Raw genomic sequence first — 70,014 nt, 5'->3', positions numbered from 1 at the left:
GATTCTATAGAAAGACCCCAGCTCTAATGGATAAATCGGGTCCCAGACCTGCTCATTACCCACATCACCATTAGCATTTCATGAGGTCCCATATGCCAGTTTGTGAATACAATTATGGGGAAAAAACAAGACAATGTAAGTTAATTAAAACCTTCTCCATTTATTTGAATGGCTTTTAAGCAGAAGCACATGTAAAATTAAGATATAGGACATGCATGAGAAGTGACAGGGACCCACACTGACAAGCACTCAGCACCCTTTATCATGTGACCAGGTAAATGCTACAAAGAGCCAGACAGGTCTGGATGGATGGGGTGTGCTACTAGCAGGCCAAAGAGGGCAAAGCTGGGAGAAGTACAAGCAGTCTTATCCCCAGACAAGGGGAGTCACAAAGATGAAGAAACACATGCTCTAACCATTTACGGAGGCACTTAGGTTTATCATAACAAACAACCTGGAGAGGTTGGGTGATGAGGAAGACTGAGGCAGCAAATGCTATCAAAGCAAAGGGCTTCTGACAGGTAGATACAAGCAACACTATGCGTACAGTTTAATTTTTCATCGTGTTCTATATTGGAGGTTACTGACATGCTCTCAAGTAGAAACCAGAAGTTAAGTATATGTGTGCTATTACTTTAATAAAGAAGTTTGTAGGCCAGGTGTGGTGGCTCACGCCTGTGATCCCAGCACTTTGGGAGGCAGAGGCTGGCGGATCACCTGAGGTCAGGAGTTCGAGACCAGCCTGGCCAATATGGTGAAACCCCATCTCTACTAAAAATACAAAAAATTAGCTGGGCGTGGTGGTGGGCACCTGTAATCCCAGCTACTCGGGAAGCTGAGGCAGGAGAATTGCTTGACCCCAGAAGGCGCAGGTTGCAGTGAGCCAAGATTTTGCCACTGCACTCCAGCCTGAGCGACAGAGCAAGACTCCGTCTCAAAAAAACAAAAAACAAAAAACTAAACTTTGTACATATGCAGTTTTGAACGCACAAAGGCTGAGCTAGGTCATCTCTGGGGTCTCTTAAAGATCCAGTAGTGAGAATCTGAGTGTGAACATCCTCAGACTCTCAGTGACTTGGGTCTTAAAAACCCAAGTCTCTGGGCCTGGGCCAGCGGATGCAAACTGGAGATCCGAGGACCCGATCTCGCCTACAGAATATGTTTTATTTGGCCCGGATGATGTTTTCTAAATTCAAAATAGTTGTCAACATTTAAAAGACCAGATTCCCAGCTTCTCTTCAAAAATGGGGTGGACTATCCGGCAATCTCAGGCCACATTCCCATGTGGCAGCAACCGTGGCAGACCACAGCATTCTCCATTCTCACTGAAGACCTGGCTTAATCCTCTCCACTCATTTAGGTTTCCTGCCTGGCCCCTGTAGGCATTGGGTTTGCGACCCCGGCCCAGGCATCCAGTCTAGGGTGACCTCAGTGATTTTCTCGGTGGCTTCTTTGTGGCAGCTAGCTACAAGACTAGCCTTGAGGCCTTTACCTAATTCCGTGGCAGATGGTCATGAAGGCATATATTCACCCACAGGCCAGGAGTGTGGGAGTCAGTGACCCCTTGGTTTGCCTTACAGAGGCTTTCACTTTGCAAAGATGAGTAACTGCAAAGTTCCCAGACACATTTCACTTTTATAAATGGAATTCCAAAGGCCTCTAGGGGATGGCCCATCGGGGAGATACTTCCCAATCAAGGTCAATGGTAAGTCACTTCTGGGCCACATTAGAACACTCAAGCAGAGGCAGGAATCTTTGTCTAGGTTGGGCAGGGCTGGTGGGGGGAAGGAAGGCAACTTTCCTAGCCATGGCCATGAGATGACCAGGGCATCTATATACAGTTGGCAGGTTATGCAGGTGTCTAAGAGGTACCACCCATGTCACAGTACCAATGGCGCCCTCTAGATTTTGGCAGTGCATAATCTGCCCAACTGGACATGTTGGCCTTGGCACTGTTAGGGGGAGGGAAGAAACAAACGGAGATGATGAGGCAGGTGTAGTCAAAAGGGTTGTCCTTACACAGATTCTACTACTTCCTTCCCAAGGCTCAGGAGTAGGAGTAGGAGGCAGAGGGTTAGGAGCCAAGATTTTCTTGGCCAGAGGTTGGGGGCTGGTCTCGATGGCCCCCAAGCTGCACATATGCAAATACCCATGTTATGAAGGAAATGGATACAGCTATTCTAGGACTGGCCATCAGTATATGGGTCCTAGGACACTCAGTTAACAGAGATAACCATCTGTACACATAGTGAGTACACACACACACACAGAGTCGTTGGCTGAGATATCTGGCCCATTACACACACCCACATAAATACATGTACATGTACAATTTTTATCCTGTTGCACAAACTCATATGTGTGCACACATACACACAATCACAGTAATTGTCGGCAAGAGCAATTGGCTGTCACTCGGGCGTGTTTAGCAAACATTTCCAGAGCACCTAAAGTCGTTTTTGGCTGGCTGGAGCTAACGGTGGGGAGAGTCCAGCACCGCACTAAGTCACAAGGAGAGAAAAGTAAATCAGTGGGTAGAATCATTTGACTACTGCCAGCAGCTGTGTGCCGGCCTGCAGTGCCACCTACTGGCAGAAAGGAGGTGGTTTTGTGTTTTGCTTTAAGACTGGTTATAAAACCCATGGCCCGCGAAGCTGCCAGCCACACGATACTATTCATCTACCTCCTTGTGTTCCACCCGAGTCAGGTGAGACTCTGGCATCCTCAGAGTTGTCATATCCTCAGAGGATGAACATTCCGGACCTTGCATGCCTCCTGGATAGCAAAACCCAACGCCAATAGGAATGGCAAAATAGGTTTCATCGTTCACACCAGCTCCATCCCACTGGTAGTGGCTGCCTGGAATGCTGGATACAGAAAGATTCTGAGACCCAGTCTGGGCTTGGTGGAGAAGGGTATCATGATGGCATAGCGACAGCAATGACGGCTGTAGATGGGGCATCTTCCATACTCTCCGTTCTTGCTGTGGATCCTGGAAGCCTGGTAAATCTCTTAACTTGCAGGGTCCTAGAATTCTCCTGATCCACAATTCCATTATGAGGGCTATTTGTGTTTATTGCTCACATGCCTTCAAGCCACAATAAACTGCCATTCCAGCTGTTACAGGAGTTTTCTCTCTCCCATGATCAGTAACTTCTGAACTGGCTGAAGTCCTCATGGGACCCTCTTCACGACAGACTTGTTCTTGCTTTCACAGAAAGTACATGAATGAACTTGTTGGCTCGGAGCCTCTGACATCAACACTGAGCGCTTCAAGCTATCCAAAACTCATGTTTAGCTAATGCCCATCCATCTACCAGGTTCATCATTGCCTAAGAGGCCTCATGAGGAAATGAGTCGGGAATACAAAGCCATGCTGGACAGCCAGCTGGGCTCATCCCCAGCCAAGGGCCCTGCTCCTGCCCTCTCACTCATCAGCTTGGGAGAGCACACCCAAGTCAAATCAGTGCATCGACAAAACTGCAAATTACCATGAACCATGAGTTGCTTGAAAATAGTCAAAACTTGGACTCTTCAGATGGGCATGGAGCCCCCACGTCCCTTCCCCTCGGCAGTGGAGCCAACCTCCGCCCACAGATGCCTAGGTGGATGTGACCTGGCTCATCCCACTGAGGTGTCAGCCAGGCTGTCTGCCTTAGCCCAGAGGTCCGCACATTTTTCTGTAAAGGGCCAGATAGAAAATATTTTTAGCTTGCAGTCTCTGTTGCAAGAATTCAACTCTGCTGTAGCAGTGCAAAATCAGTCATAAACATAGGTAAACAAATGGGCATGGCTGTGTTCTAATCAGTTTCTCTTCTTTATCTTTATCTTTTCTTTTCTTTTTTAGATGGAGTCTCACTCTGTTGCTAGGCTGGAGTGCAGTGGCGCGATCTCGGTTCACTGCAACCTCTGCCTCCGGGGTTCAAGCAATTCTCCTGCCTCAGCCTCCTGAGTAGCTGGGACTACTGGCATGCGCCACCACACCCAGCTAATTTTTGTATTTTCAGTAGAGATGGGGTTTCATCATGTTGGGCAGGATGGTCTCGATCTCCTGAACTTGTGATCTGCCCAACTCAGCCTCCCAAAGTGCTGGGATTACAGGCGTGAGCCACCACGCCTGGCCCCAATCAGAGTTTCTTTACAAAAACAGGCAATGGGTCAGATTTGGCCCATGGGCCCAGAGTTTGCCAAACTCTGCATTAGTCCAAAACAGGGGTCTTCACACTGGGTTTCTCAGAACTTGGGATTGTTTGAAAGTGCTTCCAGGTGTTCGCAAATGCTTGTCTCTAATTTAAATTATTTTTAGCTGTTTAGGAAGTTATAGTAAAAGCACCCACTCAAATGTATTCCAGCATTTCACCATGCAGGAAATCAACATGTTAACTGTTGGGTAAGTAAACTCCTAGTGAAGACCTCAGAATGGAGCTTCTCTGGCTATCTCCATGCATATGTATGAGCAATATGACAAAATGGTTGAAAACCTGGGTCCTAGCATCAGATGGACATGAGTTTGAGTCCCAGCACTGCCACTTACTAGCTCTATGGCTTTGGGCAAGTTACTTTACCTCCCTAAACCAGCATGGCCAGGACACCACAAAACAGAGTAGACACTGGCCATAGTGCCACAGCAGCCTCCTAGAGGCTGCACTGTGGGAAAATGGAGCGTTCACAGTGGAAGGGTCAGCTGAGACCACGAAGAGACATTCAGGGGACTCAGCGCAGCATTATTTACCAACTGGTATGGAGGTATTTCAAGACTTTAGTCATCAGTTTGGCTGTACTGGTGCACACAAATTAAGTGTCATTATAATGCCAAATCCATCTTGGCTTTGAACTTCTTGCTAGTTTCTGTTTTTTTCCTGGCATATTCTGATATATCCCCACTACTCTGATTGGGCTCTCAGATAGGAGAGGGGGATGTTTTGCAACTGGCTGAGCAGTCTCAGTGCTTAGTAACAGGGCTTCCAGTTTTCAGCTAAGCAGCAGTCCCATTGGCTCTGGGATTTTGCTGGCAGGCATCTCCTGGAACCAGTGTTCTGCAGGGCTTGTTGGGGAAGTGGTGCTCTCAGCTAAAGGGGTCCAGTGTTTCAGAAGCTGTGGCTGCTCTGCCTCAGTGCTGCATTCCCTGGTTAGGCCTGGGACTTTGGTGCTCACCTGGCTTTTTAATTTCCTGGTGACACGACACTCAGTGTTCCTCATCCCTGGGCACCTCCTCACCTCTAAGACAATCAGAAGGCCCGTGTAACTGCTGCCTCAGACTGCCGCCCCAGATTTTTATTCCAGCGACTGAAAGCTTTTTTCCAGGCCTGAGATGCTCGTTTGTGATTTCAATAATAGAATTTAGACTCTTAGTGTTTTCTCCATTGCCCAGGGCTGTCTGTGTCTATTAATGATAGCTCCAGTGAAATCCATGGCTTTTGCTGCACCTTATATTTCTGCTTCCAGCATCATATTTTCCTGCTTCCTGAGACACATGGAGTCATCAGTGGTGTTCATCACCAGGCCCTGGGGGCAAGACCACACAGGTCCCAGAATCCCTGCAGTTTATCTTAATTAGGTGACATCTGGTGCTGCCTCCAGTGCACAGGTCCACCCTGGTCAGGCAGCCTGTTGCCATGCTGTGAGCCGGGGCTGTGCCCGGCCTTGTAGGCTTCTTGCAGTCACTAGTTCTGTGAGCCTTGAAGGCTCTTCCACGGGGGTGATTCTGACCCCTGGGAGTGAGGAGAGGGCCCTTCTGCGGTTCAGCCAAGAATGAAGGTGACTCAGGGGCTCAGCTCCCTCCTTCACTTCTTTTTTGTTTCCTTGAGGTTGTCCTTGGCCCTCACAGTACCTCTGTCTAGGCTTGGAACTCTGGAAGTAGAGACAACCCTGGTCTTCTGCCCCCAAGGCCTCCTCTGTTAGCCAGAAGGATCCTGGCTGTGCAGTGGAAATGACCTCGTGCAAAGACATCATCATATGCCCTTCTAGGGGCAATAATGCCAGTGTCCCCTGATAAAGCAGTCACTGTGGGTGTCTGTCCTAGTCACTCCACAGAGTCATACCATTCCTCCCTGGGACCAGCTTCATGGAGACCTCTGACAATGACAGCAAAAGCCCTTCTGGCCCAAATCGTTGCTCATTTTGAGAACCACCTCTGCCTTCTCACTTTGTTCTCCTTCCTGGAATATCTTTCTGCATCTCTTACCCTGCCCCACACTGCACAGAACCCATTCAGACCCTGAGCTGAGTCCCCAGAAGGTCAAAGATCAAAAACCCCAGGGTGCTCTCCTCCCCTATTTCCTGCCACCACACCTCCAGGCTCCTGCCCCTCTCATGATACTTCTGGTTTTCTTTACAAAGTGCTTGCTCATGACTAGGATTTCTCCTAGAAGCCTGGCAATCAGTCCACACACAGATGTCTGCTCACCCCTTCCGTCTTCCTGGGGACCAGCCATTGGTGCTTCCACCCTCCCTTCGGAGAGAGCCGGGGATGCTCAGCAAAGGAGGAGGCTGACTCATCAAGTGGTGAGAGTTCTCTGAAAGTGGTGAAGAAGGGGCCGCAGGGGCTCCTGCAGATGTGGAGGATCCGCTGATGCATTTCATGGGGAGGTCATCTCATCCTGGAAGCCCTTGCACCGCATCCAGAGATGGAGAGCTCATTACCTCCAAAGGCAGCTCTGACTGGCCTTCCACTCACAATCCCATAGCTGGAGAAGTTTGCTGGTGCACATTTCAGCTCCTTCCTCTCCAAGCGTCACTTTGTCAGTACCTTTTGTCTCACACCAGACCTCCTGACACTTCCCACTTCACCCCAGGCAGCACCTCACCCTGGGGCTCAGCCTGGACAACCGCCTACCTCATCCACTGCACTTTCTTCTCCGAGAATTGGGGCCACAACAGTAGACACTGATGCTCTGCCCCGTTCCCCACCAGTAGAGCTGTTCAACAAGATGCAATAGCCAGGGGAGTGAGGGTGGTGGAAGTGAGGGTCTTGGCAGGCAGGAGCAACTGAACTTTGGCTCAAAGCGAGAGGAAAGGAAACACTGAGCAGGCAGCTACTAAAGCGCCTCCCTGGGAAGAGCCTGCAGTGCCCCCTGCTGGCTGGAGGAGAGTTTGTATGCATGTTCAATTCACTCCCCTTGCTTCCTGGGCTGAGTCCTGATGACCATTCAGGTTAGAGAATCACAGGAGCAGGTAGGTCATCTTGTCCAGTGGTTTCAAAATGTGTAAAATTATAGATAGAGTTACTGGGGGCGATTTTGCATTTTGTCCATTTGGCAGAGGCCTCTGAGCTGAAGGACACATGGGGAGTGAAATCCAGCCTCTATCCTGCTAACTAAGCTGTGTACCCCAGCATGAGACTGGATCAGGCCAGAGGAAGGGCTGTCTTTTTGTTCTTCATTCACCTAGACAGTGTCCTTTTGTAATTTGCGCAAAGGTGCCATACACACCAGCAGCAGCACTGACATAGAATGCTTCCTTCTAAGAGGGCGATCTTAAAGAACCAAGCTTCTTTGGCTAAAAGAGAGCTTGAACACCGCCCCAAAAGATGGGAAACTGGGGCCCATGAAGGGGAGGGATTACCCAAAGTCATGCAGTTAATTCCAGGACAGAGCTTAGAAGCCAGATCCATTCTCTCTCATAGCAGTGTTCTTTCCACCACACTGAGTTAGTTTTCATTCTAAGTCCCTTTTGAGAAATCCTGGCTTCTCTGACCCTCCCTCTCTCAGACCCATTAACTTCCCTCTGAAATCCAGCTACTCTGCACAATCCTACTGTCCTACTCAGGATCATGGCACAGAATTTGCCCTAAAGGGGGGATGTTGAGAATGCCAGTCCCATCTGCATAATTTCCTACAAGTACATCACTCATAGGGATGAGGGCAGACAGGCAGAAGCACAGAACAGTGAGAAACTAGAGGGATCTACCAGATGACGTGTCGAAGTATTTCAGGGAGCCTGGAGCAATGTGGATCAGTAAAGCTGGTGGTTCAGCTACTGTGCAGATGGGGCCTGCTTTGCAGGTGCAGTCCTCCGGGGTGTCTGTGCCACACCATAAGGCACATGGGCGGCCACGGTGCCCATCTCCTGAGCCCCAGCCACATGGAACATCTGGTCATCAAAGAAGATGTGTGGGCGGATCTTCTCTAGGAGGGGGCCCTTGGGCGCTCCAGCGAGGAACAAGGCTTCATCTGTCTCCAGGCCCCAGCTGCGCAGGGTCTTGAGAGCCCGGGCCCCAGAACTGGCTGCACTGCGTGCTGTCACCAAGTAGGTACGAATTGGGCACTCCAGCCGTAGGCCTTTGGAGTAGAACTTCTTCTGCAGCCTACCCAGTGCCTCCAGAAAGCCCTTTAAGGGGCCCTATGAGAAGGCAAGGGGAACACTGTTAGCTCTGCCACCTCCCAAATATTTGCCCCCTGCTCTCCCTAAAGCACTAGTGTCTTGTTTGGCGTGAAAAGTTCAGGACCCATAAATCTTTCAGTTAGTTCTGCTCATGCCTACTTATGCTGTTGTGTGCGCCAGTGGGGCTCCAGTCAGGGGAACTGTGTTATTGCATGCTGGTGCAGGGTCAGAATAACTCTCAGGGCAACTGTTGATATGTATCCTCCATCCATATGCCCATCAAGGTATGCAGATGTCTGTCCTGAAGTTCTGTAAGTGTAGCCTTCGGTGCCCATCAACAGGGAGGATATTAAAACTAGTAACTATGGCATGGGCACCCTTCAATCAGAATGGACTCCAGCTGTAAACAGCGGGAGAAGATGGGCCAATGTGTAACTGTTGAGTATCAATCGTGCCCATCTGGCACCCAGGTGGCTCAGGGTGTCATCCTCAAGCTCTCTAGGGTCAGGGAAAGAATTTATTCTCTACAGTGCCCAGAACAATGAAGCTTCCTGAGGATGTGAGAATAAAAAAAACAGACGACAATGAAGAAAACTGCTTATTTCCAAAGCAGCTAGAAATAAACAAAAGGGGGCTCCTTGCTTGGAGACCTCTTGCTTGCTCGGTGAACTGGAATAAGCAGTGGTCTCCTGGGCCTCTGCTTACCACTTAGTAGGATAACTCTCCTGCCCTAGATTCCCAAGGATTTCAGAGGCAACTCACAAGAACAGATGCGAACTGAATATTTAGGAGCCACAACTGAAACCTGCTGAGCTCTTGGAGTGGGGGGCTCTGAGATTATTGAGCACCCAGATTTTTGTTAAAAGCTCAAATAGGAGCTCGCAGCAGAGCTGGAGAATCCGAAAGCCCCAACTCCAGGGAATTTCCACCAAGCTCTAGGGTATATTCTGTTCTGAGAGACACTGAGCAGTTTGAGGGTGAGTGAGTGTCTCTGTGCCCCCAGCTAAGGGATGGATGGCAGGAGGTGTCCCAAAGCAAATGGTCTGCCCCAGATGCCACACCCAGCTGGATCTCCCTGCTCCAGTGAGGTGTCCCAGTCCAGCAGTTCATTTCCTCCTGTTTCCAGGGAAGGAAACAGGCTTTTTAAGAGGGTGGGCATGCTCTCAGAGGGGTGGGGGATCTCAGGGGAGGAAGTGAGGGTTCCAGAGAGAGGATGGGAGCTTCAGAGAAACAGAATGAGGCCTTCAGAGCAGGGCAGGGACTTCAGAGAAGGGGTGGGGATGTAGAGAATGGGGACATCAGGGAGGGAAAGGAGACCTCAGAAATGGGGATTTGAGCTGCAGAGAGTGGGTATGGGCTTAGAGAGAGGCTTAGAGAATAGAGGCTTCAAAGGGGGGTTGGGACTTCAGTGAGGGGATGTGGGCTCAACAAAGTGGGTGGAAACTCATTGATGGGGGGCCAGTGGTCAAGTGAGAGGGTTGAGGGGACCGGGCTGGAATCTGGGCTGAGCCTGGGGTTTGTTTGGTTCCGGGCTGGGAGTGCAGGCCAAGGGCGGACCTGGGGAGCTGCCTTGTTCCTCTCAGGGGTTCTGGGTCTATATGGAGCACCTGAGCCAGAGGTTTGTTCTCGTGGGCCTTCTCATGCTCGAAGAATCGGTCCAGCCCGTGGGCCTTGACGATGCGCTCCGACTCGTCCGAGAAGAGCACAGCGTCCCCGTCGAAGGCCACGCGCAGCTGACTCTGGGACACAACCACGTCCCTGCTGGGGCTGAAGATGGTGGCAGCTGCGATCCCTAGGCAGAGAGAGGCAAGCATTGTCTGCTTTCAGGCTGGGCAGTAGGGCCAGAGCGGGCTAACTTAGGCTGTCCTTGCCCCACCTGCCTCATACAGGACTCAGGGCAAGGCTGATAAAAACTAATATTTAAAACATGTAAAAACTGGTAGTGCATGGATCCTGGCCACGAAGAGGGCAGCAGCAGTGGCTCTGAGGCAGATCTCTAGGGCCCTTGCCTTGCCAGGTTACCCTGTTGGTTATTGCTTTGTGGAAAAGTCTGGGAGGAGTCCCGGAGGGCAGGAGGGCACTCAGGACTCAGGGCAGGAACTATTTACCAACCAGTGTGAAGGAATTTCAATACTTTAACCCCTAGTAAGATCATGCTGCTGTGGACCAGCCAACATGAGTCCCACCAGCCATTGCCTTCCTACCAGGAGTGCTTTACAACCCCTGCGGTAGAGCTACATTGGGGCTGGAAGGAGCCCCAACTCTGGCTTGGTCTCAGTCACTCCCTCACCATTGGTTCTAGCAAGTCACTCCCCTTCTCTGGACCACTGTAAAATTAAGGGGCTCTCATCTCTGGGGCTGAGACCATAGGCTGCAATCGGGTGGGGTGAGTACAGGAACCCTCAGTCTACAGCCACAATGACAACCAGGTATGCCCTACTGGCAGCTATTCAGGGTTCCAAAAAACAACCTAGGTGGCCCTGGGAGACAACACAAGTGATGGCTAGTTGTGTGCACAAACTCTCTGCAACCCTGGGCTCTTCCAGGGATCCAAGGATGCCTCTTGGGGTTCAGACTCCAGGCTAGAGCTGCACTAGATGGCAGAAAGAAAGTGCTGGGAGGCTGGAGACCTGGGCTGCTAGCTGAGCCCATTCCCTAGTCTCCATCTCTTCAAAGACCACTTCAGCCCAACTCTTTGAGAACTGAGGATCACAGAGGCTGGGCTTAGGTGAGCTTTGGGAGGAGTGAGCAGTGCTACCCGCACACAACTTCACTAGCCTGAGGATGCTACAAACAGGGCCAGTGCCAGGCATCAAGCCAAGCACCTTCTCAGCTCTGCCAGCACTGGAACCAAGATGATCCAGAACCACCCCTACCCTCAGCAGGGCCTCCCCGTGGACCATTATCTTGCTCCTTAGCCTGAGGTCAAGTTACAAACACACAGAGGCACACCTACATGCCAGTGCCAAGGCCCCAACCAGAGGGTGTGACATCTGTCTAGGAAAATGGCTCCTGGTTCCTGGTTAAAGAAAGCCTCTAGGAGCTCCAAAGCAGCTCAGGGGAGTGAATTATCAGGGGGAGAGAGACCAGGCTTCCAGGCAGCAGGCAACATGAAAGAGGAAGAGAAAAGTGAATATATTGTTGGTTGATAAACTTGCCACTAGTGTTCAGCTTAAGGAGCCCTCTCAGGCAGCTGGCCAGTCCTTTCTCCTGTATGGGCCTGTTTTCTCCCACCTGCAATAGGATACGCACCTCGTTGGGAGGACTGAGAATATGGATACCACCCAAAACTGCCCCTGGAAAGACACACATACTATCCTGGCTAATATGGTGGAACCCCGTCTCTACTAAAAATACAAAACATTAGCCGGACATGGTGGCGGGCAACTATAGTCCCAGCTACTCGGAGGCTGAAGGGGGAGAATGGTGTGAACCCAGGAGGCAGAGCTTGCAGTGAGCCGAGATCACGCCACTGCACTCCAGCCTGGGAGACAGAGTGAGATTCTGTCTCAAAAACAAAAAAATAAAAATAAAAATAAAAAAATAATAAAAAAGACACACATAGAGGGACATTCTCTTTGTCAGTACTTGCATCTGGGTCTCCTAAACTCTCCTAAGCACTGGCCAGCCCAGCTGCTGGAGATGATGGCCATTCCCCAGACCCTATCATTCAGGCTGGACTAGATACGAATCCTCCTCCCCATTGGCCCAGGACAGGGCAGAGGCTGCGTATGGTTCTACAGGAATCAGAACTCCTTCTGACTTGGAGAAATCATGGAAGAAAGTAGCTGTCTGGGCAGTAGAGAGGGTTTCCATGGAAACAGAAAGCTGGGTGATGCTGACAAGTAAAAGCATCCATGACACAGTAGGGCCAGAGGTAGGAAGATGGAATGGGTAGGGCCTTGCTTTCAGAACTTATAGGACAGATTATAAGAATTAAGGAAAGTATTGCGCAGCCTTGCCTTCTAGTTACCATGGCAACTCCCAGCACCTGCTCAGAACTTTAGGACCAGGCCTTCCACCTCAGGGACCCCTTTGCTGCACTCTCCATATTCTCCCTCCTCACTTGGACTTACCTTCATCAATGGCTTCTCGCACTTTTTCCGCATCGGCTGACAAGTAGAGGTTGGTGTGATAGGCCTTGAGATAGCAGATGGGGCTGTTCCCACCTGTCATGCAGAACCTCTCGATGAACAGGTCTGGGAAGGAGGTAAAGGACCCAGATGAGGCCAGGGTCAACCCTGGGCTTCCGGGCAGTCTCTCTGTGCCCAGTGGACGCTATCCTAGTTCTGGGTGTGGTACAGCAGCACAGAGTGTCTCTGTGTGATTTTAGGCCAGTGTTCCCCTCTGAGCCCCTCCATCCTTCATGAAGTGCGGACAATCACATCTCTAGAGCAACTGCCCAGCTCACAGGGACATTCTCTTGTCAAGGAATCACAGTGCTACATGCTTGTGTGACCCCGCCTCCTGGTCATAGCTGATTGGATAAGAGCAGACACCTGACCCAAGCTGAGCCAATCTGATTACCTAGGCTGCCAGTCCGCTAGTCCTCATGACTGCAAAGATTGTAAAGTATTTGTTGGTTGATAAACCAGCTGCTGCTCTGAGCCCATTTAAGTTACCCGTCACTCTCGCAGCCCCTTACCCAGGACCTCCGTCCTCCCCACAGTCCACAAGAGAAGTTGGTAATGCCTGGTACGGCAGGGGTCCTTCAGAGCCCTCCTTCAGCGCTGTAGGGAGAGTCTGTCCTGATTGCGCAGTGTGGATGTCACACAGGTGGTTAAACAGTTTCAGTATCAATTCTGCTCCCAGCAATTTGAAATTAGGATTTAAAAATGCCAACTACACTCTCTTGGTTGCTAAAAACCAGGCCTTGTAAACCTATAAATATAGATTTTTTTTTTTTTTTTTTAACAGAGTCTTGCTCTGCCTCCCAGACTGGAGTGCAGTGGCGTGATCTCGGCACACTGCAAGCTCTGCCTCCCGGGTTCACGCCATCCTCTTGCCTCAGCCTCTCTAGTAACTGGGGCTACAGGTGCCCACCACCACGACCAGCTAATTTTTTTGTATTTTTAGTAGGGACAGGGTTTCACGTGTTAGCCAGGATGATCGCGATCTCCTGACTTCGTGATCTGCGCACCTTGGCCTCCCAAAGTGCTGGGATTACAGGCGCGAGCCACCGAGCCCCGCCAGGTGTATTATTTTTCTGTCTCTCTCTCTCTCCCCAAAGTGGATCTCTCCTCCTCTCCCCTCCCCTCCCCTCCCCTCCCCTCTCCTCTCCTCTCCTCTCCAGTGATTCTCCTGGCTCAGCCTCCTGAGTAGCTGGGATTACAGGTGTGCACCACCACGCCAGGCTAATTTTTGTATTTTTAGTAGAGACAGGGTTTTACCATATTAGCCAAGCTGGTCTTGACTTCCTGACCTCAAGTGTTCCACCTGCCCTGGCCTCCCAAAGTGCTGAGATTACAGGAATGAGCCACCGCACCTGGCCCGGTTTTCTTGAATATGGTTTTTATTTAGGAAAAGCAGAGAAATCCAATTTCAGGGGAGAGAGGAAAAAAAAAAAAAAAAAAAAAAGAACAAACTTGCTAGAGAAGCACAAATAAATGTTCATGTGGCCTGAAGAAAAGAAGACCCTGGGAGAGATTTCCAGTACTTGGATTCAAGCCTTTGCAGGCCCAATTTTATTTCCTGTCCTCTGAAAGACACCCCTGTAACCTAATAAGAAATTCTCCTGGGCTTAAGCTAGCTCTGGAGGGTCTATTATTTTTAACCTTGAGTTTAGACTAAGACGCAAAGCCCTTTCGCTCTGACAGCTGCACCTGATTCTCCCAGCAGCTTTGTGAGACCTGTTAGCCCCATCACAGTTAGAGAAACTGAGACAGGGAGGCAGTAAGTGTCCCACCTAATCACACCAAGAGTGGGGTGTGCTGGAGCTGGCTTGGACTGGCTTGCAAGAGCCCACAGTTAAACATTCAGAAATTTTGTGAGCCATTTGTATTGTTCAACCACTGATAGCTTGAAACCAGTCCTGGTGGAAATATTTACACCCTGAAAACTAGCAACACTACAAATCAGGGTTTTGTTTGTTTGTTTAAAGAGCGAATTTACCAGCACACACTGGGCTTGGGGTTCCGGTCAGTACAACTCCATCCTGCAGAGGTGTGGCCCCATCCCTGGGGGTTCTGGTAGGGGTGTCCCAGGGCAAACCCCCCATCCTCATGCTCATGCTCACCATAGTGGTTGATACTGTTGATGAGGCGGACACCCACTTGAGCATGGTTGTTGGTCATGAGGACAATGTCGAAGACGTCCTCACTATCGGGGTACAGCTCCCGCAGCCGCCTGTTCACAGCCTCCAGAGCCTGGAAGGGAGAGAGAACCCCCCAGCTTAGACCCCCAAGGATTGATACCTGAAGTTGGTGGCCAAGGATCCAGTGAGGGGAGGTGAGGAGCCATGCTTTGGATGAGATCAGTGCTCATGAACCACCTTCTCCTAATGCAAGTTGCTTACCACTCACGGGTACCTAGCTGGAGAGAGTCGGGGCTGAAATCCAGCCCGCATTCCACTCACCAAGCTGGTTACCAGGCGTGGGGCTGCGTTCTTCCAGAGGGTGGACGAATTTTCTTCCCAAAAGGCTCTGTCACCTAGCCAAGCTGTGCACTCATGTGGTTACATCTGCCCAGAGGGGCCCTTTTTCCTTACTCAAATACCCGTGGGAGTGCTTTGTTCGAATCCCCACAAAGGCGCTGTATGAGCTAGTGGTGGAACTGCCTCCTCACCTTCACGAAGGGGAAGGCAGGCCCGGGACTGAAGGGCTCGTTCTCATGTTCCAGCTGGTAGCGCACGTACTCCTCCACGCCCTGCTCCGTGTAGATCCGTTGCTCCTCGTCCATGCGAAACAGGGCTCGGGAAGACACAGCGATAGTGACTGCATTCTGAGGCTTGGGCTGCAGAGGTATGAGAGAAGGGGTTGTCACTCAGACGACTGCTCCTGAGGCAGGCTCACATGTATGAGTCTCCCTGGGTAGTGGGGACATGGAGAAGACCCAGACCCAGCCTGTACCCTAAAGAGGCCCAGCTTGAGCAGATGTGGACTTAGGTCAGGACCCCGTCTATGATGGACCCAGATGGGGGGCGAGAGAGGTGCTGGCTCCCTTGCTGGAAGCACAATCTGATGGAGGGAGGGCCATGCCCTTGGAAGTTTGCAATCTAGTCGGGCATCTGGACACAACAAAAAAATGAAGCCAATGTATGTGGCCAAAGTATGACTGATGCTGGAGATGATCCCAGAGGGTTTCCATTATAAAATAAGAGCTGCATGCCCTTAGGAAGAAATGATGTCCATAAATATGATAATTTATATAAAAAATGTACTTCCAGCCCAGATCTGTCTCCTGAGCTCCAGATTCATACATCCATCTAACTGCCCCAGTGGACTAACAGCCTCTCAAAGTTAACATTCCCAAGGCTGAATTCCCATCATCTTCCCCCCTCCCAAACCTGATCCCTTCTCCCTGTAACTCTTAGCAAGGCTTAGAACCACTATCCACTCATTACTGAAGCAGAAACTGGGAAGTCAGCCTCAACTCCCTTCCTCATCAATCAATCACTGAAATGAGTCAACTATTAGAATCCAGCCACTTCTTTCATTCAGGCTGTGCTGGTCATCTGTCACCTTCTCTAATCTGTCATTCATGCTGCTGTCAGGAGATTTTTCTAAAGTTCAGATCTGACCACAGCTCCCCTCTTTAGTGGTGCACACTATTCTCAGAATATGGTTGGCAGCCTCTAGTGTGGAAATAGAAAGCCCTTCACAACAGACCCTTACTTCTCTTTCCATTCCCCTCTTCCCATCCCCCAGCTTTGCCCCATCTGACCTTTGTCACATCAGGGCATACTTTCCCCCTCTCTCTTTTTTTTTTTTTTTTTTTCTGAGATGGAGTTTCACTCTTGTTCCCCAGGCTGGAGTGCAGTGGCATGATCTCAGCTCACTGCAACCTCTGCCTCTCAAGTTTGAGTGATTCTCCTGCTTCAGCCTCCCAAGTAACTGGGACTACAGGCACCTGCCACCCCAGACAGCAGCTGAACCTTTATAGTCCCTTAGGAGGATCAGAATATGAGTGCCCAAGGAACTTACAGATACCCAGAGAATCCCACCACATCTCTGTGTCCTAAGCAGTCCTGGGGTCATGATTCCCACTTTACAAATTAAAAATGGGGCTCAAATTGAAGTCAAGGTTCATAAATGCACCTCTCATTCTCACCTCTCCTGATCACCCGTGGGTCGTGTACTCAACCCAATTGCTTCTTTCTGGGGTCAGCCCTGGGCTCCAATCAGTTGACAACATTGAGTGGTTGCCATCTGAGAGACACTGTGGTGGACATGGCAGGAAACAACACAAGTGTGATCCCTGTCCCCATGGAGCTCATGATCCACCCCCAAGACAGGGGCCAATGCCATCTTTTAAAAGAGCACTGTCCAGTGGAACTTTCTATGATAATGGAAATATTCCATAACCTGTGCTGTCCCTGTGGCATGGAACAATTTGAAATGTGACTAATGAGACCGAAGAGCTGAATTTTAGATTTTATTTCATTTAAATGAACTTAAACAGCTATATGTGGCTAGTGGTTAATGCAGCTTTAGAACCTTACAATGGGAGTGGAAGGCAAAAGAGTTCCCCAAGGTCTCGTGGTAGACTTTCTGCATTTGACTTTTAACCCCAGCCAAGATGGTATATGTGGCCAGCAAGGTCTGTGTAAGGCAGTGGCAGGACAGGTGCTTCTTCTTGAAAGTTCAACCCAAATACCTTTCTCAGTTGCTGACTACCACCGTGTGTGTCCTAAGGGCGGGGTTGGTGGTGGAGTGGGGAGACCCACCCTCATAAACCCTGGAAGCCTGGAGGCCTTTGGAACAGGAGCTGAGCTTGCTCCACCCCTTGGGCTTACTGCCCCAGGGACAAGGCCATCACCCCTTTAAGGACAGAGAGTCAGCTGCCCTCCCAGCCCCATTAGGCAGGTTCCCAAGCCTGCCACTCCAGCCCTAGCAGCCAGCCAAGGTCTCACTCCTCACTTTCTGTCCCACAGTCCCTGCCAGACTGCCAAGTCCTGGGCTCCCTCTAGCTGAGCTACTCAGACAGACCCCAATCCATCCCACCCCTGGCTGTTTCAAGAAAAACGTCCTGGCTGCATTGGCCCCAAGAGGCCTCTGCTTCTCTCTTTTCCAGATAGGGAAACAGGCCCAGAAAGGGGCAGATTATCACTCTAGGTCAAGCAGAGCAAGATGAGATCTCAAGTCTCCAGCCTCTAGCCTGACCTGTAACCACACTGCAGTTCCCTTGCCATTCCCCTCCTCAACAACTCCCAGAAGACTCCATCCCTTGCCACTTCTGCCTTCCCTGGAAACATCTCCCCCAGCCTTCACTTTCCAGATTTGGCAGAAATGATCAGGGCATGCCCACAAACTGAGGTTTCTAATGGCTGGTCTCTGTTTCCCGTCAGAATGGGGGTCCCAAGGGCAGGACCCTGCATCCCCACTTAGACTGCTGTGACACAGTACAAGTGAGGGGGAGTCTAAGATCCCAGAGGCCACGACTGTGTAAGAAATATGGATCCCAGCTGGGATTGATGAATGACCTGTCCAGGCTCCAGGTGGAGCTGAAGGAGCAGGTGAAAGGGGCTGGCCAGAGCTGGGGAGAAGTCGTGGATGTAGAAACCCTCCTGGGCCTGGCAGCAGAGGTGGCCATGTGTTGGCAGGGGCATCTAGGAACAGTACTTCTAGAGAGCAGAAAGAAGCCCTGATCTCAGACTGGGAATTGGGTCAGAGTGACTCAAGGGCTCAGGCTGGGAGCTCGGAGCTACAGGAAACCAGGGTCCTGGCAGCTCTCTTTGCCTTCCAGGCTCAGGCTGATGGCTGCGGCTAGGGGATGGGAATGGAAGAATAACAGAGGGCAGCCCACCCCCACCTGGCCTGCCTGAGGAGCTCCCATTTAGGCTAACATAATTCTGCCTATTGGGTCCAAGATAAAAATATAGGCAAAAAGCTGTTATTCCTAGTAGGATTTAGAAAGGGAAAGGCTGCTGAAGGAGAGACAGACAGCAGAGTACTGAATTGAAGAAGTGCTGTGACCCCAAGAGGTGAGGGCCTCTAACAGGCCTTCAGGCGTTAAATATTTTACTCAGGCCCCTGGGAATGAGAATTAGCCCAGGCCAGGCCATGATGGGGCCCATGAGGCCTAAAGCCCCCAAAATAGCCTGTGGGAAGAGGGGCTTCTGCAGGAAGGAATAGGAGCTGGGAAGTCTCCAGGCTTCTTGCCTCCCAGAGAACCGTGAGAGTCAGGGGCTAATCCAGGGGTCATGACTGACAACTGGGCCTGAGCTCTCCGGTTCCTTGGTGCCTGGGGAGGAAGTGGATTTTGAGCACTGATGCTTTCACTACCCCAGTCCTCAAGTCTCCATCCCTTCCCCTCCACCGCTCAGGCCACAGCATTGACATTCATCCAGCTTCCTCTTCAGAGAGGCACCAGCCTTCTTACTGGTGGGTTTGCTGCCGAACTCACCCTTTCCAATCCATCCCAGAGTGATCTTTCTAAAATAAAAATGGGACCCAGTTAATCCCCCGACGAAAAATCCTGTAAGAGCTCCATAATGGTATTCATATGTTTTTTAAAATGTGGGTTGAGCTTTTATTTAAATGAATTCAAATGAACTTTGAATTCAATATGTAAGCCAGATATTACCATATATCTCATACCATGTGGTACCAGATATAACATATATAATTGGTGTATATTTATTTTACATATTTAAATGCATTACATTTATTTATTTATTATAAAGTCAACCAATGAAAACAACACAGTTGTTTGCATGACAACAAATTTGAAACTAGAGGTTAGAATGTCAGTGCAGACTTAAGCTTCAGCATCCAGCCAAGTTTTTGCTGTGTTTGTATTTGTACACTATTAAGAAAGTCCTGATTCAGACCAATAAGTGGTTGGAAATGCTAAAAGGTTTTTTGTTTTGTTTTGTTTTAAACTACAGGCCTTGCAATCTCAAGATGCTCTTTGATGACATAGATCACAGGGGAAGCCTTATTCTGAGGTTTGCTTAAAAAAATCTGCAGCACAAGCTAGTGGCCTTTAAGCTGCTAAAATGTCCACCTAATACATTAGAGTGAGTTGGGTTTTATTCCACATTTTTAATTGTTTAAAACATAGTCTGAAGAAGAAGGAAAATAATTTGGATTCCCATGTGTGCAGACTCCCTGAAACACAGGGCTTGGGGAAGCTAATTTGGAAATCCCTGACCCCCTTGAGTAAGATCCAGACTCCTTAACAGAGAGCCCCAAGGCCCTCTGTGGGCTCTTCCACATCCCTCCAGCTCTTCTCCCAACAATCCTGCATTCTTCATTCAGAACTTACTCAGAAACACAGTCTTGAGCTTCAGAGACATCTGCATGGCTTTTGCCTGTCCTGTTTCCCTCTCTCTGGGAAACTCCGGCTACTCAGGCTTTAAGACCAGGATACATGCCACTTCTACAAAACTTTCCCCAGTGTGACATCACTACTCCACTCCCCTGCAACTCCCCCAGGCTCTCGTCTCTGGAGCCTCCATCAGTGTGCAAGCTTGAGCAGAGCTTGGAGGTGCTAAGTGAATGATTGCTGATAGGGTGGACCTCTTGGGGAAGAGTCCTTGGAGGGAAGCAGCAAGTTGCTTTAAGATCAAGCTGGAGCTCTTCGGAGGACCGCTGTGGGCCAACCTCTATTCTCAGTTCTCTCCTCAAGCTCTGCCATCTGGGAAGCTGGAGACAGCAAGGCCCAGGGGCAGACCAGGGCATCATCAACTTGTTTGATGGGGGAGAGGAGAGAGCTCCTCTGTGTGAGGTCCCAGACGGCTGACACCACCACTGGGTCGTGGAGATGTTAATGTCCACTGCAAGGGGAGCAGAAGCCGAGCTGGGGGACAGAGTCCAGCGCTGGGAGCCTGCAGCCAGGGGCGCCGATCGCCTCCCAGCGCAGATTGTGGATCCCAGTGCCTGGAGAGAGCAACTCCCTTTCCTTAGGAAGAGGGGAGCGCACTGCCCCCAGCCCAGGGCCCAGGGCCCAGAGCCAGACTCCAAACGCAGAGTCTCAGGTCCGGAGCCCGATGCCCAGGTGGCGGAGACCAGAGCGCACAGCCAGCAACCCGTTCCCGAGTCTGGTTACCCGCGCCTGGGGCGCTTCTGCAAGCGCTGCCGACCGGCTTCGCCAACAAGTGCAATCCGTGCTCCCCCGCGGCCGGCGCGGGGAGGGGCTGGGGCTGCGGGCCTCTAGCTGGGCCCTGATGACAGCATGGGGGAGGGGTATCCTGGCGTGGAACCCGAGTCCCGGTAAAAAATACACCAGAGCAGAGCTCCCAAAATAAACCCGAGCCCGCGCCAGCTGCCAGGCGCATTCTGGGTTTGAGGAGCTGCGTCCCCTCCCAGAGGGGCGCCACGGGTCCCTTCCCAAGAGACTTATGACCCCTCCTCCGGGGTAACCCTTCCCCCGTCCCGCGCGTACCCGTGCATTGCTTTTACCGATTTGGGTTTCTTCTTGGGCGCGAGGTTGTCGTAGAAAATCTTGGCTTCCTCCCAGACCTGGGCCGCAGCGGTCTCCGCTCCCGGCCCGGGCTCGCGGGGCTCCTGGGGCTCCCGGGGCTCTCCAGGTTCCATGCTCCGGCTCTGACCGGGCCCGGCCAGAGCAGGCGGCGGCGTAGACGCGGAGCTGGCTGAGCTGGGCTGCAGGAGGGAGGCGAGTCCCTGCGAGGGAAGGGGGCGGGCAGCGGCTGGGAGGCTGTGCGTGTGAGCTGGGCTCCCCGCCCGCCGGGTGGGGGGAGGTCACACTCGCCCTCTCGGTCGCCCGTGTGTCGCTGCCTCTGCTGCTGCTACTGCCGTACGGTATGAGGGATAGCTGGGCTCTCCTTCCCCCACCGACCCACGCCTGAAGCCGGTTGGGTGGTGAGGCGGGCTCTCTGGCTCTCTGGGTTTGTGGGCTGCAGCGGATTTGGGATTGCGAAAATGGTGTTCTTCGCAGGCACTGAAGGGCGCGGAGAGAGGAGAGGACTGACAACTTTTTCCCCCCTCCCGCAGGATAGTGATCCCCAAACAAGAAAATGAAAAGCTAGCCGTCCCCATCCCAAAAGCTAGCCGCCCATCTTTCCTTTAGGAGCCAGGACCCTAGGATCCTGACGATGTCCCCTTGCCTCCGAAGCCAGTCCATCCGGCAGGCTGGCAGGAGGTGATGCATGGATAGCTCCGACCACTAGCAGAAGCCTGCTCCCAGCGGGAGCTCAGTGAAGGGCCCAGCCCGGCAGCTCGTCCACACCACCTATGAGGGGCCCTCGAAGTCCATGTCGAGACCAGGCTCCCCTTGACCTGGGGTGGGAACCCAGAGAGACTCCCAGGGACTTTGAACACGAATTCTTGCTGGCCCTTTGGTGGTCAGCAGGGGGCGCGCATTCCCAGGCCCCCCCCTGCCCAGCTTGGAGTGATTAGTTATAGGCCATGAAGAGGCTGGATAGAGGGAGGGCAGAAGAGGGGCCTCAGAACTAACATCCTGGAATTTCAGGGTGTTGTCCCTCTTGATGCAGAGCTCTGTAATAGTCTCGGGGTGCAGACACAAATGTCACCCATCCCAAGGCACAGACCAGGAAGCAGGCAAGCAGCCTCTCTCAGAGGTGTGCATGGGTGGGTGGGAGAAGCAGGAGAAAACACTGGCTTAGCTAGGAGGGCCTCTGACTGGGGAGGTGATGGGGCTACAGAATGGAGTGATCGCCCCAGCCTCTACCAGGTCCTGGGAGGAACAGACCAAACCTTGTGTGGGAGGAAGGGGAAAAATCATAATAAAATGTTAGGATTGGGGGGAAACGTGTTTAGATTTACTTCTAGGCTTAGTAGATTGTTTCCAGAGATGGCCCAAAAACTTCTTCCATCCTGCCTGTCCTTTGGCAATGTGACTTTGACACTCCTCCCATTCAGAGGTGGAGTCCAGTCTGAGCTGGCCCTGTGACTTGCTTTGACCAACTGAACAGAGTAGAAGTGGTGCTGTGTGGTTTCCAAGCTTATGTCTTAAGAGGCCTTGCAGATTCCATTTTTGCCCTCTCGGGAGCTGGCTACTATGTAAAGAAGCCCGGACTATCCTGCTGGAAAAGCCACATAGTGAGACAGAGAGGACCTGGAGGATAAGAAGCTAGCGACAGCCCAGGTGACTATAGGCACAATTGGCAGACATGTGAATGAGGCCTTCCTGGCTGTCCCAGCCCCAGCTCAGCTCCCAGTGGAGTGCAGCTATGTGGATGACACCAGCCAACACAACATGAAGCAGTCAAACCTTCCAACTGAGCCCAGCCAACTCACAGAATCATCAAAAATAATAAATTGTTGTTTCAGGCACTGAGTTTTGGGGCAGTTTGTTACACTGCAATAAATAATTGAAACTCTAGGAATGGGGTCAGTCATTCTCAGCTGCCTCATGGAGGAGAACGATGAAGTCACTCAGGAAGAATGTATAGAGTGGTTACTTGGATGGAGGTGAGCACTGGACACAAAAGTGAGCCACCCCCATGCTGTCCAGTGGCCTTTAATCTGTGTGATTGGCTTGAAAAGATGACCTGGGCCAATCAGATTTCTCTTTCTCAGGAATTTGGAATTGGGAAATGGGCTAGGCAGTCAACCATTGGAATGGAAGCTGAAGATGCTATGAAATACAGTTGGTTCCCAGGAGACCTGGGTGAGCCTCAGCAGACTGCAGTTATATGCAATGTAAAGCTCGGTGCAGGTGGAAACTCTCTGAGCTGAATGAGCTGAGCAGCAGATCAAGATGGGAAAGGATGTGCAGACAGCAGCACATGAGAGAAACCATGCTGTCCTGAGATGGAGCCACCTCTGGTCCAGACAGCTTCCCAAGTTCCAGCTAAGGCCTGGCTCTGGTGCCCTACACTTTCATGAGATTCTCCACATTGTTTCAACAAATGCCCCTGAAAGGAAATTTGGTGGCTAGTGGTTTTGCTTGAGTAGTCACTTTTCCCAGCCTCTCTTTCTAACAAAAAGCCCTGCCTCCGTGGTCTCTGGTCAAAAAGTAGGCATGTGACTGAGACCTGACCAGTGGCGGGGAGCTCTGTGTCCATGGACACAGGGATGAGCATGTGACCCCAGGTGAGACACTCTTCACTCTTATTTAGGGCTGCTGGGAGGTTTGGCTCTTTTTCTCTGAGGTTGTTAATTTGGGGCAATGTGAGCTGGGAACCCTTTTGGCAGCTGAAAGAACATGGAAGAAGCACATCTGGAAGGACAATGGTGCCACAGAGAGAGAAGCAGGAAGGGGGAGGGAGAGAGGATGCAACTGAGTTTCTGGACCCAGCCATGCCTGAACTTCCCAATTACATGAGCCAATAAGCCTCCCTTTTTGCTTAAGCTTGTGTGAGTTGGATTTTGTTCACTTGCAACCAAAAGTCCCAACTAATCCAATCCCCTTTACTCACCCTGCTATGAGTAGGCAATGTTCTTTGCCATCAAGGAATCCTGCCCACACTCCTGGTTCAGTCCCTTTAAGAACTTTCCCCGGGCCGGGCACAGTGGCTCACACCTGTAATCCCAGCACTTTGGGAGGCTGAGGTGGGCAGATTACGAGGTCAGGAGTTCAAGACCAGCCTGACCAATTTGGTGAAACCTCATCTCTACTAAAAATACGAAAATTAAAACTGGGTGTGGTAGGGCACACTTGTAATCCCAGCTACTCAGGAGGCTGAGGCGGGAGAATCATATGAACCCAGGAGGCAGAGGTTGCAGTGGGCTGAGATCATGCCACTGTATCCAGTCTGGGTGACAGAGCGAGACTCTGTCTAAAAAAAAAAAAAAAAGAACTTTCCCCAGATCCTACTTTGGAAGGATTAGAGAACTTGATCCTCAACTGTTCTTTCCACCCTTCCAGGCTTCTGGCCATGCTCTCTGGCTTGCCTGTCACTCCCTAAAGCTGGCTGGGTGCAGGGCTTCCCTGGCTCAGGGTTTCTGGACTCCAGCCAGGACTTTGCCTCTAGGTCCAGCACTTCTTCAGATGAATAAACTGGGAACAGACCCCTTAGGGCATGACTCCAGGAGCCCCACACCTGGCTGCTCCCTTAGACAGCCCTGCTCCAGCATGCCTGGCCCTTAGACAGCCCTGCTCCATCCAGCATGCCTGGCCCTGTTGGCTAACATTTAGTAAGACCCCGGGGCAGATGCCACCTCCTCCATGAAGCCATGGCTGCCCTTTACTCTTTACCTATTCCTCACCTCTCCTCAGTTAGGTAAGACGCTTCCTCCTCTGGAGCTCAGAGCTGATGGTGTTTTTTGTTTTTTTGTTTGTTTGTTTTTGAGACAGAGTCTCACTCTGTTGCCCAGGCTGGAGTGCAGTGGTGCGATCTCAGCTCACTGTAAGCTCCGACTCCTGGGTTCATGCCATTCTCCTGCCTCAGCCTCCTGAGCAGCCTGGACTGCAGGCGCCCGCCACCACGCCTATTTTTTTGTATTTTTAGTAGAGACGGGGTTTCACCGTATTAGCCAGGATGGTCTCAATCTCCTGACCTCGTGATCCACCTGCATGGGCCTCCCAAAGTGCTGGGATTACAGGTGTGAGCCACCATGCCCAGCCAGTTTTTTTAAATCTCTTTTCACATTCTGACTTGGATTCACTCCCATGGCTGAGAAGCCACAACAAGCAGCGGCCTTGATGTTTGGAGACCTGAGATCGGGTCCCAGCTTTACCATTCTCTGGGCCTTTGTTTCCTTGTCTTTAAAAAAAAAAAAAAAAAAAAAAACATGGCTGGGCGAGGTGGCTCACACGCCTGTAATCCCAGAACTTTGGGAGACTGAGGTGGATTGATCACCTCAAGTCAGCAGTTCGTGACCAACCTGACCAAAATGGAGAAACCCCGTCTCTACTAAAAAAAAAAAAAAAAAAAAAAAAGCCAGGGCCTTGGCGGGCACCTGTAGTCCCAGCTACTCGGGAGGCTGAGGCAGGAGAATGGCGTCAACCCGGGAGGCGGAGCTTGCAGTGAGCTGAGATGGCACCACTGCACTCCAGCCTGGGCAACAGAGTGAGACTCCGTCTGAAAAAAAAACAAAAAACATAATACAAAATTAGCCAGGCATAGTGGCTTACGCCTGTAATCCCAGCTACTCGGGAGGATGAGGCAGGAGAATCGCTTGAACCCAGGAGGTGGAGGTTGCGGTGAGTCGATGTCATGCCATTGCACTCCAGCCTGGGCAACAAGAGCGAAACTCTGTCTAAAAAAAAAAAAAAAAAGAGAGAGAGAAACTTAAATGTGTGCTTGGCTTAGCCAACAGCAGATCACATGGAAGTGTTTGTTGACTGTGAGGGACTGTGTACATGTGAAGGGCCAATTGTTGGAGAGTTGGGAGGGCTTCACAGAGGAGGAGATAATTGAAACAGGGGAATGGGTGACCCAGGGAGGAGCAATGGCTTGTGCACAGCACAAAAGCGTAAGAGACCCCTTAGGAAATGGGGGCCATTCAGAATGGCTTAGTGCAGGGTGCAGGATGGAAAAGTGAGAGGAAGAAAAAGCCTTCTGAGGTCGATTGGTGCCAGATCATGCGAAGACCTGGAGGGATATTTAAGGAGCAAATCATACAGAGGGGCAAGGGGAGCCTTTGAAGAGCTGACATGGTTAGATTTGTGCTTTAGGAAGGTCACTGTGGTTTCTTAGTGGCAGCTAGATGGGGCAGAGGGCAAGGCTGAAAGTAGGAGGTGGACTAATTTGGCTGGGTTAGAGATTATGGGGACCTGAGTGGGTAGGTTTTGGGAGAAGGCAACAGAGGACCTGCGTGCCCAAAGTAGACAGGGAACAGGACTTCCCATCCCCCAGCATGGCCTCAGCTGGGAGTAGCAGCCCCAAGTTCTCAGGCTTCTGAGTCACCTCCTTAGTTAGGTTCATGGTTGCCCCGAGGCCAGGTCAGCCTCCTTCCTCTGTGCTAATTGCTTCCTGCCAAGGGAGCTGGCCACCTCCAAGCGTCCTTGAGGCAACCCTTGTAGAAGCAATTGAACATTTCAGGAGAAGGCAGGCAGCTCCAGCCACCACTGCCCCCAACTCTCTGCAGGGAACAGTGCTTCTTGGGCTGTCAGGGGACATTCTGAAAGGAACACTTCACCACCAACTCCCACCCCAACCCTTGACCATATTTCAGGTCAACGTGGAACAGTTTACACACTATGCAATGACCTGGGACAGCAGGAGAGGCAGGAGCTGAAACGCAGACTGTGCTCCTCTTGTGAAGCTGTGCACCCTAATATGACAGGGCTGTATTCACCAGGAGGAAGGGCAATATTTTCCTAATTAGCCCAAAGGCTCTATCCACTGCCCAGCTGCATACTTACGGGACTGCTTCCACTCAGAGGGGTGCCTTTTCCTAAGTCATACAAACGGCGCCATTTGGACGAATTGTAACCCTGGCTCTTGGCCTTTCTTTCCACTGGCCACTGTCCTCTCATTTGGGCTCTTATGAGGCCTTTCACTGGGCAGAGAGGGAAACTGAGTCCAAATGTCTGCTGCCGTTAGCTTCCTTCTGAGGGAATTGCTCAAAGGTCCCACATATCAGTGTCCAGTCTGGCCACAGATGGTTGGACCAAGGGAGGACACCTGACCTAAGGGATCCCACCAAAAGCTAAGCCAAACCAGTCAGATCCTTTTGCTTGTGAATTGGAACTAAGAGGCACAGAGCGGAGTTGTCAGTCACTGGTGAGTCTTGATACCGAGTCGGAGATTCAGCCACTTGTGCAACAAAACCAAAGAAGTCTGAAGAGAAGCCCAGGAAAAGAGCACGGATGCAAATACTGTCCAGGGCGTGAGAGCCTGCAAGACCCAGGGATGGTAAGGAAGATGCCCAGTTGCCAGTTCCAGTTCTCTTGAGGTTCAGCTGTTCTTTTTTTTTTTTTTTTGAAACGGAGCCTCGATCTGTCATCAGGCTGGACAGCAGTGGCGCAATCTCGGCTCACTGCAACCTCCACCTCCTGGGTTCAAGCGATTCTCCTGCTTCAGTCTCCCGAGTAGCTGGGACTACAGGCATGTGCCACCACGCCCAGCTAATTTTTGTATTTTTAGTAGAGATGGGGTTTCACCATGTTGGCCAGGATGGTCTCAATCTCGACCTTGTGATTCGTCCACCTTGGGCTCCCAAAGTGCTGGGATTACACGTGTGAGCCACCGCGCCCAGCCTGAGGTTCAGCCATTCTTGATTCTCCATCTTCAGAGTCTCTTATAATCTGTTCCCCTATTTCTTTGAACTAGCTTAAGTGAGTCTCATGCCATGTTCCCAGAGTTCTTGCTAGAACAAGGACCTTGGCCCTTCACTGAGTGAGCCTCCCCAGGCCTCTTCTCTCTCTTACTCCCACCCCAATTCTGTCCCAGCTTAGGGAAGAGCAGCAGCCCTCAGCACAATCGCACCTTTTATTCACTGTCAGTGGGGAAAGAAACACACCACAGAGCACAGGGTTGAGCAGTGAGGGCAGTCGCTGAGGGCACAGCCAGAAGCAGCACATCTGGAGGGGACAGGGGGCTACACTGGAACTGGGCCCCTTCCCCTGCACCCAGACCCCCCGTTCCCCAAGTCTCCTCTCCACTGCTGCTTAGAAGGCACTGGGCCCGACTGGCCTCCACCAAGCAGGAAGGGCTATACACCCTGGCAGGCCCAGTCCTGCCCCCACACTCTGGCAAAGGTAAAAAGAAAACCCTGAACATTTCAGAAAGAAAATTTCATATTTTTCTGAGCCTTTTTAATTGCAAGGTTTGAATTATTTCTTTTTTCAAGAATGATGAATAAAACATGTAAGAAATGCTTGACCCCACAGTGATCTCTAAAGTCAGCTCAAAGCCTCACCCAGGGTGGATCCTCAGGAAATACTTGTTGCTTCAATACATTTTTGTGTAAAAAATATTTACAGTGTCAGCTTACTATCCTGCCTGGAGACCTCAGCTTCTTCTCTTCTCTTTCTTTTCTTTCCCCCATCCCACGCCATTCCTTCTCTCTCTGCAGCAAGGCAAATTTCTACCTCTAGAGACTGTCATTGTCAGGAAAGGATTTAGTGCCTTAACTTATGAACTAACTTTTTCTTAACTTTTGATGTAAAGGTAAGTTAAATAATCCTGACTACAGCTGAAAGGACTAAAGTGGCCATCTGAAGTAGCCTTTGCTGATAATTTTTAGAGATAAGAAATAAGATGCTCATCAATTAGCCCAAAAGGATGAACGAGGGTAGAGTATGTGAGAAGGCAGATTCTGGGACCTTGCAATTCACACAGTTGTTGCAAGAAGATTGGAATTTCAAAGGAGAGTTTGGATGTATCAGTGTTTTGATTGTATACTTTTGTGTCTGTGCAAGTCATACATAAATCTCTGCTAGCCTTGTGCTTTGTGGCAAGTCTCTCTCAGCTGGTGCAGGGATGGGAGACCTGTGTCTCTTCTCAAGGCAGGGCCAGTGCTCTACCACAGTGCTCCTGAGCACACAGTCCCTGGGACACCCAGGAGTATGTGGGAGCAAGACCTGGCCCACCTGTGGTTCCTCCCATCAGCAACATGGTGGTCTCAGTTCCTGGCCTGGCATTGTGTGCTCACACTGCTGGGCTGAGAATACTGAGCCTGACCAGCAAAAATCACCCATGTGTATGTGTGTCCAGAAGCCTGGAGTAATCAAATATGCCTTCATGGGTAGGACTTGCCCACCAGCTTGGAAAAAACAAAAACAATTCTCTTAGGGAAGATGATGGTGGGTAAAGACAATGCAGGATGCTTCGAGGGTTCTGACTCTGAGGCCTCCCAGGATAACACTGAGCTGTTAGCACAGCTTGCCAGAGGCAGAACACAGGATGCTTGAAAATGTGGGGACTTCAAACAAGCTCCTATTTTTTTTTTTTTTTTGGAAGACCACAATCTCAGAAACTTCTTAGCAGGAAGCCTATAAAGGATGAAAATCAATGTAGCTTTCCCTGCTGTCAACTTCTACACAGCTCAGTCACAGAAATGGACAGCGAAGAGACTCTGAAAAGAAGAAATCCTCTTAGAGCCTTGGGTTCAAGTCTTAGCACTGTGTCACCTCCTGACTATGTGATCTTGCATAAGGGATGCTTCCTCTCTGAATCTCAGCTTCCAAGTCTAGAGAAAAGAAATGAAAATCTCCACCTCCATGGGCTATGAGTATAGAATGAGATGGGGCACATGGCAAGCCTTTGAAAGCCATGAAATTCTGTGTGGTTGCGAATTAGGCTAGATTCAACGTTTGCAGGGAAGGAACGTCAGTGAAAAGCTTTCCACCAGAAGATTTAGGTCACAACTGAGCCAGGTTGGTGAGCATCTGCGTGTCTGTGATGCTGACTGACTGCACAAGACACACCCAATAGCCAGCTCCTGGGAGCAATGCAACATCCTTGAGGCATTGCCGGATAAACAACTGCTAGTTCCTGCCTGAGGATGTTAACTCCCCAGCCTCACCATATGACTGGTCATGAGCAAGAGGATAGAAAACGGGTGGCAACCCAGTGGCCTTGCTACCTCCAAGGGCCCAGTAGAGCTTGGGACCAAGGTCTATTCATCGGCATCCCCCAGAGTTTTCACCTGCAGAGAAGCAGGACAGGTGAGCACTCAGGAGTGAGGAGCATGCTGCATCTCTTTCCTGCAGATGCAATTCCCCTACTCCAGGCTCAGCAATCATTTCCTACTCCTACCCTGGGCTGACAGCACCTGTGTACTAGACTGTTTTCACCGGCAGTTCAAGAGGAAATCAACTGTCACTGCACGTCAAAGCTAATTTCTGATCACAAGTACAGGAGAAAGTCAAGTGAAAGACCTGATGAAGAAGCAAGATTAATTTTTCTGGCAGTCGAAGCATGCAGCTGTATAGCTCATGGATCCAAAATTGGAAAGCAGGCATTGGAAAGCAGAGCCAGCACACTTGGAAGATGATGAACTACCTGGCAGATCTAAGATTTGGGGTTAGAAAAAGCCTTTCGAATGGAGCATGCCTGGCACATTTTTAGGCATTTGGTCCATAAATTCTGTCTGGGTACCTAAACAGTGGCCAGGTGAGCCTTTTCTTCGAGCTCCTTCTGATTCTGTGGCAGTGAAGGAACAAGTCCAGTTCTGAAACTAAACCAAATTCAGAAACGAACTACCAAGATTCGGGATACACACTTGTCTCACTCTTTGCAAACCTTGTTTTTTCCTGTCTCTGAAGTCAGCACCCAACCTGAGTAAGTATGTAATAGAAAGTTGCTTGTTGAATTGAAAAAGGTAATAAAAAGGAAGAGCTGAAGCAGCAAAAACTGCTGAGCGTGGCAGCTCAGGACTTAGTCTGAAAAAGTGTTATCTGGTAAATTTCATGGTCTTTTCTCCCTTTTTTCTCAGGTTTTTTCCCCTTAAAAATTAATATTTTCTCTATTCATTTAATCATTTTATAAGAAACCAAGTAATATAGAGTATATTTTAACCTCCTGAAATAATAAAATGACTGTAGCTCCTTTAAAGGGTACTAAAAAAATAAGTATTACATAAATTTCATTTTTCTTAAAACTTTCACTCACGTGGCTCCTCAACTTCCAAATGCTTTTCATTTTGTCCTTCTGCAGCTTTGTGTGGAGCTGAGCTGGAAGATGAAATAGCTCCTCCCAGACCAACCAGCTTTTCAGCACCCTCTGCTCAGCTGAGACCCTGACAGCTGGAAGTTTGCCTCACAACCCTATGAGCTTCCAGAGGGCACAAGATGTGTCTTGTAAACGACCATATCCTTAGCACCGAACAGGTGCTCAATAATCATTAGCTGAAGAAAGGACTGAATGAACGCTCCAAAGGCTGGGGCTGGAAGGGCCAGGTAGAGTAGAAGGAATGGGGAAGAGACCACCTTTATGGGATCTGGAGCCTCAGGAGTGGACAGACCCAATTTGGCCCTGTGACAGGCCTATGGGACCACATTCTATAAAGCATAATCCCAGGATCAAGAGAACTTTGAACCGGAACCCCAGGCCCCCAACTCCTTAACCTCACCTCCTGGGGCAAAAGCCAACTCCCCTACGCCCAATGGATGCTGGTTCTGTGCCAAGTGGGAGGTGGGGCTAGAAGACAGGATACCGGAGGACCTGTCTCTTTTGCAGGGTGAGGTGGTCCCTCAGGGATCTTGATGGAGGGGAGGAGGGGCTTGGGCAGAGGACTGGGTGGGCCAGAGAAGGGGGCTGGAGTGTCCCTCCTCCTGGGTGGCCAGCCAGAGAGGTCATCAGGTCGGGAGGCGGCCATGCTCCTTCTGGCCAGGGACCCTGCCCCTCACCAGCCTCTACTTCTGCATGTCACACTGCAGCAGCAACACAATGGATGGGTCACTCTTGGCTGCCTCCTTGAACTCCTCCAGTGTTATCTGGTCGTCCTTATCCTGGTCCATCTTCTTGAAGATCTTGTCCACACGCTGCTGGGGCGTGAGCCCGTCCTGGTTCATGCGCATCATGATCACGGTGCCCACCATCTTGTAGATTGCCTGGTGAGGGAAGGAGGAGGGAGGTGTGAACACCCACAAGGGGCCCTGAGAAGAAGGGAGGTGTGAACACCCACAAGGGGCCCTGAGAAGAAGGGGATGAAGAAAAGGGATCTGGCAAGGAGAACACTAGGGGGTGGTGAGGATACTGGAAAGTATATGTGGTCATTAAGACTGGATATGGATATTTAATGAGCAACTCTTTTTTCTTTTCTTTTCTTTTTCCTTTTTTTTTTTTTTTGACAGAGTTTCGATCTTGTTGCCCAGGCTGGAGTGCAATGGCATGATCTCGGTTCACCACAACCTCTGCCTCCCGGGTTCAAGTGATTCTCCTGCCTCAGCCTCCCGAGTAGCTGGGATTACAGGAGCGCACCAACACGTCCGGCTAATTTTTGTGTATTTAGTAGAGATGGGGTTTCACCACGTTGACCAGGTTGGTCTTAAACTCATGACCTCAGGTAATCCATCGGCCTCAGCCTCCCAAAGTGCTAGGATTACAGGCGTGAGCCACCGCGCCCAGCCCCCAACTCATTTTTTATTTAGACTAAATAATATTTATGTAGATGAAACATGCCAGAAACCCAACTCCATGGAAGTTTCCTAACTAGGAGACCTGACTGATGGGGCTCCTGGCTCCCAGTATGACCACCTTCCTGTCACTTTCTCCCTCTCCTGGCTCTCCCACCACCGGGCCTCCTGGCCCCTCCTTGAACTCTGCAGAGAAAGGCCGACCTGCCTTAATTGCCCTTCAGCATGGAACGCTCTCTCCCAGGCATCCAGCAGTAAAGGCCTCACCCGGTTCAGGCTGCTGCTAACTTTCCACCTTTTATAAAGTCACTTCTCCATCACGCTCTCTCCCGGCACTTTGCTTAATATATCTTCCTCATAGCACCTAAGGCCTGACCCCGCGTGTCTTCCTTCATTTATTTTTTTTAAATTTCTTACTAGAAGGAATGCCCCATGAAAGCAGGAACTGGCAGGCGCTCAATCCCTGCCTGTTGACAGAATGAGTTGAAAACATCTGCTGTGAGGTCAGACTCCCTGGATTGGTTTCAGGAACCGCCACCCGCAGCCGTTTCCTCCTCTGCCAAATGGGGTTTGGGACAGTAACCACCACCCCCAGTCGAGTGTCGGGTAAAGCATTTAGCCCGGGCCTGTGGTCCGCCGCGGGGTGGTAGGAGGCGGGATCGTAGGCTGGGGAGCAGCGGGGAGGCCCCGAGGACCGAGAGCAGCGCGGAGGCAGGGGCGGGGGCGGCGAAGCGCTGGCCTCGGGGATAGCAGCGCCCACGCGGTCCCGCACCTCGATGATCTCCAGCATCTCCAGGCGCGTGATGCGCCCATCGCCGTCCAGGTCGTACATCTCAAAGGCCCAGTTGAGCTTCTGCTCGAAGCTGCCGCGGGAGGTGACCGACAGGGCGCAGATGAACTCCCGGAAGTCGATGGTGCCGTCGCCGTTCTTGTCGAAGGTGCGGAAAGCGTGCTGCGCGAACTTGGAGGCATCACCGTAGGGGAAGAACTGAGGGGGGTGCGGCGGGTTGGGTCGCAGCGACAGCTCCGCCCAGCCCGCCACCACCCCAGGGAACCTCCCCCTCACCCCGCGTGCCTCGCCTCCTCCCACCCCGGGTGCCTCACCTCCCCCGCACCCCAGGTGCCTCGCCTCCCCTCCACCCCGGTTGCCTCGCCTCCTCCCACTCCGGGTGCCTCACCTGCGCTCACCCCAGGGTACCCTGCCTCTCCCACCCCGGGTACCTGGTTCTCCCCACCCCAGGTGCCGGCCTCCCACCTTGATGTAGAGCTGCTGGAACTCCTCCAGGTTGAGGATGCCGCTGGGGCAGTCCTTCAGAAAGCCCTTGTACCACTGCTTCAGCTCCTGCTCGCTGAACTCAGTGTTCTGAACCAGGTCCTCCAGCACCTCGGGGGCCAGCTTGCTATTGGTCTTCCCCATGGTGGGGACTGCGGGACAGAGGGCAGGACAGAGGGCTTCCTCCGATTGGGTCCAGGGCAAGGCCCTGCCTCAGCCACAGCTGCCCCCTCCCCTGCCACACACAGGGTGGGGCTGCAGGTTCCTTCCCCTCGTGACACTCCCCCATAACTGGGCCTTCTCTCCCCTCACAACACCTGCATTCAGGCAGGTTTCCTCTCTTGCACCCCCCCCCCCCCCCCCCCGCCGCCCTTCCAGGTCTCAGTTCTCTTCTCACTGACCGTGCAGCACTCCACAGTCTTCATCCTCTCCCCTGGGGCTCACACTTTCCATGGCTCCCATGCCCACAGACTAAGACCTTGACTCCTCTCCTTGCCATTTTGGGCTTTCTGCAGTCAGCCCCCACCCTCCTTGGCAGGCTTTTGTCCTGAGAAGGGACCTGAGGCAGGTTCCTTGTGTGTCCCCCTGGCACTGTCTCCCAATTTCTACCTCAAGGCTTTCTTGGGCCACCCCAGCAGGGAGCTTCTCTCCCTCTTTTCTCTGTACAAGTAGAAATCCTCTACTGACATTTGGCTTCTCATTAATCCATTCATTCCCTAAGCATTTATTGAGACTGACTGTGTGCTAGGCCCTGTGCCAGTGATGGAGATGAAGCAGACATGAGCCAACCTTCAATAACTTGTAACTGGGTCAAAGAGGCAGATGGTTGGTTACAAAGGGCCTCCAACCCATGCCAAGAAATTTGGAGGGAACAGACGCTCCTGGAATTTTTTAAAGCAAGGGCTGGGAAGATTGCATTCATTCCACAATATTTACAGAATGCTTATGATATGCCCCGTCTTGAACGAGTCACTGGGGACCCAAGAAAAGGTATATGTTTTAGAATTTTTCCAGGCCAGTCACTGTATTTTATGCCTGTAATCCCAGTACTTTGGGAGGCTGAGATGAGAGGACAGCTTGAGGCCAGGAGTTTGAGACCAGCCTAGGCAATACAGTGAGACCTAGTCTCCACAAAAGAATTTAAAAATTTGGCCAGGCGTGGTGGCTCATGCCTGTAATCCCAGCACTTTGGGAAGCCGAGGCGGGAAGATCATGAGGTCAGGAGATCAGCTCCATCCTGGCTAACACAGTGAAACCCTGTCTTTACTAAAAATACAAAACATTAGCCAGGCTTGGTGGCGGGCAACTGTAGTCCCAGCTACTGGGGAGGCTGAGGCAGGAGAATGGCGTGAACCCCGGAGGCGGAGCTTGCCGTGAGCCAAGATCGCATCACTGCACTCCAGCCTGGGCGACAGAGCGAGACTCTGTCAAAAAAAAAAAAAAAAATCGCTGAGTGTGGTGGTGCATGCCTTATAGTCCCAGCTACTTGGGAGGCTAAGGTGGGAGGATCACTTGAACCTGGGAGGCAGAGGTTGCAGTGAGCTGAGATGGCACCACTGTACTACAGCCTAGGTGATAAAGAAAGGCCCTGTCTCAAAAAAGAAAAAAAAAAAAAGAATGTTCCTTTGGCCACAGCATGCAAGATGACCTTTGGTGGAGGCAGGTAGGTAGAGCAGGGAGGGGCCTGCTACATGGTTCAGGTGAGAGACAATGCTGCCAGAGTAAGGGTCGTGGAGAGAGGTGGATGGGCTGAGACGTTAAGAAGGGCACTGGCAGGACTTTACAATTGATTGGATGTGGGAGTAAGAGGAACAGAGGAGTTGAGGCAGAGGCTCAGATTTGAGGCTCAGTGGATAGAAGTGTTGTTGCTGGGAAGCAGATTTGGGAAGGATCAAGAGTTATTTCCCAGTGGGAATGTGAGCCCGTACGTGGGCTGTATCAGGGGAAGTGTTTGAAGAGGTACGGGCCCTCCTCAGGAAGTGTGGCCAGACCTTGAAGGCAGAGTAGACCCTCCTGTCTGACTTCCCTGGGAGGAATGCCCATGCAGAGTCTGGGTTTTCCAGGACATGGCTTGGGAGGTGCCTCTGACCTGCCTAGAGTCTCTTTGGAAGAGGGTCAGGCTTCCACCCCAGGGTAGCCTGTCCTCAAGATACTCTGAAAGAGGAAGCCCTTGGGCTCAGAGAAGGTACTTATGAAAATTCCACTCCCATAGCCCGATGTCTGCCAGTGGGCTTCTAATTATTACTGCTGGGAAAACACTAAACAGCAAATCTGAGGTTGGTCCATTCCTTCCCACTCCCCTTTGCTGGGTTGACCTCAGGCTAGTTACAGATCATCTCTGGGCCTCAGATTCCTCCACTGAGCCCTAAGGAAGACCAAGGAGCAGTGCAGGTAGCAACATCCTTCCCCACTCCCACAGGATGAGGAATTGTATGCCCTCAGGAAAAGCCAGGGAGGGGGAGCATGCCATCTTCAGGAACCTGAGGCTGTGCGGAAAATGGCTACACTGAGGCCAGAGGCAAGGATGCCTCCGAAACACCCATGCGCAAAAGAAAGCAGGCCCCATCCCTCTCCCAAATCCAAAGGACTCTGAAGGCTCAAGGTATAGTCAAGGAAGCTGGAGAAGCCAGAGGCAGAGGTGTCTGATGGGGAGAGGCAGAGCCTCTCCCTCTGTCTTCCGTAGGATGTGCTTGAGAGTCTGCATGAGGGGCTGGGTCTATGTGTGGGAGCATGTCAATGTCTGAGGCTGCAAATCTGTCAGAGTGCACACGTCTCTCTGTGTGTGTCACAGTGTCTGTGTGGCTCTCACCTTATACCCCTTTTCTCCTCCCTGCTCTGTGCTGCCTTCTCCACAATTCTCTGTCTCCTGGGGTTCTCCCTGTTCCCTGCTCTTATTGGGTTTCAGACCCAGACTATGCTTCCTCCTTTATTTCTTCTCATTCCCTCTACATCATCAGAAGGTCAAAGCTGAGCCTAGGCAAGATAATGAAACCCCGTTTCTACATAAAATTTAAAAATTAACCAGACAAGCTGGCATGTGCCTGTAGTCCCAGCTGCTCAGAGGCTGAGATGGGAAGATCACTTGAGCCCAGGAGGTTGAGGCTGCAGTGAGCCTCACACACTGCACTGTGATCAAGCCACTGCACTCCAGCCTGGGCAACAGAGCAAGACCCTGTCTCAAAAAAATAAAATAAAAATAAATAAGTAAATAAGAAATTAAGAAAAGAAGGTCAAAATTGGCAGTGCCCTTTAAGACCATCCCCTTATTTCAGTGAAAATGGAAATTGAGAGATAGGAGAAAACTGGCTCGGGGTTACACAGCAGGTCAGTGGGAGGGCCCAGATGAGCACTCAGGCTGAATCCGTGCCACCTGCCTGGGCCACCGTCAGCACAGACCTTTTCCACCCACATCTGCCCTCTGGGAAAATCAGAGCTCTGATCTCCCTTTTGGCCCCAGTGGAAACATCTGGGGCCACAATCTCTGATACCCAGGAGATAGTCACCCCTAGGGGTGCCCACCAGTGCCTCTGAGCCAGCAAGTCTACAGCCAGACTCGCTCCCAACCAGAGATGGTCAGATTGTCTCTGTTGCCCCTTCCTTCTCTCCCTCATCCCTGGGATATGGGGAACACAATCTCAGTTACCTTCATTTTTTCCCTTCCCTTTGCCCTAGGTCTAACTTACCATCAAGTCCTGTTGTCTCTTATTTTGAAATGCTCTTGGTACCTTCATTATGTCCATAACCAGAGACACAGCCGAGGGGGCTGAAGTCAAGCTATGCTCTTGCCGATGGGGCTTCCCTGCCTGGCAGGAAGTGCCTTTCTTTTGATTCCTCTGTTAGGAGGGAATGGCTTTTTCCCCCCAAAAGGTACAATATAGGCTAGAAGTGGCCATGCCCATGGGCCCCCTGAAACTCCAGAATCCTCTAGAATCTGGTCTCAAAGTGCCCACCTATCTAGCCTCAGCTCTCATTGCTTACCTCACCACCGCGTACTCCTCTCAAGCCAGCCTTCTCACAGCCAGACACGCCTCACCTCTTTGCTAAGCTATTTTCCTCTCCCCTAATATCCTTTCTTCTCTCCTGGGCTATAATCAGTCTTCAGGGCCTGGTTGAAGCCTGCTTCCTTATGATCAGCCTTTTCCAGTCTGGACAGTGGAGAGTCAGCAGCCTGGGCTCTGCACTTTGGGCATGAGTCAGTTCCCCACAAGCATGTAGACTTCAGAGCTCTCTGACCCTCACCTGGTGCTGTAGAATCCCAGGATGCAGTCTGACTTGAGACAGGTCTTTGCATTAAACCCCTGCCTGAGTCAGAAAAAAACTCTCCAGACCTTTTTGCTCAAATGGCAAGGAGTTGATCCCCTCCAATATGCCCAAGTCCACTTTTGAGCAGGTTGAAGGGTGAGAAAAGTTTATCTTTCCCATGGGGGAAATAAAAGTGCTTTTCCCTATGCACTCACTTCTCTCAGTGAGTGCTTAGTCCTCACTGGGTCTGGGACCCATAAGAGCAGGGGGTTTTCTCTCTTATAGCTCCCCTACCCTGATTCCCACCCTGCCTTCTGTGCCTACACAGAACTGCCCTGCAGAGACATAGTGGCAATCCTAGGACACAGTGATGCTCAATGAATGTCTCTTGGTGGATTACGTAAGAGGAGCAGAACCCCCTTCTTCCTCCCTGGGTCTATGTCAGGCTGTTTTGTTTATCTGCGTTCTTCTGCTATCACACCCACTTCAGAGACAATGGAACCCAGACCTAGGGAAAGGAAGGGTTCACCCAAGGTCAACTATAGCCCATCAGCAGCAAAGTTAAGGCCAGAACCCAGCTGGGGACAATGCTCTGCTGGAGCTGTGGCCCTGCTGAACCTGAGCAGGCTCCTCTGCTTACCTCTTGAGGGCTATCCTCCAGCTGTGAAGGAGCTGAGACTGCCCCATACACAAAACCATTGCCCCAGTGTGCCCAGACGGTTCTTCAAGAGGGCTAAGGGCTGTGGGCTTTGAATGGAGAGGTGGCTGAGGCTTTGAATGGGACGGACTGAAGGAAGCAATAATCCCACACCCTCACCCAGCTTCAGAGGAGCCGGTGCTGAGGCGGTTGCCATAGTGACAATAGCTCCCTGGTCAGGAGATTTTCTCTCTTTCCTCTCCTCCTTTTGCTCTTCCCCAAGCAGCAGCAATAGCAGCAGCAACCAGGTCTTTTCCCTCTCCTTCTTAATGAGAGGCAGGGGATGACAAACAAAGAGTAAGCCCTGATGGTCACCTTCAATTTGGAGCTGTCCATGTCAGGATGGGCTACTGGTCTAGGAGGCATTCCTAATAGAAGGGGCCTAGAGAGTGTGTGGGAGGAGGTAGCCTGTACCTAGGCCTGGCTAAGAAGGAATGTGCCTTCAGTGAGTTCTAAACCAACCCCACCCCCCTCAGGCCTCCTCTCTTTAATGTCCTATTGGTTCAGGGTTCTGTTTTTCCACAATCAGCCATAGAACCAGAGTGTCTTAGTACCAGAAGGCTGTTCAAGTTCATCTCACCCAGTCTACCCTCTCTCTTATACCCCTCCCCATTTTTATGAAGGATCAGAGAGGGGAGTGACTTGGCCAAAGTCAAACTTAGGCTGTGCAAGATTTGAATCCAGCTCATCTGCCCTCCAGGTACAGTCCACTTTAGGGCCAGGAGCAACACAGCCCACATAGCACTTTGGCAGGGTCCCCACGGAGCAGCAGGAAGATGGGAGAGAGGGAGCAAATAGTCATACAAATTAGAAAGATATTTGACAGGCAGAATGAGAGGACTTAGTGCCTGGCTGTGAGGGGGAGGGAGGAGGTATGGAGGTTGGGGCCTTGGCAGCAACTGGACTGACAGGGCATGGGTGGTCTGCTGAGGGCGGTGTCCTTGGTTCATCCTCCTGCCAGCGTGAGAGTTGCCAAATATGGGGCCTCTGCCTAGCACTGGGGGCCATTGAGGAGGGCTATTGAGACTGTCTGTGAGGAGAAAAACTGGGGAAGGAGGATTGTCCCTCCTTCAGGTACGCTGTGGGCTCTGTCAGCTTGAGGGGTGGTAAGTGGGGACAGTGTCTGGGGACAAGGAGAAGGGAGCGCTCTGTGGAGGGGGAGGCTGTCTTTGGGGGCAGGAGCTCTCTGATGAAAAGTGGCTAGGGGCTATCCGTGGAGGTGGGAGTTTGCCATGGGGCTGGACAGACAACCCATATCCAAACAGGAGGGAGGGTGACCAGCGCCTCGAGCTAGCAGCAGCACCACCACACCCCCAGATGTATGTGTGTGCATCTGTGTGCGTATGTGTGTGTGCACGCGTGTATGTTGGGGACCAGAGCAATGGTTGTTCTCACCTGAGCTGGGGATAAGGAGGCGGCTCTGCCTCCTTCTCTGCACCCACGGGCCTGGACTGAGGTGGGCGGTCTCCTGCCCAGGGGTGGGTTCTTCAGTTGCTGCCGCCTAAGGCGGAACCACGGGTCAGGGAGTTGAACCAGGGCAGGACATGAGGATGGGAAGGGAGAGTGGAGGGGGAGGGGGCCAGGGCCTCCGCCCGGTGGGGCTGTTGCCTTGAGGATCCGGTCCCACTCGCATTACCTGAGGCCGCTCGCCGGGTCGCTGGATGGCTCCGAGCCTCGGCGGGCCGCGGGGACCGAGACTGGCTCCCGGGCCGGCAGCTGCGCTCTCCGAGGTCCGCGCCGGAGCCGCCTCCCAGATCTTGTATCACTATGTGCCTCCCGAAGGCGATACGTTTGGCATAAGCCCCGCCCCATCCCGGGCAGGTTGCACGGCTATTGGCTCCTCTGGAGCGGAGTGGCAGGCGGGGTTTCAGGTGGGGACCGGGTGGCCTGCGAGGCCCGGCCGCAGGAACGCGCCCCGCCTGCCCGCGCTGACCTTCCCGGAGTCGCCGGGAAGCGGGAGGGCTGCACCCCCATCTGCACCTCTGCCCTGAGGCTCAGCCCCCGGCTTACAGGTCTGGGGTGAAAAGGGTCGACGATGGAAGTGGATTCTCAAAAACAACCTCACCGTTGCTATGGAAACGGGAGAACCACAGCCGAATCTCTAAGCTTCCTTTCCTGGGCCCCAGCATGGGTGGGGGCGGAGGAGGGGATGAGTCACAAGATGAGACCCCCCCCCATACCCCAGCCGAAATTGGAGGGGGTCGATGAGGAGCTGCGGAGGAGCTGGGTGGGAGAGGGAGGAGGCAGGTGGTCAGCAGTCCACGCCACTGCGTCCCCCCTCCCCACGCACCCACTCCCTTCACGCCGTGGTGCAGAGAGGAGGGTGCTGGGTGCGCGCGAAGAGCGCGGTATGGGTGGCGAAGTCCCCAGACTCTACCTAGCCCTGCGCTAGTCGTGGGTTCCCTCCAGCCACCCCTCCAGCCCTTCATTCCGGTCCCTCCCCAGACGGGCCCTCCTTCTTTCTCACGGACCCCCAAGAGGCCTCTCGCGTTCTCCCCCAGAAGGACCCCTATGCCTACCCATGGATCCTCCATTCCCCACCCTCCCGTCTTCCCGTCCCGCAGACAGAGCCGGTCCCCAGCCGCCGCCAGTCTCCGGCCTCGGATGTTGACACAAACCCGAGGCGGTTTACACTGAGCGGGTCTGGAAGCTTTCAGGGCCCCGGCAACACCTCCTCCCCGCACTCGGGGGTCTCCCCAAAGCCCGGCCCGGCCGCCTGGGCTGCACTGGCGTCTGAGAGCTCCTGACACAAGGCGGTTGGAAGGAACCCTTTTAAGCCAAACTGGGGGCAAAAGGGGAGCAGATATCCCCGGGCTGGGCCACGTGCGGGGAAGGGACTTCTAAGGATCTGTCAAAAGTCGGGGCGGGCGGCTGGGGATTGGCCTAACCCGAGCGCGGACGCTGAAGAGCAGCGGTGAGAGGCGGGGCTTCTGTCTGCGAGGAGAAGGTAGAGGTGGGCGGGGCGGGACAATGGGGGATGGGGTCAGACCTGCCGCGAGCGGGGACGAGGCTTCTGGAGCTGGTCCCAGAAACGCCTGGGCCAGGCTCGCTGGGGGAGGAACCCGTGGATGTCCCTTTTCTTTAGGAACTGTCTCGTTGCCCCTTGAAACGGTTTTGCTCTACCGTTCTCGCGGCTGCGGGCTATGCCTTCTCTCTGCGGCCTTAGCAGGGGGCTGAGGGCTCCAAAGAACCTCCAGCTGAAGGAGGAGGGGCATCCTTGGCACTATGGGTTGGTGACTCCTGAAAGACAGGGGTTTGAAGTTCTAAATCTTTCACTTCCCTGATACCTTCTCAGTTCTGGGTCTTGGAGACCCAGAGATGAGCAAGAACCCCCTTGCTCACAGTTAACCATAATCCAAGGCGTGAAGAAGTGGGGAGAGGCAGCACGGGTTACTAGAAGTGGTATCTGAAACCCTAACACTGACTGACCCAAGTTCACATTGGTAACATTGAGTCCCATTTTTGCCAGTGATTCCATTTATGACCGTGGGCAAAACCCTTCTCATTCTGGGCCTCCCAGTCAGTGAAATGTGGGAGCTGGCACAGGAGGTCCACAAGAGCAGGGGGAAATATTCAACTAAGGGGATGAAGAAAGACTGTCCCTTGGACAGAAGTATGTGTACATGAATCTGACTGCTCCACTTAGAGTCCTGAGCCCTTTAACAATAGCTAATGTGTATTGAGAGCTTACTTTGTGCCAGGTGCTGTACTAGCATATTATATGTATTACCCAATTTATTCCCCATAAGAGCTCTGTGAGGCAGGTTCTGTTATTACTCCCACTTAACAGATGAGGAAATCGAGGCACAGAGCAGTTAAGTGACTGACCCAAGTTCACATTGCTAGTAAAGAGAGCTCCAGCGCTGGGATTTGAACCCCAGCAGTCTAGCCTCAGAGCCCACACTCCTAATCAGTACACAATACTGCCTCTCCTTATGGTCCTTCAAGTCCTTAAGGGTAAGGAGCTTAGATTGGAATATTTGTTTCTGATTCCCCAAGGTATCACAAAGGCAAAATCCAGCCTCCTGGGAGCAGCCCCTCTGTCTCCGGTGAACAAGACATGGGATCCCAGCAGTACAGTAAACTGGAAGTAGTGAAAACAAGAAGCCCTCCTGGGCTGGGTGTGGTGGCTCAAGCCTGTAATCCCAGCACTTTGGGAGGCTGAGGCGGGTGGATCACTTGAGGTCAGGAGTTCAAGACCAGCCTGGCCAACATGGCAAAACCCTGCCCCCACTAAAAATACAAAAAGAATTAGTTGGGTATCATGGCCCATGCCTGTAATCCCAGCTACTCAGGAGGCTGAGGCAGGAGAATCGCTTGAACCCAGGAAGCAGAGGTTGTGGTGAGCTGAGATCACACCACTGCATTCCAGCCTGGGCGACAGAGTGATACATCAAAAAAAAAAAAAAAAAAAAGGAATAGAAAAGAAAAGAGCAGCCCTCCTGAACTGCAAGGGGGCCAGAGTATGGTTTCTGCTGGCCATCCTATACCCCAGGCATGACTACCCACGCTGCCTCACCCATGAATCATCCTGAGGCCATGTGACTGTTCCTGAAACTGCCAGTCATAACCCAGCTTCACCTGTTCACCATACTCAACTTTGAAGCCCTGGTATTGGACCTTGCCTCTGTCCCCTTCAGTTTGATGTTTAAAGCAATAACAGCTGACATTGACTGAGTTGCTTCACTGTGTACCAGACTCTCTGCCATGTCCTTTATCTGCATCTTCTTACTTAATCCAGAAGATGACCACTACCCGGGATGATATTAAAAATATCTAACACTCCATTCAGGCATGAGCATTATCAATCAGAACGGATATTGGCCTTAGTGCTAGATCAAGGTCTTAGCAGCTCTCTGTTCTGCCAAGAGTTAACACTTAGGTTACTGGATCAGTAAGGCAGGCAGGGAGAAGCGAGCATAGTGAGGAGTCAAAGGCTATGGCTGTTTACCAGTCAACTTGGAAGTACTTTAATGTTTTAACAACCAGTTTAGCTGTACCAGTGCGTAGGGACTGAATTTCAGCCCTTGTTTCATTATTTTATTTCATGGCAGAGGATGGAGCCTCAGAAAGGTTAGACAACTTGTCCATTGTAACACGGCTCATTAGTCAAAGAGCTAGGATTCCAACCTAGGTCTGACTTCAGAGCCCACACTGTTAACCACTGGCTGACTTGTGTTCCTGAGAAGTGGTAGCATTCAGAATTGAGTTGGGATTTCCAGTATTATGAGCCAGAAGAATGTGGTTTGAGTTTTGGGGCTTTGTCATGGCCTTACTGTTCTCAGGCTTGGAGTCTTGGCAAACACCTGTTCCACGTTGGTGAAGGAGCAGGCTCTGCAGAATGAGGAGGCAAGATCAAGCTGCACCGAAGGACAGGAGGCCCCACAAAGGGGCACGGAGGGAAGTGAGCCCAGCAGGGTTTGGGTGAGGACAGAGGTCTGCAGACAGTGGCCACTTCAATTTGTTTCATTTAAGTGCTAGCATTCCTCTCCTCCTTGGTCCTGAACAGTGCCTTTATGATGGATAGTGCCTTAGTGATTCCCTGGGTTTTCTCTGCCTTGGCTAGTGCAGCTTCATGACAGCTGGAATTCCCCTAGGTCTTAGATAGTTCACTGTCTTCTTTGTGGCTGGGAGAGAGTGAGATCACCAGAGTTGGGTTCCTTCCTTTTACACTATTGGCTAAGCAGGATTTTTTTTTTTAAATTTCCAAAATAAGAAATCTCTCTATTATCTGGAAGGAGAAGGAGAAGGAAAAGAAGAAGAAGAAAAGAGAAAGAAAAGAAGAAGGAAGAAGGAAGAAAGAAGAAAGAAGACGACAACTACAGAAAGAGTGGAAGTTCCCTATAACTCCTTGCATGATAACTCCAGGGGACCATAAGGTTTTGCCTGTCCTGCAACTGCAGGGGACCTTGTGGTTTTGCCTGTCCTGAATCTAGTCCCTCTTATTCTATTGGAGAAGCCATATATATAATGGGTTAAGTGCACAGACTTACAGCCAGGTTGCCTGGGTTTGCATCCCACAGTTGGCACTTACTAGCTGTGTGACTGCAGGCACACTGCATTACCTCTCTGTGTGTCTGTCTCTTTATCTGTAAAATAGGGATAATAACAATAGTATTGGCCAGGAGCAGTGGCTCACACCTGTAATCCCAGCACTTTGGGAAGCCAAGGCAGGTGGATCACCTGAGGTCAGGAGTTTGAGACCAGCCTGGCCAACATGGTGAAACCCTGTCTCTACTAAAAACATACCAGGCGGGGAGCAGTGGCTCGCGCCTGTAATCCTAACACTTTGGGAGGCCGAGGTGGGAGGATCACCTGAGGTCAGGAGTTCAAGACCAGCCTGGCCAGTATGGTGAAATCCTGTCTCTACTAAAAATACGAAAACGTTAGCCAGGTTTCATCTCAAAAAACAAACAAACAAACAAAAATAATAAAATAAATAAATTAGCCAGGCCTGGTGGCGCACAGTTGTAATCCCAGCTACTTGGGAAGCTGAGGCAGGAGAACCCACTTGAACCTGGGAGCCGGAGGTTGCAGTGAGCTGAGATGGCACCACTGCACTCCAGACTGGGTGACAGAGTGAGACTCCATCTGAAAAACAAATAAACAAAAATAGTATTTATTTTATAGGGCTACTCTGAGGATTTAAATGAGTTAATATATGCAAAGTGCTTAGCACAGACTTTACCTTGAGGAATTACAGTGTACAGTAATAGTGCCCTATTGTGTACAGTTGTGGTGGAAACTATCAGCCCAGGTGTCTTGCTTTCTCTCTCTCTCTCTCCCCCTCCCTCTCTCCCTCCCTCCCAAGCAAATCTGAATCTTGAGTAGTGACTCAAGGATGTAGATGGTTAGCACTGCTTTATTCCAGAGCAGTGCCTTGATGACCCTGTCTGTTCATTCCTGCTATCCGAATCCCCAGGGGCAACTCTGCTACATTTCCTTTCCAAGATCTGCTTTTTCTGCTTTTCCTTTGAGTCAGTAAGCCATCCCACATCTCTTCCCCAGATTTATGTTTTAAACTTAGATTATCTAGAGGTGATTTATGTTTGATTGCAGGGAACACACATTAATTTGATATATTTCTTTGTCAATTATGACTTGTTGCAAGGTACAGAAAATCCACCCTATGATGGGTTAGGCAAAAAGAGAATGTAATGGCTTAAGTAAAGAAAAAAAAAAAATAGATTGGACTTTAAAGCTGGCTGGATTCTAGGGCTTAAATAACATAAGTAATACCTGACCTCTTTCCAGGGCTCAGCTCTGCTCTCTTGAGTGTTGGCTTAATTCTCGAGATCCACATAAAGACAAGATATCTGCGGGCATCTCCAAGCCAACATACTCTCAGGTTGGAGTCCTACAGAAAAGAAGAGAGCTTCTCTTTCCCCCTGCAGCCAAAGTCCTGGCTGGTTCTCACTGGCCTGATTTGGAGTCCATGCTAATTTCAGGGTCAATCACTGAAGACAGGGGTATGCAGTACTTAGATTGGTCAGGCCTCAGTCATTTTCCTACACCCAGAACTGGGAAGTCAAGTCAAGTCCTCCCAAAGCATATGCCCCCACAACCACACTAGGGAAGGAAGGTGTTCCTTCCAAGAAAGGGGCGAATAGATGCTTGGTGAAGAAAAACAATAGAGGTGCCTAGAGTTTATAAGAACACATACAAGCTGTACTATCAAACAAGTGGCAATCAAAGGGATAAAGATAGGTCAATGAGAGAACTATTTACTTAAGTATGGTACAGTATGGTTGAGAGAAATCAGTGAGGTATCGCCAAGCACCGTGAAGCTAGCAACAGTGGAGATTCAGTACCACCCCCAAGCCTTAATGGGCAAGGGGAGGGGGCAGAGCTGTTATTATAGGAGATAGCTTTTTAGTGAGAGCTGTGGCCGTTGGTAAAGTAACACAGCTGTTGCCAACACATGGCCTGCTATACAGAGATTGAGGGTGGGTGGAAAAAATACCTTGACCTCCTTCAATGCCCTTGTGCTGTTCTCCTACTATGTCGTTCTCCTACTATGTCTCCTACTATGTTCTCCTACTATGTTGGCCAAAACCAACAGGAAGGCAGAGGGCAAAGAAGCCTAGTTAGTGTAGTAGTGCAGTTCATATGCAGGCCTCTGGGGCACAGAGCAGGGTAGATTAGGGTAGAGAGAGGCAGCAAGTAGAAAACGATATATATATATCTCCAAGTGCATAGGCTTTCAAGTCAGACAGATCTTGGACAAGTTCTGTCTGCATTTCAGTTACCTAGTCTGCAAAGGGGAATAATAATGGGAATTACTTGTTGTGTGAGGACTCGTGAGGATATAGCGCTTAGCGGAGTTCCATGGCACGAGTAAGAATGATACACAGATGAACATATAAATCATGGTTGTTACTGTGCTATATTAGTTGGGACAAACACTAAGCTGCTATAACAAATAGATCCAAACATACAATGACTCAAATGTGATAGAATTTTATTTTTTGTTTATATACAGTCTGGGGTCAGTGTCGGGTTGATGGGTTCTCTTCTTTGTGGGGATTTGGAGACCTAGGCTCCTTCTACCTTGTGATGCTACCATCCCTTAGGGCCTCCAATCAGTGAAAAGGGAAAGAGAGAGAGGGGAGGAGGCACATCTGCTTCTGAAGGCTTTGCTCTAGAAGTGGCACACGTCACTTCTTACATTCCAGGGAAAACAAAAACTATTCTATTAGATTGGAGAGGGAATTTAAAATAAGAGATTCAATACAAAAGTGTTAGAAGGGCTGGAGGAGCAAAATGCAGATGGCATGGTTGCCCAGAGATTTCTAGTTGTAGGAAGCCACTAAAAGTGTTACAAGGGCTGGAGGAGCAAAATGTAGATAGTGAGGCTGCCTAGATTTCTAATTGCAGGAGGGGCAAAAGGGAAAATGATGCTCTCCGGAGCCTGTGTTCATTGCACTGCTGCTAACTCTGTTGGAGTACCCGCTGCTACCACCACTAGAACCAACACTACTGCTGCCCTGCAGGAAGCCAGGAGCTCACACTCTCACTGATGCTGCATTGCTGAAGTCTGAAGTCACCTGCTGCTGGGTCTGTCATTGTCAGAGCTAGGGGTCATAAAAGCCATGCTGCCAAGGCAGCTGGGGTGCCTGCCACCACTGCCGCTGAAAGAGGGCTGCCTCCACTCCATTGTTTTTGCTGCTGCTCCTTCCACTGTTGGAGAAAGAAAAACAGGCTTCTCCCTTCTTCTTTCCAAACTCCCATAAGAGTCACTCGCTGGCAGAACCTAATGGGAAGTCAGTTGATAAAGGAATCTGAGAAATGTAGTTTGCAGGCTTCTAGCCCCTTGCTATACAGAGGGAAGAATAATAGGATGAGAATGGCATTGACAGCAAACAGACAAGTGACTGGTACTGTAATTTCAGATTGCTGAAGATTGTAGTTTCAGTCACCTTCTTGCAGTGTTTGTGGAGAGATGCCCAACTTCAGAACCAGCCCAACAATCTCTCTACGCCACCCCTAGATTTCTATAGAGGGCTGAGACAGGGGTATAATGATTGTAAAGGGAGGCAGACGGTAGTCTCCTCTCATTTCTTGTGGGTGTATTCAAATGGTTCCCTTCCCCAGATCTCTGGGAGGAGGACTCCTAAGAATTAGCTCATGAAGTTTTGGAGTATCATCAGGAAGGGAAGTCTTTTTTTCCAGGTTGTGTCTCAGCTGACCCATACGATGCATCAGTCTGCCTCTGTACTGCAATGGCAAGGGTGGGATGGGGTGGGAAGAAGCATTGAGGAGAGAAGATGTGGTGGCAATGCCAGTTGAAGAGGGTAAGGACTGTGCCCTTAAGTGGTCAGTTCCAGAGAGTTATGGAAGGTAGATCCTATAACCCGGTGCTGATCGGTGGAACTTTTTGCAATGATGGAAGTATTCGGTACCCAACCTATCCAGTGTGGTAGTTACTAGCCACATGGGGCTATCGAGCATTTGAAATGTAACTAATGCACATGAGAAACTAAGTTTATTTTATTTTGAGACGGAGTCTCACTCTGTCGCCCAGGCTGGAGTGCGGTGGCACAATCTCGGCTACTGCAACCTCCACCTCCTGGGTTCAAGCAATTCCCCTGCCTCAGCCTCCCGAATAGCTGGGACTAAAGGCGTGTGCCACCATGCCTGGATAAATTTTTTGTATTTCAGTAGAGACAGGGTTTTACCTTAGCCAGGATGGTCTTGATCTCCTGACCTCATGATCTGCCCATCTCGGCCTCCCAAAGTGCTGGGATTACAGGTGTGAGCCACAGCATCCGGCCTAGGTTTAATTTTTAAATTAATTTTAATTTAAATAATCCATGTAGGTTGTGGTTATTAGATTGGACAGCATGGCTATAGACCTTGAAACTGGGGGTGAAGAGGCCAGATGAAATTGGGAGCTGAATGTTTATTACAACTCCTGCAGAGGAACATGGCATACTGCCGGCTAGAGATCTACAGGAAAATGTAGTTATGTTTCAAGGGACCATCAATACCTAAAAGAATGGCTTAGGATTGGGTATCTCACCAGCAGGGCCTATAGAAACCTCACTGCCAGCTCTTGAGTGTATGGACAGTGCATTGGATTTGTGAAGGCAAGGCTAAAATTCAACCGCCATACCAATTGTTAAAATATTGAAACATTTCCATAACAGCTTGCAAATAGCTACTTCCCCAAGTGCCTCCTGCCACCCCAGCCACTCTGCCCCCACCCCTAGAGCACCCAGGACTTTTGAAGTATCTAATGGAGTCCCTGCTGTCCCCCATCTCTGACCTGGCACAGCAGGGAGCTTTCAGGACCTTGCTCAGGGATTGGCAGGTGACTGTTCTCCTGGGTTGGTGCCTGTGCCATTCTGGCTATTAAGTATTTAAAAACATCACCCCTGCTCTTGGGTATGAAAGCAGCTAATGTGTGGTTATTCACGCAGGGGAATAGACATTATGGCCCACAGAAAATGGCCTGCCCCAGCTCACCATGGGCAGTCACATGATAAATCCTTTTCTTCCTTTCTTCCTCCTCCTAAAACCCAAAGCAATCACAAGGAAGGGGGTAGGTGTGGAAAGGCTCTCTCCCTGCCCACAGCCACCAGAGCCCTTCGTGGAATAGGGGCTGGGAGGGAGCTTTTGGTCAAAGGTGAAATTGAAATTTTACTGATTTGGAGGAAGTTCAGTAAACTAAAAGTGATTGAAATTGTGGGCTCTGGATTAGGGTGAGTGTTAGGTTTTTTAAAGGGAAGGCGAGGGTTAAAGAAAAACACACACATAGAGAGAGCGGCTTTACAGCAACACGGGTATATTGCAAAAACCTGTGGCGGTCGGGGATCGGCTTAATGCCAGAGCCCACCGCTGCTTACAGGCTGGGGTAATTATAAGCATGGGTGGGAGGGGTCTGGACAGTATGACTTGCTGCCCGGGAAGATGTTGATTACGTGCTCCCACGCTGAGGCGGTTTTGGCTCTTGTTCTGGCGGAATGTGGTGTTCCTTGCACTTTCTTCCAGCAGAATATGATAAGAGGAAGGCTGTTTCTCACAGCCGGTACCCCATGGAATGTTTCACTTCGACAAGGTCTGCGAAATGGCGGCGGGGGCGGGGGCTTGCAAAATGGTGCGGTTTGGACTAACAGTGGGGAGGGGTGGAAGAGCGACAAGAATAGGCACTTTTTTTTTTTTTTTTTTTTGAGACGGAGTCTCGCTCTGTCTCCCAGGCTGGAGTACAGTGGCGCGATCTTGGCTTACTGCAAGCTCCACCTCCTGGGTTCACGCCATTCTCCTGCCTCAGCCTCCGAGTAGCTGGGACTACAGGCGCCCGCCACCACGTCGGGCTAATTTTTTTTTTTTTTTTTTGTATTTTGTTTAGTAGAGACGAGGTTTCATCGTGTTAGCCAGGATGGTCTGGATCTCCTGACCTCGTGATCTGCCTCGGCCTCCCAAAGTGCTGGGATTACAGGGGTGAGCCACCACGCCCGGCCAAGAATCGGCACTTTTGATCCAGGTGCTGGCTTCCTTGCTGGCCTCCTGCTGTCTGCCATCGCCAGTCCCTGGCACAGAACCCCTTCCTTCGTCCTGGCCCTGGGATGCTCAGCCACTCAGATCAGTGGTTGCCCCATTCTTTGGCCACCTACACACACACACACACACACACACACACACACACACACACACACACACCTGCAGCCTCGGTCTGTACTTGCCGAAAATGCCTGGCTCAAGCTGGGCCAATCAGATGTTGTCTCCTGGGAGTGTGGAATTTTGAATGGAGAAGCAAAGAAATCTCATTATCATCACAGTGGAATCACTTGCTCTGGGCAGTGTTATAGGAAGAAAGCTCTATGATCTCTTGCTGTGGGATGCTCTAGGCCTGTCATTCTGTGACAATTTCTTGGCCGTTCAACCCTCTCTGGGAGCCCCTGAGATACCCCCATGAACCTTCTAACATGTCATGCCAGCTCTCCCTCTCCAACCTCTCGCCATTTTTTCCCTTAAGTTAGCCTGAGCTGGTTTCTATGGCTCACAGCCAAACACCTCTCAACTAATAAAGGCCATGCTAGGTCAGAGATAGGAGGTGTGGTGAGAGGCAGCTGCCAGCAGAGGGGACTGTGGGCTCACTTTGAAGGGGCCTTTGAGTGGCCCTAGGGACCTTTGAAGGGAAGGTGGGTGAGGGAGCCAGGCAGTGAGGAGAAGCCTCTTCCTTGTGGTATTTTATCCCAGCAAGGGCAGGGAGGGCACACAAGGAGACAGTGAGATGGAAAGTCGGGGACTTTAATCCTATCACAGCTGCATCACCCACTTCACTCACACTGTGACTTTGAGCAAGTCACTCCTCCCTCTAAGTTTGCTCATTTCGAAAACTGGGTTAAGGCTAGAACTTCTCTTACGAGATCGTTGTGAAGATTAAATGCGATAATGTATCATCTTAAGTGCTTAGGACATTGTCTGGCACACACACTGTTATATATTTTTGCTGTTATTATTCTCATTTCACAAAGCACAGAAAAAAAGAGCCAGAGATAGAGCCCCAGGAGAGCATATAGACATGCTTCAGACCATGGGGGGACTCTTTCCAGTACCCTGAGATTTGCAGTTCTAAAGCTAGATAGGGAGGATAGCTGGGTATCTTCCTGGGAGAGTCTGTGGTACTCTTGAGGATGAAAAGTTCTAGAGACCAGAACATGGGGATAGCCCAGAAACTGGAATCCATTCCTGATGACCAGATGGTGGGAGTAGGGCCAGGTCATGACTGAGAATGTGATGCATCCTGGTGAGGGCATCCACATCTCAGCATTTGTGATCTCCGGAGATGCCCAACTTGCTACTGGAACCCAGTGATGGCCTGATTGACTTGCAGGTGCTGAGGGTCAGACAGGGATCCTTAGGTGCATGTGTTAGAAGCCAAGAGGACATTAAGAGATTATACCCAACCAGGGGAATTCAGTCTCTTTACCTGAACTTTTGGGTGCTCAAGGTCATGAGTACAGTAGGGGTTGATGTGTTGTGGACCTGGAAGATTAGAATAGCAGTTAAGATCATGGACCCAGGATGCAAAGAGAGCAGGCTCCATACTCACCAGCCATGTGACTTCGGGCAGGTCGCTTAATCTCTTTGAGCTTCTATTCCATCTTTAAAACTAGTTCAATTATAGTACTTTCTTTATATGGCTATGAGGGTTATTGTAGGATTTGAGGATTGTTTTAAGGGTAGGGTTATTGTAATGATTTTAAAGCATTATCCATGCAAAGCAGTTAATATCTGGCATACTAACATTCAGAAAATGTTAGCTGCCACACTTGCCATCATCAGGCCTGTGCAACTGTTAGGACATGTGCACGTTTTCAAGATGGAAAACTGGTCAGCAGGGGCAGTCAGGTGGGGCTAGCATTTCAGATCTTGGCCCCTTTCCTTCCCATCCAACCAGAGCTGAGCTTTCCTGGCTTCCATACTTCCACAGTTGTTCTAGCCCAGAAAGACCCCCGGACAGATCCCTTCATGTGCATGCAACCTGTGCAGCCAAACAGGGCCCCACTTGATTTAATGCTCCACTGGTGCCATTTTGAAATTCTTAATAATTCTTTAACCAGGGCCCCCACATTTTTATTTTGCACTGGGCCCCTGGAGTTAGGGAATTTTTTTCTATTCCCAGTCCCACCTATGATACCTTTCGTGCTCATTAAGTTCCTTGAATGGTTTTCTTTTTTTTTTTGAGACGGAGTCTCGCTCTGTCGCCGGGGCTGGAGGGCAGTGGCCGGATCTCAGCTCACTGCACGCTCCGCCCCCCCAGGTTTACGCCATTCTCCTGCCTCAGCCTCCCGAGTAGCTGGGACTACAGACGCCCGCCACCTCGCCCGGCTAGCTTTTTGTATTTTTTTTAGTAGAGACGGGGTTTCACCGTGTTAGCCAGGATGGTCTCGATCTCCTAACCTCGTGATCCGCCCGTCTCGGCCTCCCAAAGTGCTGGGATTACAGGCTTGAGCCACCGCGCCCGGCCCCTTGAATGGTTTTCTATAGAGATTTCTCCTCTTTAGAATCATGTTGGGGATTTATGTTTATTATTTTATTTTATTTTATTTTGAGACACAGTCTCGCTTTGTTGCCCAGGCTGGAGTGCAGTGGTGTGACCTTGGCTCACTTCAACCTCCGCCTCCTGGGTTCAAGCAGTTCTCCTGCCTCAGCCTCCTGCATAGCTGGGATTGCAGGCGCACACCACCATGCCCAGCTAATTTTTCTATTTTAGTAGGGACGAGGTTTCACCATGTTGGCCAGGTTGGTCTCAAACTCCTGACCTCAAGGGCTGCCTCAGCCTCCCAAAATGTTGGGATTACAGGTGTGAGCCACTGTGTCCGGCCTATATTTAATATTTTATCTTTAAAATACTTGAGTTTTTATATTAGTTTGGTAACTTTATCATTCAAATTGCTTTTCTTTAGAATTGTCCACTTTTATTTTCTGTCTTTTGAATATTTAACTCTTGGTTGTGCTAGTTTATTTATTATGTTTCTTCTTTAATATTTTTGCCACTTAAAGAAAAACTCTGAGTTTAATGATCTTAGAACTTTTTTACTTTACTCATTTTGTCCTGAGAGTCTTCTTAACCTTTAATTTTTCATTTCTTACTAAGTTCAGTTGTATTACTTTTTAAAATCTTCCATCTGACAGACATTGCCTTATGAGGGCAATTTCTCAGTTTTTGTCTAATATTAATAACATTAACAACACAACTACTAAGACACAAAATGCTGTTAACTTTGTGGTGTGGATCCTTTCAGATTATGTATCTAGGTATTCATCTCTCTTGCTGGCTTATCTAAATATATATATATACATACACACACACACATAATTTTCAATTTGTTCCTCTCAATTTATTTTTGGCCATCTTTCTAAAACAATTACAATTTTTTTCTTAAAAAATTATCGTAATGACTATGTTTTCCACTTCACATATGCATCACAGTTTATTTAATCAATCTGCTCATGTTGGATTTTGAATTGTTAACAGTTCTCCACTATTATAAATTATGGCATGGAGAATATCCTCGTGGATAAGACTTAGCTCAGATTTATGATTTACTCTTAGGATACATTGTAGAAGGAGAAACTGCTGGATTGGGGGATATGAACTGTTTATAAATTTTTCATCAAGTGTTTTAACATGAAGTATGTTCTCATGGTATAAAATTCAAAAGGTACAAAAGGGTGCATAGTGAGGTTTCTGTCCATTGCCCCACTTCCCCTCCCAGTAAGTCCTCCAGCCATCCATTTCTTCTCCCCAAAGCTAACTCATATTACCAGGTAATAGGAACATCTTTAAGGTTATTGACATAAGCCATCCTATCAAATTGCTCTCCAGAAAAGATGTAGTGTCAGAGAGGGCCTGTCTTATGACAGCTTTGCTATGGTTTCATATTTTTAATTTGATTAATGCTTTTACATTTAAATTTTCATAAGATTTTAAATTTTACTTTTACTTTTTCTTTTTCCTCTTTTCTAGTTACAAAACGCATGTTCACTGTAGTACATTTAAACAATAAAAGAGAATATAGAATAAAAAGTAAAAGTCCTCCCTTCCCACTCTACACAATCCTGCTGCCTTCCTCAAGGGCATCTCTAGTTAAGTTTAGAGTCTTTCCTTTCCTTCTTTCCAGACCATTTATTTCCCTTGCAAACACACATATATCCCCCAGGCTTGCTCCTGATTCATTTTATCATTCCCCTATTAATGGATATTTATAATTGTCTTTCATTTCTCACTGTCAGAAACTTTGCTTTAGTGAACAAGCACATATACTGAATCTCTTCTGTAGGGTTGGTTCCTAATATTGCTATCAGTAAACACGCCCACTGCAGAATATGAAATTGGTTATTTCCCACACCTTGGCTCAAATTGGGTACCATCTATTTTTAAAGTTTGCCAATTTGATAAAAAATTGTATCTTGTTTTGATTTAACTTATATCCCCTGATAATTACTGAGGTTGAATATCTTTTCATTTGATTTTTGACCTCTCTTATTTATTTGTGACTGGCCTTTGTATACCTTTAGTCCAGTTTTCAATTGGGCTATATTTTTCTTATTAATTAGTATATCTTTATATGTTATAGATAATTTTTTGCCTATCATATTTTCTCAGTTTGTGCTTTTTAGCTTTGTTTAGGAATTTTTTTTTTTGTTTGTTTTTTTTTTTAGTATACAGAGACTTCTCATTTTACATCTATCATCCATGTTTACATTTTCTTCTGGTATTTTTAGAATTTTATTTTGTACATTCAGATCTCTCTCTTTCTTTGTTTATATCTTTCCTTCTTTCTTAGAATTTTATTTTGTATGTTCAGTTTCTTCACCTTCCTCCCTCCCTCCCTCCCTCCCTCCCTCCCTCCCTTCCTTCCTTCTTTCCTTCCTTCCTTCCTTCCCTCCTTCTTCCTTCATTCTTTTCTTCAGAGCCTCACTCTGTCATCCAGGATGGAGCGTAGTGGGGTGATCTCAGCTCACTGCAACCTCTGCCTCCCAGGTTCAAGCAATTCTCGTGCTTCAGCCTCCTGAGTAGCTGGGACTACAGGTGCATACCACCATGCCTGGCTAATTTTTGTGTTTTTAGTAGAGACGGGGTTTCACCATGTTGGCCAGGCTGGTCTCGAACTCCTGACCTCAGGTGATCCACCCACCTCGGCCTCCTAAAGTGCTGGGATTGCAGGCGTGAGCCACCATACCTGGCCTATTTTGTATATGAAGATCTTTGATCGATCTAGAATTTATTTTGAAATATGTTGTGAGGTAGGTACCCAACTTTATTTTTTCTCTTTTTGTTTTAAAAATCTATTTCTAAATGAGTTGAAATCATTTTTGTATGATCTAGATGCAAATAAAAAGACAGAACTTCCCCAGGAGAGGATTGTTGAGAGCTTCATAGAGCCATGGTAGGCTGATAGTGATTTCTCTTTGACAATGTTCCTCACCCAAATTATTTTGGCCATGCCTTGGGGTGCTCAATTTTGTAGAGACCTTGTCTCTGCAAAAATATACAAAGATTAGCTGGGCATACACTCACCTTGTGGCTAGGCATTAGTCCTAGCTACTTGGGAGGCTGAGGCGAGACAATCACTTGAGCCCAGCAGTTTGAGCCCACAGTGAGCTGTGGTTGTGCTACTGCACTCCAGCCTGGGTGACAGTGCAAGACCCTATCTCTACCAAACAACCAACCAACAAACACCTTGTGATACCTGTGATTGTATTTTTTGTTGATTGTGTTTTTGTGTTTAATATTGAAATAGTAACATACTAGTTGGTTTTATTGTTGGTACATTGTAATACTTAGAGTAAGTGTGTGGGGTTTTGCTTTCTCTGTGATTTAGTTTCAGGGAAACTGGAGGCTAAAGGAGAAGTCAAAGCAAGGTAGTTAATGAGGTTGGGTGATACCTGTGGGATGTGGTGTGAGGAGCATTGGATGGGAAAAAAAGGCCCCCAGGGTAAAATAAACATGGAAAGGATGAGGACGCAGGGTTTGACTCTGTAATGGAAATGTTTTTCCTGTTTAAAAAGAACAAACAAAATACTTTTATAATTTGTATTCTGAAAGGAGAATTTGTAGGTGGGAAGAGACCTCTAATTAAATAATCCAATTCTGCCTGCGCTCTGCTGCCCACAGGGACAGGCATTGTGCTAAACAGGGATGCTAAATAGGTATGCATGGTGGAGATTGGGACAGTTGATAAAATATTAATAGTAACATGCTAGTTGGCAAATGGTAAATAGTGACTGCAATAAATAGCAAAGTTAATTATTTATAAATCTAAGTTATAAAATAAACTCATTAGGACACATTCATGAACACTGATAAATGGGCCTCCTAAAATAGCAACTTCTCAGAAACATTAACTGCACTATCTGCCACTTCGCCCACGTCACGGCAAACAGCACACGCTATATTGCTCATTCTTTATGGGGCACTCTGTGCTTTAGAGAAATCATCAGTTTATCTTTATCCTCAAATTGCTCACTTATTAGTGCTTCTAAATAACTTAGCCTTGACTTTGGTTTTATTGTTGGTGCATTATATGAAGTTGGTGCAAAGGTAATAGCCATTACCTTTAATGGCAAAAACCGCTATTACTTTTGTTCCAAATAATTCTTATAGTAAGTGTGCGGGGTTTTGTTTCCTTAAAAGATCCAGAACTTACAGAAAAATTGTAAAAAGAACACCCAGGATGAAGAGACAATGGTGTTCAGGTAAGTGTTTCTTTTAAATATCATAAATAAAAACATTTTGGCTGGGCATAGTAGTTCACCCCTGTCATCACAGAACTTCAGGAGGATCCCTTGAGGCCAGAACATTTGAGACCAGCCTGGGCAACATAGGGAGACCGCCGTCTCTACAAAGAAAAGTAGAAAACTTCTCCGAGCACAGTGGTGCGCACCTGTGGTCATAGCTACTCAGAAGGCTGAGACAGGAGTCCAGGAGGTCAAAGCTGCGGTGAGCTATGATTGCACCACTGCACTCCAGCCTGGGTAAGAGAATGAGGCCCTATCTCTACCAAAAAATAAATAAATAAATAAATAAAAATCTGAATCTGGGGGACAAATTTTGAAGAATATATTAATAAGGAAAATCAATACTATGTAAAAGTCACCACAGCCTGGAAATGGCTTTGATGCTATAGATAATTCATTCAAAACAAACCAAATAACTTGTCTTTCTAGAAGGAAAATAGATTTATTATTTCAACAAAAATTATGAGTAGATGTTAAGTGCTAGTGAAGTAAATGTGGGATGAAAAGACACCCAAATGTGATTAAAAGTTGAAAGTTACTCAACTTGTGTGTCACTTAAACCATTCAGAATGGCAATTACGTTCTGTTAAAGCTCATGATTTGTATCAGTCAGGATTAAATCAGACAAGCAGAAACACAGAAAAGGGAATTTATTATAGAGATTAGTCCTTATACAATTGTGGGGATTTGTTTAGGACATAGGTGGATTATCTTCGCTCCCTAAAGCCCAGGGCCTCAGCTGGGAAAATTTGACAGCTGAGGGCTAAAATCATCTGTGGACATTGTCACACACATCATTAGGTGTCTGACACTGGCTGTTGGTGGGGACCTCAGCTGGTGCTGTCGAGGTATGGAATGTAACTGAGTTCTGGCCAATGGAATATCAATGAAAGTGATGTGTGTCTCTTCCAGGCCTGGCTCATACAAGCCTCCCATGCATGATACTTTCTCCCCTCCATTTATCAGCTGAGTGGAGAGGACTTCAACAATAGATAGGAAGGCAAAATCCTAAGGTGGAAGAAGTCTGGGTCTCTGAATGACTGTGTAGACTAAAACCCCCACCCACCTGCCTCAGGTTGCGACATGAATGAGAAACGACTTTCTATGAAGTTAAGCCATTTTTTGAGTTGTTTGTTACAGCGGCTAATGTTGATTACTCTAATAACCATTTATCAGGGCAGTCAACATTACCTGGCTGTTTACTGAAGTTACACATGACCAGAGATTTTCACCTGGTGTGTGATCTGGAGTGGGAAACATCCATGGTGATTCTCACCATGACAACTGTTACCTAAGCCCTTTTTATAGTCATTATAGCAGGGTTTGTCCCTGTAACTCCTATTACCTAAAATGTGTGATATGGTTTGGCTGTGTCCCCACTCAAATCTTGTCTTGAACTGTAGTTTCCATAACCCCTATGTGCCGTGGGAGGGACCCAGTGGGAGGTCATTGAATCATGGGGGCGGTTACCTCCATGCTGTTCTTGTGATAGTGAGTGAGTCTCACGAGATCTGATAGTTTTATAAGGGGCCACCTCGCTCTGGACTTCTTGCTGCCTCCATGTGAAGAAGGACATGTTTGCTTCCTCTTCCACCATGATTGTAAGTTTCCTGAGGCTTCCCCAGCCCTGTGGAACTATGAGTCAATTAAACCTCCCAGTGACTCTAGGCCCACCACTGGCTCCCCACCCCACCTCACCTCTGGCCCCATTTATTGTCCTCACCCCATCTTCTCTCCCTTCTGTGACCCTGGCCTGTATTAGAGCACTCTTGAGAAACAGAACCAATGGGATGCATTAAAGAGAGAGATATTTGTTTTATTTATTTTATTTTTTATTATATTTATTTATTTATTTATTTATTTATTTATTTTTGAGATGGAGTCTTGCTCTGTAGCCCAGGCTGGAGTACAGTGGTGCCATCTGGGCTCACTGCAACCTCCGCCTCCTGTGTTCAAGATATTCTCCTGCCTCAACCTCCCGAATAGCTGGGATTACAGGTGCACGCCACCACACCCGGCTAATTTTTGTATTTTTTTAGTAGAGACAGGGTTTCACCATATTGGCCAGGCTGGTCCTGAACTCCTGACCTGGTGATCTACCTGCTTTGGCCTCTCAAAGTGCTGGGGTTACAGGCGTGAGCCACTGCACCCGGCCGAGAGATTTATTTTAAGGAATTGGCTTGTGCGATATGGGAACAGGCAAGTCTGAAATCCACAGGGTAAGTTGGCAGCCTGGAAATTCAGGAACAGTTGATGCTGCGTTCTCGAGTGGGAAGCCTGGAAACTCAAGCAGAATTTCGACATTGCAATCTGGAGACAGCAATCCTTCTTCCTCGGCATACCTCAGTCTTTATTTTATTTTTGAGAAAGGGTCTCAGTCTGCCGCCCAGGCTGGAGTGCAGTAGTGTCATCACAGCTCACTGTAGCCTGGACCTCCTGTGTTCAAGCAATCCTCTCATCTCAGCCTCTGCAGTAGCTGGGACTACAGGCATGAGCCACCACGCCTGGCTAATTTTTGTATTTTTAGTAGAGTCGGGGTTTCCTCACGTAGCCCAGGCTGGTCTCGAAGTCCTGAGCTCAAGCTATCCACCTGCCTCAGCCTCCCAAAGTGCTAGGATTACAGGCATGAGCCACTGCTCCCGGCCCTTCAGTATTTATTTTTAATTGGCTAGTTCAAATAATTTAAACAGGCTCCAGTGGAGCTGTCCTTAAGTGTCTGGTATCCTGGGGTGATTAGGGCAGGTGGTTAGTGACCTGACCTCAGCTTGGGAGAGACCAATTGAGTAGATGGTTGTGGTTATGGGTTTTGAATGGCTTACTTTGCATAAGAAAGGTGTGCTCTAGGATGCTGTTTGTGATCTCTAGGAATTAGTTAGCAAGTGAGAGATAGTTCGTGCAGGGTAAGGCCCCAAGTTCAACTGATTGGCCCAACCATTTTATAGAGGGGAGTCTGCTTTACTAAAAGTTTACGAGTTTAAATGCTGATGACAGGCCAGACGCAGCAGCTCACACCTGTAATCCCAGCTCAAGATGGGGGGATCACTTGAGCCCCAGACTTTGAGGTTACAGTGAGTCATGATTGTGCCACTGCACTCCAGCCTGGGCAACACAGCAAGACCTTCTCTTAAAGAAAAAAAAAATGTTGATCACATGCAAATAATTACCTTCATAGCAACAGCTAGACAGCTAGACTGCTAGACTATTGTTTGTCCAAACAACTGGGCACCACAGCCTGACCAAATTAACATAAAATTAACATCACATGGCCCCTTTGCCATTCCTTGAAGGCAGGCGTGGTCCTGTCTCAGAGAGTGATTCCCAGATATCTGCGTAGCTTGTCCCTCTCCTCCTTTGGAATTTGCTGGATATTGCCTTAGTGCAGTCGCTTCTGATAGACCCCTTTTACATGGCAAGCCCTCCTCTAGCCCCAGCACTCCCAGTCCTCCTCTGCTGGGCTTCTTTGTGTGGTGTCTCAGGTTGAGTCATGCCTCAAAGGTGCAGGTTTCTACTCTGGTATGTTCTAGTCATGAATAATTTTGCCCTGGACTATAACCCATTTAACAGTCAGGACCTTATCTAACTTGCACACTGCGCTGGTGATTAAGCTGTCATCTCTCTGCTCCAAACCCTCCTTTCTATGACCTGCTTTGTGAAGCTGGGCTGGGACTCTGAAAACCACATTTCTGCTTTGCGGGCTGTTAGGCTTTGTCAATAGGGGATGCTCCAGGGTGTTTTAATGGAACCCAGATTTGCATTTGTTTTAATCAGATATTGTAAGACAAGCACACTTGGAAGGGAATGTCATGAATGAAGAGGTTTACTCACAGTTCCCTAGAAATGGGAGACATGGGACACCATGGATGTCGGGGTGGGGGCACAGAGAAACCCCGGGATGAGTCAGGAGGCAGAAGGAACAAGGGGAAAATGTAGGCAAGAGTTTTTATTGTGATTTTCATTGGAAAGAATGGCCAGGGTAGGGTAAGCAGGCCTAGAATTGGCTTGTTCGAATAATTTCAACAGGCTCCTAAGGAGCTGTCCTTAGGTGTCTGGTACCGGGGCCTGGGATCACTAGGGCAGGCGGATAGTGACCTCAACTTAGGAGAGGCCTGGTTAGAGTAGATGGTTGTGTTTATGGGCTCTGGATGGGTTACTTTGCATAAGAAAGGCGTGCTCTAGGGGAAGCTGTTTACTATCTTTAGGAATTAGTTAGGGAGGGAGAGACAGTCCCTGAAGGGTGGGTCAGTAAGGCCCCAAGTTGTCAAAACATCAAATAAAAGGAAATAAAAAGACATGATTAATACACAGGGAAAGAGTGCATGCAATGACGGGGATGGAAGAAGAAACTAATTTCTTCTTTTGGTTCCCTGTGAATTTTCTGTGGGCTGTCTGATGGCCTGCATTTTCAGCGAGCATCACTCCAGCAAAGCTTCTATTCTACTCCCTGGTAGCAGCAGTGCCTTCCTGAAGCAGCAGCTGAGACCAGTTGCTCTGCAATTCTCTCCAGAATTGACTCTGCAATTTCCCACCGCTTGCAGAGTCAGCCCCAATGTGGTCTTCTCAGACACACCTGCACCAGCCAGACAGTGTCCTGTCCCCAAGAGGCCTGGCTCTCAGCCCCATGGAACCCTCTTCCAGGTTCAAAGGCACCAGCATCATCCAAGCAGCAGTCACCCATCCTCAGAGATGAGTTTCAGCTCTGGAGTCCCCTTCTTCTAAACTTACAAATTTTAATAATTCAAACCTCTTCTCCCAGTTCCCTCAGTCTTAGGAGTGGTAGTTACTCCTCTATAATATGTTGGTGTGTTGTTACTTGAGAGACGGGGCCTTGCTTTGTTGACAAGGCTGGAGTGCAGTGGCATGAAAACAGCTCAATGCAGCCTCAATTTCCTGGGTCAAGCAATCTTTGTGCCACAGCACCCTGAGTAGCTGGGACTACAGGCATGCACCACCACTTTTTTTTTGTTTATTTGTTTTTTTGTAGAGACAGGGTTTCACTATGTTGTGCAGGCTGGTCTCAAACTCGGCGGTTTTCTTTTTTCTTTTTTTCTCTTTTAGTGACTTCATTCACAACTTTATATCTAGCTAGCAATTATTTATATTCAATTCTCTTTGTTCCCATTACTGGTGGTATTCTGTCTCCTCATTGGACCATAGCTGCTTGAGAAATTGGTCTCTGGAGCGGTCCCAAGAAATAATTCCTCAAAAATGTGTGTCTGTGTGTGTGTGGTGTGTGTGTGTGTGTGTGTGTGTGAGATTTGCATGGGCAGTGGTGAAATGCTTTTTTTTTTTTTTTTTTGAGATGGAGTCTTGCTCTGTTGCCCAGGCTGGAGTGCAATGGTGTGATCTCAGCTCACTGCAACCTCCACCTCCCAGGTTCAAGCGATTCTCCTGCCTCAGCCTCCCAAGCAGCTGGGATTACAGGCATGTGCCACCACACGCCTGGCTAAGGTAGAGAGGGGTTTCTCCATGTTGGCCAGGCTGGTCTCGAACTCCTGGCCTCAGCTGATCCTCCCACCTCAGCCTCCCGAAGTGCTGGGATTACAGGCGTGAGCCACGGCACCCTGCTGTGATATTACTTTAATGTGTTCCTGGGCTTGAACTCAGAGTGGAGCTCCACTGGCAATGGAAAATGGCATGCTAGCAATCTATGGCATACAGTGACATTATGATTAATCACATAATTGCCTGTGGTTGATTGTGATGAAGTGCCTATTACAAGTGCCTTGGGGGACAAGGTGGCTGTTTCACTTGGTCATTATGGTGGTGATGATGACTGCAAGAACTATTTGGGATGTGGGATGGATTTTTTGAATGTGCTAGAGTGCTTATAGAAAGAAATGACAAGCTCAACTGAATATTCAGTTGGGACTATGACTAAATTTGAGAAGTAATTAACATGTCTTAGAAGTGGATGATATGAATGTCTCCCAAAAATGGATACAGTGATTATTGCAACTTTGCATCTCTTCATTTTGGGGGAGAGGATTTGTTTATATGAAAGGTAGTTGTATCTTGTTAGGCAGAAAGGTAGTTGTTTTTATTGCCTTGAAAAGTTGACATATATGGAGAAAGATGTAAAAATATGTGCACATGGATCTTGAATGGCTGAACCAATGGACTGTGCTGGATATTAAGCTTTTGTCTATTGCTTCAACCCATCCTTCTATACTCTGCACCATGATGCGGGGGCAGGGACTCTGCAAACTGTATTTCTGCATTGCCAAAAGCAGGCTTTCTATTAGGCTCTGTTGATGGGTGGTATAAGAGGGAGACTGCAAGGCTGAAGGAGGAAGGAACTGGTTTCTTTCTTTGGTCTTCCTGAACTTGTGAGCATCACCTAGCAACACTTCCTCACCTGGGCCACAGTGAGGTAGGAGGCAGGACTCAACTCCAGAGGTGGGGCTCAGACACTGGACCAGATTGAAGACTAGCTAAAACAGGGTAGGGGTGGAAGCCAATTTCCAATCAAATAGGCTCACCATGTACCATGTCAATTTATCATTGTCATGGCAGCACCAAGGAGTTACCGCCTCTTTCCATGGCAATGACCCAGTGACCCAAAATTACTATGCCTTCCCTAGAAATTTCTGTGCAAACTGCCCCTTGATCCGCATGCAATTAAAAGTGGGTATAAATATGACTGCAAAACTGCGCTGAGCTGCTACTCTCCACCTCCAGGGTAATGTTGCTCAGGAGCAGTCACAGAATTGTAATACTGTAACACCACTAGAGCCATAACAATGCTTCTTCAGTAAAGCTGTTTTCTTCTACCTCTGGTTTACCCTTGAATTCTTTCCTGGGCAAAGCCAAGAACCCTCCCGGGCTAAGCTCCACTTTGGGGCTCGCTTGCCTTGCATCAGCTGCAGTTCCTTCCTGTGGAGGTTGTTGAATCCAGTTTGCAATTCTCCCAACATTTGCAGAGCAGCCTTATTGTGCTTCATTCAGAAACTCCAGCAACGCTGTATGGCACCTCTTCCTCAGAGATCTGAGGTGCAGCTCTGCAGGGCCTCGGCTAAGCTTGTTTGTTTGTTTGTTTGTTTTGAGACGGAGTCTTGCTCTGTAGCCCAGGCTAAAGTACAGTGATGTGATCTCGGCTCACTGCAACCTCCGCCTCCTGGGTTCAAGCAGTTCTCGTGCCTCAGCCCCCTGAGTAGCTGGGATTACAGGTGTGCGCCACCACGCCTGGCTAATTTTTGTATTTTTAAGTAGAGACAGGGTTTCACCATATTGGCCAGGCTGGTCCCGAACTCCTGACCTTGTGATCCGCCTGCCTTGGCCTACCAAAGTGCTGGGATTACAGGCGTGAGCCACTGCACTGGGCCGATAATGATTCTTTATATTAAATTTTCTCTGCTCAAATAACTACTGTGGTTTCTGTCTTCTGATTAGACCCTTCCTGATACAAACACCTTAGTATCCTTTGGATGGAGAATTGTGTCTGATATAATAGATGCTATAAACAATGTTTGTTGAATTAATGACAGTAACATTTAATGAGTTCTTGCCACCTCAGGCTTTGTTCTACATGTGTCATCTCATTTCATCATCGAAGTAATCTTATGAGATAGGAACTATTTTTCCCTAATAAAAGACAAAATAAATACTGATATGTAATGAGCATTAAACTGAATGTACTGCTAGGTAAGGCAGAGGAAGCCTGATCCAATACAAAGTTAGGCCATGCAGCATTGGGTCTTCAGATCAAATGTTAAAGAATAACTCAGGACAATTAGCTAAAGCATTGAGAGTTTCCTTTTTTTTTGACAGGATTTTATTTTATTTTATATGTTTGTGGGTACATAGTAGATGTATATATTTATGGGGTACATGAGATATTTTGATACAGGTGTGCAATGTGTAATAATTACATCACGGTAAATGAGGTCAAGCATTTATCATTTGTGTTACAAACAATCCAGTTATACTTTTTTTTTGTTTGTTTTTGGAGATGGAGTTTCACTCTTGTCACCCAGGCTGGAGTGCAATGGCGTGTTCTAGGCTCACTGCAACCGCTGCCTCCCAGGTTCAAGCTATTCTCCTACCTCAGCCTCCTGAGTAGCTGGCACTACAGGCACGCGCCACCATGCCTGGATAATTTTTTTTTGTATTTTTAGTAGAGACGGGGTTTCTCCATGTTGGCTAGACTGGTCTCAAACTCCTGACCTCAGGTGATCCACCCGCCTTGGCCTCCCAAAGTGCTGGGATTACAGGTGTGAGCCACTGCACCCAGCCTAATTATACTCTTTTAGTTATTTTTAAATGTACAATTAAAGTATTATTGACTATAGTCCCCCTGTTGTGCTATCAAATACTAGATCTTATTCATTCTTTCTAACTACTTTTGTGCCCAAGAACCTTCCCCATTTCCTCTCCCTACCCTCCCCACTACCTTTTGCAGCCTCCGCTAATCATCCTTCTACTCTCTATCACCATGGGTTCGATTGTTTTAATTTTAGTTCCCACAAATGAGTGAGAACATGTGAAGTTTGTCTTTCTGTGCCTGGCTTATGTCACTAACATAATAACCTCCAGTTCCATCCGTGTTGTTGTAAATGACAGAATCTCATTCTTTTTCAGGGCTAAATGGTACTCAGTTGTGTATATGTTCCACATGTTTTTATCCGTTTGTCTGTTGACGGACACAGAAGTTGTTTCCAAATCTTGGCTATTATGAATAGTGCTACAATAAACACGGGAGTGCAGATACCTCTTTGAAATACTGATTTCCTTTCTTTTGGGTATATTCCCATCAGTGGGATTGCTGGGTCATGTGGTAGCTCTATTTAGATTTTTGAGGAACCTCCAAGCTGTTCTCCATAGTGGTTGTGCTAATTTACATTTCCACCAACAGCGTAGGAGGGTTCCCCATTTCTCCACATCCTCACCAGCATTCGTTATTGCCTGACTTTCGGATAAAAGCCATTTGAATTAACTGGAGAGAGAGGATATCTCATTGTAGTTTTGATTTGCATTTTTCTGATAATCAGTGATGTTGACTACTCTTTCATATAAGCATTAAAGGTTTACTCTTAGGTGAGTAATATACAAGGAAGAGCAGGTCTCATGAAGACTGACACCCAGTCCAAAGACAAGGGTGGGCTTATAAGGGCAAAAGTCACACAGTTTCATAAGGAGAGGTGATTGGTTTAAATGGTTTAAATAAGTCTTTAGCTTGTCCTCTCGGGATTGTTTGGCTGTAATGGAACTGAGCCCCAGTTCCATTTGTGCTTTTTGGAAACTTTATGGACCCAGTAAATCCACGAAATTGAATCCAAGTGAACAGTTGAAGCACAAATCACAAACACAAAAAGTTCCTCATCAGGTTAGGGGTTTGTTTTTGTCTGTTTGTTTGTTATGGGTTTTTTTCTGATTCTGATCAATTTTCCCAGAAGCATTTGCTTTGCTTTCTTCTTCTGGGACCCTAACTGATTGATTTTTGCTTTTTATTACTCATCCAGGCTCAGAGCCAAGCAGGGTGTAAGCTCATCTACACATGCTCAAGGCTTAGCAAGAATATCCTTTATCATCTCACTTTGACAGGTGGACCTGTGCCACAGAGGAATTAAGTAACCTTCCCATGGGCACACAGCTGGTAAGTCATAGAGCCAGACTTTGGTAGATGTGGTAGGTAATTTATTTTTCATGTGAGTCAATTTCTTGCTGCCATTCTAACCTTTAGGTACCCATATGGGCCAATCCTTCCTAGTCGAGCAGGTTAACTTCAGAATTAGTACATTTAACCACTTTGCTGGACTGCTTCGAGGGGAAAAAGAGATTGAGAGGGGAAAGGAGGGAAGAAGAGAAAAGGGAGATGTTCCTCTGTGTGTATTAAGAGCATGTACTTTAGTGGCAAGTAGATGTAGGTTAAAATCCCAGATCTGGGTGAATTGAGCGCTGCTGCTGGGTGGTGGAGTCACCGCATCACCACCGAGACCATGGTGTTCTACTTCACTAGCAGCAGCGTTAATTCATTTCCCTACGCTATTTACATGGGAAAGGATAAACATGAAAATGAAGATCTGATCAAGCATGGCTGGTCTGAAGATATCTGGGAGATAATATAGAAGACATTCCAAAGGAAGTGCTGATGGACTGTGCCCACCTTGTGAAGGCCAGTAGCATTCAAGGCTGCAAGATGAACCACGTTAATGTGGTATATACGCCACGGTCTAACCTGAAGAAAACAGCTGACCTGGATGTGGGGCAGATAGGTTTTCACAGGCAGAAGGACGTAAAAATTGTGATAGGAGAGAAGAAAGTAAATGAGATCCTGAACCAATTAGAAAAGACCGAAGTGGAGTGGTTCCCAGACCCAGCAGCAGAGAAAGAACGCAGAGATCGTGAAGAAAGGAGTGAGAAAAAAGACTAATTCAGGAAATGAAAAGGAGAGTAAAAGAAGAAATGAAGAAGAGGGAAATGGTTGAACTTAGGAGCTATTTACCACTAATGAAAGTTAAAAATATGTCTTCAAATCAGGATGGCAATGATTCAGATGAATCCATGTAAAAGGAGAACAGGACCTTTGACAGATGTGAATGTAGAGACAATTGCAGACCTTTTGGTTTCATCTGTGTTCTGAAGTGTGAAATACAACCAAAATTCTACCTTCATCCTACCCAGAAAGTATTGATTTTGGAGTTTTAAACAAATTGTACCTTTTTTACTGTCAGAAAAGGATCAGATATGTATAAAATAGTTGAACTTGACAGCATACAACTTAAAGCAGAAATGTTTTTGCCAGAGCATGTTTTGGTACCTTGTGAAAGCTGGCTGCCCTTGTTCTTGAGATGGACTTTAAAATGAACCAACTCTGAAAAGTACTTCTGTTGCTGTGGTCTATCCCTGAAAACAGATGTCTTGAAACACTTTTCATATTCTTAAAATAATCTTCACTTTTGTTAAGAAGAACATGTTGGTGGATAATTATGCTAATGTTTCCCTGTCCCTGATTTCCTGATTAGAAAAAAAGATGTATGGGTTTTGAAAAAGAGATTTTCAGAAGATTGTTGGCTTCAGTCTTCACGTTCCATCGTGTCATCTGGGTCTGTTAGTGTAGTGACCCTCAGAGCAGTCTGTCCTAGCTTTTACGTCCTTGCTTCCTCTGAGCAGGGGCCTCCTCCATCTTAGTATCATCATATTTAAGGAAATTGATGGTATTCATCAAGGTGGGGCCTGTGGTGGTTGTTGCCTGAGCACCAAGTAACCCAAGTCACCTATACAACAACTTCTGGGCTCTAGAGTAATTTCTTAGCATTGAGGGTAAAATAGGATGGAGTGCTCCATTGATCATTTGGGAGATGTAGGTTACCTGATTTGTGCCTTGGGATGCAGCATGAAGCAAAAGTCCATATTGCAATTATGATTTTAGAAGGAAATAAGCGTTTCACTAGCCAGCCAAGAAATGATTTTCTTTACCTTGAAATGATATTTGAGTTGTAGCCCCAGAGTTCAATTTCTCATTGTAGATTCAGTAACTTACTATATAACATTACTTCTCACTTGAACCACTCACTATCTTTTGTGATTCTGAGCAGAAGATGTCTTTTGATTGTAGTATATAAGGCAACCCCTGCAGAAGGAGACAAAACAAGGAGAAAGAGAACAAAGCCTGCAGGACCGGGGCATACAGATGGACATTTTACTCACACCCACAGCAGCAAGAATGACCTCCTGCACCAGATGTTCCACCTGTAATATCACTTTGCAACTGTGGGCAAAACCAAAGGGCTAGTGTTTCCATTTATTCCATGTTGGTGTATGGGGTTGAACTGGAAAATTCCCTGAGGCATAATTCATTGGCCAAATTTTGAGAGGGTGTAGAAGATGACTTTAGAGATGAGTGGTTTTGTGTATGTGTCTAATGATATCCAGCCTGACATTCTGCAATTTTAAAAGTTATAATAAAGTATCATTTTTCATCTGAAAAAAAAAAAAAATCCCAGATCTGCTTTTTGCTATTTACAAGTTATGTGAACTAAGCAAATTATTTAGATTTTCTAAGGCTCAGTTCCTTCATCTGTAAAATGGGGAAAAAAAAAAAAAGTACATAACCTAAAAGGGCACTCAGTTTAATTTATTCTAGATGGTTTTTTAAAGAGTATACCAATTTATGATCCACGACTGCCCCCTAGAGGTAAAATTAAAATACTGCCCCATAATTATGCTAAGTATAATCTCTGAAAGAAGGTGCAGACTACAGCTGTGATTATAGGTTCAAGTTGACAGCAAGACTCATGAGACAGAAATAAATTGTAACCTAGAATACAAGGCAGAAGATATGGCAGATGCTGCATCTTCATCTCACCAGGTGGCCCAGCAGCTACCCAAGTACACATGTCCCGTTGTCATTCATCCACAGGGCACTTACAGCTGCCATGGGCGAGCCAAGGTGTGCAGCGATCACTTTGACTCATAGAACCTAAAGCCTTAGCCAGGCGCAGTGGCTTACACCTGTAATCCCAGCACTTTGGGAGGCTGAGGCAGGAGGATCTCTTGTGCCTAGTCTGAGACCAGCCTGGGTCTCAGGCAAGGCCCTCTTTAAATAAATAAATAAATAAATAACCTGAAGCCTCTATTTCCCACCAATATTTCCTACCATTCCCAGTTGCATAAGCAACTGTACGCTCACTGACAATGCCTCCAGACCCATGCGCAGTTCCACACAATTGTG

The 70,014-nt window shown here is 48.7% G+C and overlaps 2 protein-coding genes, 1 long non-coding RNA gene and 1 pseudogene across 5 annotated transcripts in view; 2 read left to right on the top strand and 2 right to left on the bottom strand.

Annotated features, from left to right (window-relative positions):
* Positions 1-3,902, top strand: part of LOC117092819 — a 13,045-nt gene extending 9,143 nt beyond the window's left edge. The window contains exon 3 of one of the 2 annotated variants that reach the window (XR_004440923.1): positions 3,848-3,902. This is a non-coding gene — a long non-coding RNA (uncharacterized LOC117092819). Of the gene's footprint in view, positions 772-3,847 lie in introns of those variants that run through there. The other variant, XR_004440924.1, reaches the window with a different exon arrangement.
* On the bottom strand, positions 3,413-21,045 carry NT5C1A (5'-nucleotidase, cytosolic IA). The gene is made up of 6 exons (XM_033227005.1): positions 20,886-21,045; positions 15,106-15,273; positions 14,558-14,687; positions 12,399-12,521; positions 9,930-10,114; positions 3,413-8,340 (listed from the first exon to the last, which is right to left on the bottom strand). Exons 1-6 carry the CDS (start codon positions 21,018-21,020, stop codon positions 7,975-7,977), a joined length of 1,107 nt encoding a protein of 368 aa, XP_033082896.1. The 5' UTR covers positions 21,021-21,045; the 3' UTR covers positions 3,413-7,974.
* A 6,728-nt stretch (positions 21,046-27,773) lies between these two features.
* On the bottom strand, positions 27,774-40,627 carry HPCAL4 (hippocalcin like 4). Of its 2 annotated transcripts, XM_033227010.1 has the most exons (5): positions 40,228-40,627; positions 39,987-40,092; positions 33,635-33,804; positions 33,152-33,367; positions 27,774-31,854 (listed from the first exon to the last, which is right to left on the bottom strand). In XM_033227010.1, exons 3-5 carry the CDS (start codon positions 33,794-33,796, stop codon positions 31,657-31,659), a joined length of 576 nt encoding a protein of 191 aa, XP_033082901.1. In that variant the 5' UTR covers positions 33,797-33,804; positions 39,987-40,092; positions 40,228-40,627; the 3' UTR covers positions 27,774-31,656. The 2 variants fall into 2 exon arrangements, with proteins under 2 accessions (XP_033082901.1, XP_033082900.1); XM_033227009.1 differs by lacking the exon at positions 39,987-40,092.
* A 26,460-nt stretch (positions 40,628-67,087) lies between these two features.
* LOC117092814 lies at positions 67,088-67,956 on the top strand (annotated as a pseudogene).
* The last annotated feature ends 2,058 nt before the right edge of the window (positions 67,957-70,014 follow it).

Source organism: Trachypithecus francoisi, unplaced genomic scaffold (genome assembly GCF_009764315.1).
Source record: "Trachypithecus francoisi isolate TF-2019V2 unplaced genomic scaffold, Tfra_2.0 Lachesis_group12, whole genome shotgun sequence".
Classification (NCBI taxonomy): domain Eukaryota; kingdom Metazoa; phylum Chordata; class Mammalia; order Primates; family Cercopithecidae; genus Trachypithecus; species Trachypithecus francoisi.
Note: the sequence above shows the minus strand (reverse complement) of the source record. Positions and strands in the feature narration are given on the sequence as shown.

Coding starts and splice junctions, on each gene's coding strand:
- NT5C1A (XM_033227005.1), bottom strand. CDS start 21,020: ATGGAACCTGGAGAGCCCCGGGAGCCCCAGGAGCCCCGCGAGCCCGGG. Junction 10,115..12,398: donor GCGAGAAGCCATTGATGAAG/GTAAGTCCAAGT, acceptor CTCTCTGCCTAG/GGATCGCAGCTGCCACCATC. Junction 8,341..9,929: donor AGAACAAACCTCTGGCTCAG/GTGCTCCATATA, acceptor GCCTTCTCATAG/GGCCCCTTAAAGGGCTTTCT.
- HPCAL4 (XM_033227010.1), bottom strand. CDS start 33,796: ATGGGGAAGACCAATAGCAAGCTGGCCCCCGAGGTGCTGGAGGACCTG. Junction 33,368..33,634: donor TCCAGCAGCTCTACATCAAG/GTGGGAGGCCGG, acceptor CACCCCCCTCAG/TTCTTCCCCTACGGTGATGC. Junction 31,855..33,151: donor AGATGCTGGAGATCATCGAG/GTGCGGGACCGC, acceptor TTCCCTCACCAG/GCAATCTACAAGATGGTGGG.